The following is a 63,790-nucleotide window of genomic DNA, read 5'->3' on the forward strand; positions in this document are numbered from 1 at the left end:
ATTCTGTGGAAAAAACTTAGTATAGCTAAGATTTGGGTAAGATTTTGAACACAGTTTTTGTTTCATTATTTGGCCTCGTAATACAGAGGCATGTAAGGGAAAAATATTTTGGTATTTAGGAGATGTAAATACTTAAGGATTAATTAAAGACCTAATTATACCTAGTAATTGCCTGATAATGGGATAATGTGACTTTAGAGAACATCTCTGAAGAGTGCTTATTAGTTTCAGGGCAAATGAATCTTTTTGTTTGTTTCTCTTGGACTTAATTATTTATTTTTAAAAATGTTTTAATGTTTATTTACTTTTAAGAGAGACAGAGTGTGAGTAGGGGAAGGGCAGAGAGAGAGGGAGACACAGAATCCGTAGCAGACTCCAGGCTCCAAGCTGTCAGCACAGAGCCTGATGCAGGGGTTGAACTAGAGAATTGTGAGATCATGACCTGAGCTGGAGTCGGATGTTTAACTGACTGAGCCATGCAGGTGCCCCATCAGGGCAGATGAGTTTTAATCTGGATTATGAATAATTAATATTTTGAGTTACACTGTTCTCTCTACCCGAAAGAAGATTTGCATTCAGAAATAACATACTTCCTGAGGTACCATGAATACTAAGTCTTTACTCCTAAACCAAAGCAGATAGCATGTCCTGACAATACAGTTGTCTTCCTGTATGTGCCTGGCTTAGTTTGTCTTCATTCACCCCATCCTGCTTCATTCTTAGTCTGGCAAATCTCTTACCTAACAGGAATATGCGACCAGTGGTTGGAATCTGAATGTAATGCCGGTGCTTGATCAGTCTGTTCTGTGCCACATCAATGCAGACATCTCAGGCATGAAGGTTCCCTGGCTCTATGTAGGCATGGTATTCTCAGCATTTTGTTGGCATATTGAGGATCACTGGAGTTACTCAATTAACTATCTGCACTGGTGAGTTGGGCCCAAATGGCTGGGATGGATATTAAGACTTCTGCCATGTACAAGGATATGCCCAGACTCTATGTCTCCTCTTTACCTGAGCAGGGGTGAGCCGAAAACCTGGTATGGGGTACCTTCACTGGCAGCAGAGCAGTTGGAGGAGGTGATGAAGAGGCTGACACCCGAGCTATTTGATAGCCAGCCTGACCTGCTACATCAGCTTGTCACACTCATGAATCCCAACACCCTCATGTCTCATGGTATCCCAGTGAGTACCTGGAAGTAAGGTGCAAAACAGATTTAATGCCTGTCCTAGTGTGGGAAGGGAATAAGGAAAAACTTCCCTTTGGAGTAAATAAAGTTACATGCATTTTGATATGGAGATCAGGTTTAGTCTCATATGTCTTTTTCCTTGTCTGTACTGCAGTCAAGCTGCAATCCTATTTGGAGAACTCGTATATCATTAAAAGGAAGAGAAAGGATAGTTATTAATTAACATAAAAGTTAAAAGCTGGACTGTGATACTTCTAGGCTAGGATTGGTTTTCTATTAACATCAATGGGTATAAATTCTAATTTTATGAAGCTTAAATTGGAGTCAAGAAGTGGTTTCAGATTTGAGAATATCAAGGATTGATTTATATTAGCCAATTTTGCAAAAGCCAGCAGTCCTGTAGAAGGTAAAGCAGTGCACTATCTCTGCAGCATGCTGTAATTTTCTGATATGTACTTCTGTAAGGTCTAGGTCAACTTCTGTACAATTTCTTTAATAACTCCTGTCCGTTTTTGTTTTCCATCTTCATAAAATGATCTTGGCATCTTCAGGGCTTCCCTCCATTACAGACATTCTATAAATTCTTACTTGCATGTGATTTTCCTTCTTTAACATCACTATTGTCTCATAAAAAATAGGTAAGTCTGAAAATTGATGTATAATGAAATCAGACAGCTGTTTAGTCGCACCATTTGTCCTCTCTCCTGCTTCTTGCTACTGTTTTTTTCTCCCACATATATTCAGCACATAGTTTTTTATGGTATTCTCTTACCTCTTTTTTATTTCTGTTAATTTGGCAGTAGTATACCACTTTCATTTCTCATTTGAATAATTTGAGTCTTCGGGGTACCTGGGTGGCTCAGTCGGTTGAGTGTCCAACTTCAGCTCAGTTCATGATCTCAAAGTTGGTGAGTTCGAGCCCCATGTCGGGCTCTGTGCTGACAACTCAGAGCTGGAACCTGCTTCTGATTCTCTATGTCGCTCTCTCTCTGCCCCTCTCCCACTCATGCTCTGTCTCTCTCTTCTCCAAAAATAAGTAAACATAAAAGAAAATAATTTGAATCTTCCTCAAATTATAATAATTATATAAAAGATATATCTTTGCCTTAATGTAGCTAAAGGTACATCAGTTTTGTTACTCATTTCAAGGAATTAGTTTTTGGTTTTGTTCATTCTGTGTTATTTTTCTCTTCTGTATTTCATTTATTTTCTTGATAAATTTAGCTTTTATCCATATATAATTATCTCAGTTATCAGTATATCCTTTAGTTCAGTTATTTACTTCAAGCCTATATTTTCTGCTACTATGTAGTCACTAGCTCTCTGTTAGTCACCATTATACATAAAGTTACATGCATTTTGATATGGAGATCAGGTTTAGTCTCATATGTCTTTTTCCTTGTCTGTACTGCGGTCAAGCTGCAATCCTATTTGGAGAACTAGTACATCATTAAAAGGAAGAGAAAGGATAGTTATTAATTAACATAAAAGTTAAAAGCTGGACTGTGATACTCCTAGGCTAGGATTGGTTTTCTATTAAATCAGTGGGTATAAATTCTAATTTTATGAAGCTTAAATTGGAGTCAAGAAGTGGTTTCAGATTTGAGAGACATATGAGACTAAACCTGATCTCCATATCAAAATGGCATGTAACTTTATGTATAATTTATTGTGGAATAAATTTCTCCACTGTTGCACTTTTAAACTATTTCTATCCAGATGAGTTTCTAATTGACAAGAGTTGAACAGTGTTTTCTGTTTATTCTGTAGTTTTGCTGAGTGTGATTTTTAAAATTACCTGTAATTACCAGTAGGGAAGGATTTATTTCTGCCATTCTGTTGTTTTCTATCATATCTTTTTTTGATCCTCAATTCTATTACTTTCTTCTCTGTTGTTAATTGGTTTATTCTAGTATATTGGTTTAATGTCTTTGTCTATTGTTAATGTTTTAGTTATTGCTTAATAGTTTGTTTGGTGATTACAATTACTATTTTAATTTGTATCTTTGTAATTTAAATTAATGCCAACTTATCTTCAATAGTAAATTTAAAAAAAAAAAAACAACCCAACACCTTTATTCCTTGGTAGCTCTGTATTCTTCCTTTCTGTTATTCTAACAAATTACATCTTTATGCATTCTTTGTCCATTAACATAGTTTTATATTTATTGTTTATGCACTTTCCAGTTACAAAGAAAATAGAAGTCATAAATAAAAATACAATACTGGTTTTTACATTTGTCTATAGAAATACCAGGTAAAGTACTGGAATGCTCTTTCATCTCGAGGATTTTCCTATAGCATTTCTTATAGAGCATATCTATGAGAGACAAACTTCCTCAGTTTTGTATTTACTCTAGTAGGGTCTTAATGTCTTTTCTCTTTTCTTTTCTTTTCTTTTCTTTTCTTTTCTTTTCTTTTCTTTTCTTTTCTTTTCTTTTCTTTCTTTTCTTCTTTTCTTTTCTCTTCTTTTCTTTTCTTTTCTTCTTTTCTCTTCTTCTTTTCTTTTCTCCCCTCCCATCCCCCCTCCTCTCCCCCTCCCCCTCTCCCCCTCCCCCTCCTCCTCCCCCTTCCCTTCTTTTTCCTTTTTTCTCTCCTCTTCTCTCCTCCCCTCTCCTCCCCTCCCCTCCCCTCCCCTCTTCGTCTCGTCTCGTCTCACCTCTTCTCTTCTCTTCTCTTCTCTTCTCTTCTCTTCTCTTCTCTTCTCTTCTCTTCTCTTCTCTTCTCTTCTCTTCTCTTCTCTTCTTTCTCTTCTCTTCTCCTCGCCCCTCCCTTCCCCTCCATTTTCTTTTTTCTTTTCTTTTTTCTTTTCTTTTCTTTTCTTTTCTTTTCTTTTCTTTTCTTTTCTTTTCTTTTCTTTTCTTTTCTTTCCTTTTCTTTTCTTTTCTTTTTTCTTTTCTTTTCTCTTTTCTTTTCTTTAGTTTTCTCTCTCTTTACTTTTTTCTCTCTTTTCTTCCCTCCCCTCCCTTCCTTTCATCTTTCTTTAATTTTGTCCTTTAGAAATGTTATCATATGCCCTCTGACATCCCAGATTTGTGATGAGAAATCTGATAATCTTACTGAATATTCATTATTGTAAGATGAATTATTTCTCTCTTGAGTATGTCAAGATTCTTTGTCTTTAGCTTTTGACAATTTGATTATACCTGATTTTGTCTTATCTCCATGTGTAGATTCAGTCTTTTCCAAAATTTGGGACTTGTTCAGCCATTATTTCTTAAAGTAGTCTGTGCTTTGTTTTTTAAAGTGTCTTTTCTTTAACCGTCATGAACATGCTGCTATGGATATCCATGTACAAATATCTTTTTATCTTTTGACTCCTTGCTTTTCATTCTTTAGGTTATATAACCAGAAGTGGAATTACTGGGTCATATGGTATTTTTATATTTAAAATTTTTCATAGTGGTTGCATCAGTTCATATTCCCCAGTGTTCCCTTCTGTTCTTTCCCTTGCCAACCATGTCATTTTCCTGTTTACAAAGAATTTTTTTTTATTATGGCTGGAATAGTGCTCAGAAGTATATCTTCTGGCTATAATTTGCATTTCCCCTGTGAATAATAATATTGTGCAGCTTTTCAGAACTTGAAGTAATCTTGTCAAATCCACAGTTCTTCCTGTTTGTTACCATGGACTTTTCCTTAAAACCAAAAAACAAAACAAAACTGCCTCCTAGTCTTTCTTGGATCTGTTTTGAGTCCTTTTTGACTACTTTGTGAAGCTGTTTAATATTGATTTAGCCTTCAGCTTCTACTTGAGTGGAACCTGAAAGTCAACCAGAGATGGAGTTTAATACCTTCTCAGGTTTTTCTTAGCATGTATATAGCCTTCTCAATTCCCAGAATATGTGTGAGTTTTCCAGAGCCCTTGTTTTCCCAAGTATCTCTTCTGCCTTCTTTTCCTTTCCAGTCATTTTAGAATTTCTCTTGTTTGTCCATTCTCTTCTTTTACCACAGGTGGCTATGGCTAATGCATTTGTGTTTATATATTTTCAGCCAGCAGAGCCTGGGAGTCCACTTCTCTTTTGGGCAAACTCTGAGGCAGTTGAAATAATGGCAGGTCTTTGAGCCAGTTGTTTTTGGGAGCCATCAGTCAGGTCAACACACACAGCCTCAGGTCTTTGAAAACAACAATGCATGTTGTGTTCCATGACACCAGCAAGTTGCACTAGGATTTTGACACTACTGTTTCCCAGGTAGCTGGTGATACTGGTTGGGGGGATTCTAGGCAGGAAAGTTAACACTACTACAGAGTTCCTTTACCAGAATTTAAAAGTTTTTTTTTTTTTTCTCCATCAAAAATCTTCCTAGTATTTATTGGTAGTTAGTGATTTTATTACAGAATTTTTAAAGTACTTTGATACTTTTTGCTAGCTTAATTATTCTTTTATTGGAGGGATGGGTTTTGGAGTATCCCTTTCATTATTTGTGTTGATATCATGCCCTGATTTTTTAAAGTTTATTTATTTACTGAAGAAGTTAAGAATCTTTCTGTTGTTGTTGTTGTTGTTTTATTTTTGAGGCAGAGACAGAACATGAGCAGGGGAGGGACAGAGAGAGAGGGAGACACAGAATCCAAAGCAGGCTCCAGGCTCTGAGCTGTCAGCACAGAGCTTAACACAGCTTAACCCACTGAGTCACCCAGGTGCCCCAAGAATCTTTATCATATGTTTGTGGAAGATTCGTATTTCCTTCTTCAACTGCACATAATTTTTCTTTGTACTTTTCTCTGCATATCATCACTTTTAAAGTTCACAGTTTTTTGTGTTTTGTAAGGTATACATACATGAATATAGAGTCTGTGGCTTTTTCCACTCATTTCCCACATCTATAACAAAATTCAAAGGCATTCTTAAGTCCACATTCTATTTAGTCCTGGGCCACACTCCTTTCTCTCCTTTTCAGGTTGTCCGCACAAACCAGTGTGCAGGAGAATTTGTCATCACATTTCCTCGCGCTTACCACAGTGGCTTTAACCAAGGCTACAATTTTGCTGAGGCTGTCAATTTTTGCACTGCTGACTGGGTGAGTCCAGAGTGTGGTAAGCTTGTAGATAGAGAGGGATAAAGAATGTGGACAGAGATCATTGTGGAGAAGCTAAACACTGTGGGCTGCAGATGGCCACACACAGTCTTAAACTACTTGCAGCTACCTACTGGACGCCAGTGCATTGAACACTACCGCCGGCTCCGGCGCTACTGTGTCTTCTCCCATGAGGAGCTCATCTGCAAGATGGCTGCCTTCCCAGAGAAGTTGGACCTGAATTTGGCTGTGGCTGTGCACAAGGAGATGTTCATTATGGTGCAGGAGGAGCGACGTTTACGAAAAGCTCTGTTGGAGAAGGTGGGTGGTGGGCAGCACGGCTTAGAGATTCAATAAAGTAGACTGCGGAAGGGAGACATACAAATTGAATAGTCATTCTGTGCCTCGTGTGTGACTCATACATTTTGAAGTGGAAAGACAGAAACTGTATGTGTTTATATTTTTTTCTTCCACTTTCTCTACAGCTGTCCTTACAAGGTTGAGCCCACAACAAGGGCTCAGTGTTGGCTGAGGTGGGGTGTTCACAACCCTGCTCCTAGTCTTTAAAGTATATATGGATTGAACACCCCCAGGGCATCACGGAGGCTGAACGAGAGGCTTTCGAGCTGCTCCCAGATGATGAGCGCCAGTGCATCAAGTGCAAGACAACATGCTTCCTATCAGCCTTGGCCTGCTATGACTGCCCAGATGGCCTTGTCTGCCTTTCCCACATCAATGACCTCTGCAAGTGCTCTAGTAGTCGGCAGTATCTGCGGTGAGCATGGGGCCTACTTGGAGGACATCAAGGAAGTTACAGAGCTGGGCCAGATGTGTTTTTCCCTGCCCCCTTCCTCTAGGTATCGGTACACCTTGGATGAGCTTCCTGCCATGCTGCATAAGCTGAAGGTTCGGGCTGAGTCCTTTGACAACTGGGCCAACAAAGTACGAGTAGCTTTGGAAGTGGAGGATGGCCAGAAGCGCAGTAAGTGATGAGAAATGGAAGGATCCATGGGCACGCTCTGTTTCTTTTCTTCATCACCCCAGATACCCTCTGCCAGCTTTTGCTAATACTGTCTATCTCTTAAAACTATTACTCTGTCTTCAGGCTTTGAAGAGTTAAGGGCACTGGAGTCTGAGGCTCGTGAGAGGAGGTTTCCTAACAATGAACTACTTCAGCGATTAAGGAACTGCCTAAATGAAGCAGAGGCTTGTGTCTCCCAAGTCCTGGGGCTGATCAGTGGTCAAGAGGCCAGGTATGTTGGAAAAGAGGGCAAAAAAGGATGGTTGTATATGAAAATGGACAACAAAAAAGGGTAGGCCATAAATAATGCATGTAGTAGAAGTTAATAGTTTCTATGTATGAGCATACTACTGTCCAAAACTTACATGGATAACTTAAAGAAGCATACTTATACTGTGAGAGATGATAGTAATGAAAATACAGTACAAAAATTGCAGTTCTGTCCTACTTGTTAGCACATTTCATAAAATTAGGGCATCAGGTTTCCACAAAATTAATTATTGGCTCTGTAGGTACATACAGTTTTAGGGCTTACATTTTCTTTAGTTGTCAGTTGCCAAATGTATATAATTATAAATAAGTTTATTTTTCTAAAAAATTGTATGATTATATGCATATGCTTTGTAAATTTCAGGTAAAAGAAAGCTGGAACTATTAATATTTCAAAGTCCTATTTTGTCAAATTCAGAGAATTTTTTAAAAAATTAAAGGTCAAAAGTAGTAATGAATTTCCTTTTCATAATCAACCTCTTTTCCTTCTCTACTTCAAAAGAAAGGACATTTTTCCTATCTTGATCTAGTGATAACTCATATCATATGGCCATGGTTTTTAGTATTTATGATATTAATCTGTGTCAAGTTCTAATCCATCTAACTTCAGTCCTCTTTAAATCCTCTTTCTTACAGACAATTATACCCAGAAAGTACGTCCAGGAATTTGTTACTTAGATTATTCCATTTTTGATATGATGAACTCTTATTTATGCCTCTTTTTGCCAGATCCTTTAGCTAAAGTTCGGTGTATTTGAAACTTTTCTTGCTTCTTGAGGTAGCCATTATTGTAATATATTCCCTCTTATGACCATCTTTACCATATCCCAAAGGTTTTGCAATATCATGTTTTCATTTTTATTTGATCCCATGTACTTTTTTTGTTTCTCCTTTAGTTTCCGAGTTAACCCATTCATTCTTTAATAGGGTGTTCTTTAATCTCCATGTATTTCTGGTTTTCCAAATTTTTCCTTGTGGTTGACTTCAAATTTCATATAGCATTGTGTTCAGAAAATATGCATGATATGATCTGGATCTTTTTGTACTTGTTGTGGGCTGATTTGTGTTCCAGTTCTGGATATGAATCTCTGTTCTGGAGAATGTTCCATGTGCACTCGAGAATAATGTGTATTCTGCTGTTTTAGGATGAAATGGTCTCAATATATCTGTTAAGACAAGCCAGTCCAGTGTGTCATTCAAAGCAATTGTTTCCTTGTTTTTCTGCTTAGATGAGCTATGAGTGGACTCTTAAAATCTGTTATTATTATATTATTATCAGTAAGTTAATTTATGTTTGTTATTAATTGATTTATATATTTGGGTGCCCCCAACTTGTAATAAATATTTACAATTGTTAGGTCTTCTTGGTGGACCCCTTAATTATGATATACTGCCATCCTTCATCTCTTGTTACAGTCTGTGTTTTAAAACCTAGTTTGTCTGATATAATATAAGTATGGCTACTCTGGTTTTCTTTGGTTTGTCAGAACCATGATCAATTGTTCTCTATCTCCACTTGGTCTTTAGGTCTAAAATGAGCTCCTTATAGGCAGCATATAGATGGTCTTGTTTTTATCCATTCTGATACTTAGTGTCTTTTGATTGGCACATTTAGTCCATTTACATTCAGAGTGATTGTTGAAAGACAGGAATTAATGCTATTGTGTTATTTGTAGGGTTGGTGTTTCTGCAGATATTTTCTGGTCTTTTGTAGTCTTGTTGCTTTTGGTCTTTTTATCCCCACTCCAAGAGCCCCCTTTAAATATTTCTTGTGGGGCTGAATTAGTGGTTCCAATTTCTTTAGTTTTTGTTTGGGAAAGTCTTTATTTTTCCTTCTGTGCTGAATGATAGCCTTGCTGGGTAAGGAATTCTTGGCTGCATATTTTTCCCATTCAGCACATTTAATATTTCCTGTGAATTCCTTCTGGCCTGCCAAGTTTCAGTGGACAGAACTGGTGTGATCCTGATCTGTCTTCCCTTGTAGGTTAAGGACCTTTTTTTCCCCTTACTGCTTTCAGGATTCTTTGCATTTCTGTGTATTTTATGAATTTGACTACGGTATGTCTTGGTGATGGTCAGTTTTTGTTGAATCCATTGGGAGTTTCTCAGATTTCAATGTCTGTGTCCTTCCCCAGATTGGGGAAGTGTTCAGCTATAATTTTCTCAGATAAACCTTTTGCCCATTTTTCTTTCTCCTCCAAGACTCTTAATGATACAAGTGTTACTGTGTTTTAATAAGTCACTGAATTCCCCAAGTCTGCCTTCATGACCAGTACTGTTTATTCTCTTTTCTTTTTAGTTCCATATCTTCCATCATTTTATTTTTTTATAGCTAATTCATTCCTCTGCCTCATCCATACTCATGTTTATGGCCTCTATTTGAGGTTGCTACTTGATTATAGGAGTTTTAATTTTGACCTAACTAGACTTTAGTTTTTGTTTTTTGTTTTTTTCTCTGCACAAAGGGAATCTCTAGTGTCTTCTATGCTTTTGTTCAAGCTTAGCTAGTATCCTTATAATTGTCATTTAAAATTCTAATTCAGGCATCTTGTATCTGTATTGATTAGATTACTAGCTGTAATTTCTACTTCTTGTCCTTTCTTTTGGGGTCAATTCTTCCATCTTGTCATTTTGTTCAGAAAAGAAAAAAACCAAAAAACAGATCTAGCTGTGTTTTGGTTGGCTTGTTAAAAGAAGCTAAGTCCAAAACATAGCACTAGAAGAATACATGTATATAAAGTAAACAATAAAAAACAGAAAATTTAAAAATTTTGTATTTTAAAAATATTAAAATAAAAAGGACACTAGATCTTATTTCCCATGTAGCTGAAGCTTTCCAGTGCTACTGATTATAATCAGAAGACTAAGTGCTTCGAAGTGGTTTGTGCTGGTCTTCTGGGGGAGGGGCCTGCAGCTCTGATTCTCAGGTGGACTTGCCCTAGTGGAGATGTGTCTGGAGGTTGGGGCAAGCAGGGCTTGGTGTAGAGGCTTTGGTCTCCACTTGGTGGTGTGGTTTAGCTCACTGAGGTGGATCACTGCTGGTAAACAGGGGCTTTGTCGAGCTCTCATCTCTGGAGGGGGAGGTCCTACCACTCTTCAGGAAGCACTCCTGGACAAGGAAACATCACCCTCCTGTGTTTCAGCTTCTGTCAGCTCCCTGTCTGCACTCGGTCTGTGTTCCAGTTGTCTATGCCAGCAGCACAGCCCCCTGTGTTTTCTGTAAGGCACTGCTGTGTTTCAAAATTCCAAGCTTCAGAGACCACCAAGGCGTGGCCCCACTCTGATCCTCTGAGGGGAGGGTCTTGCCGTGCTGTTGCTGGTCGCTTATCCCAGAAAATAGTCTTGGTACTGCATAGTGGTTTCCAAGTTTTTCATAAATCATGGCAGGCAGCCAGTGCCAGGGTTTGCTGCCTCAGCCAACATCTTTGTTTCTATACGGTGAACAGAGCAGCTCATTGGTGCTCCCACGTTCGTTTGTCCATGTAGAGTCTCCATCATCTCTACCACATGAATGCCAGGCAGGGGAACTATTTCTCCCTTTGAGACCCAGGGGATCCTCGGAATGCACTGCCTGTTCCCAGGTCTCCTTCCTTCTTCCCCAGGGGACCACTGGTAATGTCACCAGGCAGGACCCTGGTGATGGTGCTGACCTCCGAAACTTGAGACTCTAGGCTCTGCTGTTTATAAAACCCTTGTGGGATTTAAATCCTCCCCTTTTTTCCCAGTCAGTGGTTTTGGGGAACAGCTTTTCCTACAATATCCCTTGGGAGTGTTTTCATTCTTTTTTTTTGTTGTCTCTCTCTCCTCTCTCAGCTGTGTGGGCTCCCTGTTCTCAACACCTGTGGCTCCTTTCTCCCTCAGATCAACTGTCTGCAGTTCCTACCTTCCATCAGGTGGTCATTCTTTCCGCTTGTAGACATCAGCTTTGTTTTCCCAGACTTCAGATCACTTTTTTGGGTGTTCAGAATGATTTTATACTTAGCTGTGTTAAAGGTAGGAGGCAAGCTTACTCCTCCACCAGCTTAACCAACTCCTTATTTCTGTCTTCTGCTATTTTCATTTTTTTGCATCATCACAGAAGTCTTTGTTTCTTAATTCCTTTTGTGTTTTTTTTAAAACCTCTGATATTTATGTTAATTGTAATTACCAGATGTTTTATTTTTACCTTTACTGTGAAAACTACTACTCTTAGATCCTATTGAATTTTTAGTTTTATGTTTTCTTATTCTTCATTTTCATGTCTTTGTAACTCTTACCTCAAAAAATGTAGAAAACAAAAGCTTTGTAAAGGCCATCTCACATTTTTGTTCTCTCAAAAAGAAATGTTCGCCTTTATTTTAATTTTTCTATCTAGTGATACCTCAGACAGCATACGTTTCTTCAGAAACTTGTATTGCCTCACTTTGATATCTTCAGTCTGCTCTAACAATTTCAAATACAGAATGTCCCCAAGCTTTTTTCATCTTAACTTACTGACTCATAGTGCCTAAACTATAAAGATGATCTTCAAAGATACTACTTAAATGGAAAAAAAAAAAAAAATAAGGAAGTTGGATTACTCATAAAGCATGCACTATGGCCTTAGCAGGTTCAATGAATGAGTCTTTTTTTTCTCTGACTCCTACAGGATAGAAACTCCACAACTGACCCTGACTGAGCTACGAGTCCTTCTTGAGCAGATGGGCAGCCTTCCCTGTGCCATGCATCATATTGGGGATGTCAAGGTGACGAGGGGATACGAACAGATATTAGCAAATCTGAGATAGTAGGGAAACTTGGGAAAGTAATTGTTCTAATTAGCTCCTTATAATACATCTTTCTTAGAAGCTGTAGAGAAGGGTGGTTCAGTGCTATCTCTTTTGTAATTGCTGTATAGCTACATCACAGTATACTCCATAGCTGTATAGTTCAAGAAGATAATGTCCCAAACAGAAGTAATTCAAAATACTAAACAGAGGGCTATACAACGATCTGGCTCACGGGATTGGAGAATGTGGAAGAAATGAGGTATTGTTTTTAGAATTTAGGGTCTCAGGAAGCTTTCTAGAAAGATAACATGGTGTGAAAGTGGGCCTGGAACAGTAAATTTGAGATAAACTACAGGAGAAGCAGGAGGAATTAACAAAGAACTTTGTTGATATTAAGTAGATCTTGTCTCATTACATGGTTGATGATAAGTGTAAAAGGCCTAAGAGAACATGGGGAACACATGGAAGTGGTTGCATTATCTGGATGGCTAAAGAGTCTCTTCTTTATCCTATATGTCTGCAGGATGTCCTGGAACAGGTGGAGGCCTACCAGATTGAGGCCCGGGAGGCCCTGACCTTACTGCCCCCCAGTGTAGGGCTATTGCGGTCCTTGTTGGAGAGGGGGCAGCAGCTGGGTGTACGGGTGCCTGAAGCCCATCAGCTCCAGCAGCAGGTGGAGCAGGCGCAATGGCTAGATGAGGTGAAACAAGCACTGGCCCCTTCAGGCCAAAGGGGCTCTCTGGTCATCATGCAAGGGCTCTTGGTTACAGGTGCCAAAGTAGCCTCCAGCCCTTCTGTGGACAAGGCCCGGGCTGAGCTTCAGGAGCTGCTGACCATTGCAAAGCGCTGGGAAGAAAAGGCTCATTTCTGCCTGGAGGCCAGGTGGGGCCCAGCCTGTCCCCATACATACTCTGACTCCAGTTCTGAGAGTTTGGGCTTGATCCTAAGATCTGATCCCTAAAATCAGACTCCCAGTTCAACATCTGCTAAACTGTAAAGGATTGGTATGACATGTCATCCAGCCTTTCATTTACTATTCTGCTGTAAGGTAGTAATTGATAAAATATCTTCCTGGTGATAGATAGTAGACCAGATTTACAAGAGAATCACATGCTGTCAGTGTTTAACATTCCTAAGACTGGAGGGATTAGTGCTCAGTTACTATTTTAAACTTTTTGTTGCTTATGCTTTTGATAGTGAAACCTGGGACCACAAAAACAAAACAAAAAAAACTGCCTATGTATATAACGTTTAAGGGTGGATTCCTCTTTTTCCAAACATTTGTAGACAGAAGCATCCACCAGCTACATTGGAAGCCATAATCCGAGAGGCAGAAAACATCCCAGTTCACCTGCCTAACATCCAGGCACTCAAAGATGCTCTGGCTAAGGCACAGGCTTGGATTGCTGATGTGGATGAGATCCAAGTAAGGACTTTGTGTCATAATTCTCTACTATTCTGCCTTAGGCGTTTTAAATTCAGTTTTCTTGTTCTAGTAAGTAGAGGTAGGAGGTTAGAGGTGAGAATATCAGGATTAAGAATAGCAGAAGGAGAACCAAAAATATAGGACTAGACCTCAGCAGAGACTATCCCAAAGGAAGAGAGCCAGAGAAGGCAAACCAGACAAAATAGTTGATGTGGAATGGGCTATTTTTTTTTTCCTGAGACAGTGAAGTAGGAGTTCTGGGAGAAAGTGTTTGCTATTCCTTGTTTTCTTTAGAATAGGTCCTGGATATTCCTTACAACTATGCAGGGTGATGCTCACTGTTGGTCAGTAGAAATCTAAACATAATAGTCTGTGACATAATTTAATTGAGCTATCTCCTGCCCCTGCTCTAGAACGGTGACCACTATCCCTGCTTGGATGACTTGGAGGGCCTGGTGGCTATAGGCCGTGACCTACCTGTGGGTTTGGAGGAGCTGAGACAGCTAGAGCTTCAGGTACTGACAGCACACTCCTGGAGGGAGAAAGCCTCCAAGACCTTCCTCAAAAAGAATTCATGCTACACCCTGCTGGAGGTAAGGCCTAAAACCATAACGCACAGCCTCTTGTGCCCCTAGCATGGCTATTGTGAGAATGTGGGGAATTGGGGCACCCGGAGAGGGTTGGGGAGGGGCATCTTGGACATACTCCCCCTGTCTACTGCTTCAGGTGCTCTGCCCGTGTGTAAATGCTGGCTCAGACAGCAGCAAGCGTAGCCGGTGGATAGGGAAGGAGTTGGGCTTGTACAGATCTGACACAGAGCTGCTAGGACTGACTGCACAGGACCTCAGAGACCCAGGCTCTCTGGTAAGGACCTTGGGCATATGTGGGGAGAAGAGTCTGATTATGATAAGAATATCTGAATTGGGTAACCATAGGGAGACACTTGCCTCTGTAAGCCTCAGTTTTCCTGGTTTGTGAGTTAGATGGTAAAGGCACTGGAAAAGGGAATGGAATAGCCTGCTGACCTCCTCTTCCTCTGTCCTGGGCTTGCCAGATTGTAGCCTTCAAGGAAGGGGAACAGAAGGAGAAGGAGGGTATCCTACACCTGCGTCGCACCAACTCTGCCAAGTCCCGTCCATTAGCATCATCGACCACTTCTGCAACCTCCATCTGTGTGTGTGGGCAGGTGCCAGCTGGGGTGGGAACTCTTCAGTGTGACCTGTGTCAGGACTGGTTCCATGGGCAATGTGTGTCAGCACCCCGCCTCCTCAGCTCTTCAAGGCCCAGTCCTACGTCATCACCACTGCTGGCCTGGTGGGAGTGGGACACCAAATTCTTATGTCCACTGTGCATGCGTTCACGGCGCCCACGTCTGGAGACCATCCTGGCATTGCTGGTAGCCTTGCAGAGACTGCCAGTACGACTGCCTGAGGGTGAGGCCCTGCAGTGTCTCACAGAGAGAGCCATTGTCTGGCAAGGTCGTGCCAGGCAGGCTCTGGCCTCTGAGGATGTGACTGCTCTGTTGGGACAGCTGGGTGAACTTCGCCAGCAGCTGCAGAGTGAACCCAGGGGCAAGGAGGCACCTGCCTACCCTTCAGTCCCTGCCTCTCACCTACTCAGAGAAGGCAGTGGCAAGGATATGCATAAGGTTAGCTGCTCTGCCCAGCTCTTACTCTTTAATTTCTGTGTCCTAGCCCTACCCCTATTTAGGCTCTAGCCTGTGTTTATTCTTTAATTTTTAGTCTCTTTTGGTCTAGTCTACCTGTCCCATTTTCTGTCCTGTCCAGATACCTCACTGCTCCCTGCTATCAGTGTGTATCTCACTCCTTCAGGAGGGAGAGGGTCACAATTTAAAGTTGGGGCAAGAAAAATACTATCTGGTTTTTCTGTTACCTATTACCCTACCCATTTTTACTTTCCTTAGCAGGTCCCAGGGTTGCTGCCGAATGTGGATGGTGTGACTAGTCATGAGAAGGTAGTCCCTCTGCAGAGATCAGGTAAGATACATAGGTCTAGATTTATGTATGCTGTTGAGTAGATGCCACCAAGATGACCCATTTGGTCCTTGGTTCTGTGAAAGTGTTGGGGATAAGACTAGGCTTCTAACTCAGCCTGTCCCTAAAACTTCACAGACCTGGAGGTACTGTCCTCACTGTTACCACACTTGACTGGCCCTGTATTGGATCTGCCTGAGGCAACCCGGGCCCCCCTCGAGGAGCTCATGTTGGAGGGGGATCTGCTTGAGGTGACTCTAGATGAGAACCATAGCATCTGGCAGTTGCTACAGGCTGGACAGCCTCCAGACCTGGAGCGGATCCATACACTTATGGAGGTGAGGAAAAGTGTCATGGGCAGGGCCAGATGGTCAGGCCAGGCAGTCAGGGAGCCCATGCCTGACCACTGGCCTACAAGTGGTTTGTGCTTGCCTGTGTGTCATTGTAGCTGGAGAAGCATGAACATAAAGGAAATCGGACTAGAAGCCGGACATTGGAGAAACGACGGCGACGGCAGCAGCAGCAAACAGATCTGGGTAGGCAAAGTAAGGATCTTGTTCAAGAAGAGCTGCAGTCAAAAAAGGCTCGGAGCTCAGGGATTAAGCTTGAGGAGGGCCAAGAAGAACGGTTTGAGGAAGAAACAGATAGTGAAAATATATTCCTGACATCTCCTACAGACCATAGCCCCAACTTGAAAGTGAACCAAAATAGCTTGCAACAGAAAGATTCTGGTCCTACAGCCCCTTTACCTTCTTTAACCCCTTTTCTATACCAGTCCTACCCTCAGCAGGAAGAGTTGTGACAACAAACAGAAAAAGGCTTTTTTAATTTGCTGCCTTTTGAACCTTCCTAGTTCCTGGACTTTGTTTCCTATATAGAATTTGTCAGTTCAGAGTTTTGATATCTTGTCTTAAAGACAATGTTTTATTAAGCTCAGTTCCTAAGGCTCTGTGTGCCCCTTCCCAGAAGTTTCTTGCCTGCAGCATGACTGGGACTAGAAAAGAGTGTGTGATTTTCCAACCCAGTTTAATTCTAGACTTGGGCAAATAAAACTTGAGAAAGGCATATATACCTCTTTGTTTCTTTTTTTTTTCCCTCCATATTTTTCTTGTATTGCTCTTTTTTCTTCTTCTATTTTTAAAATACTTTGGTGCTTCAGGGCTTTTTCTGCCTTTATTCTACCTCCTTTTTTCTCACCTTGTTTCACATTGTAAGAAAAGACATTGTATTGTGTAATTACTTGTTAGTGTCAAAAAGAGTACAGCAAAGAAGTAGTTCTTGGTTCAAGCTGTTATTATGTATTTTAATTTGATTCCCTTTGTTAAAAATAAAACAGCAACTGGTATGTTCTGAACCTGTGGATCTGTATTCTTTGAGTATAACAATTAAGGACTGTAAGTGGTACACTTAAAAACCTAGTTTTAAATTTCTATAATTCTTTATTGGTGGACATGTGAAGAGTTGATTTATATAACATATGAGACTTAGGTCAAGGGTCATGTACCCTTTACGGATTCCAATGTTCCAGCAGCGTTGGACAGTTACTCTTCCTCCATTGAATCATTTTGTTACTCGTTTGTTGAAAATCTGTTGCTTGTACTTCTGTGCACCTGTAATATTCCGTTCATTATTGTTTTATCGGTCTGCGTTTTTGGCAAGACTCCATTGTCTTGATTAATATAACTTCCAGTTTGTCTTTCAGTAAGGTAGAGTTGATTCCTCCTACTTTACACTGTTTCATAAAGTTTAGCTAATCTGCTACCAAACCTATATGCAGTTGGCTTTGCCTCATGAATTTAATGGAGCTGAACTTGAGAGGTATATTATGCCTCTTAGTTTTCCTTTTTTTCAGATGATAAATATGACATCTAAAACATTTATTCTTAAAAGTTTAGTACAATATGTAAATACGTAAAGCATGAGCAGCACAACACTTTGTTCACATTTATATTCTTGTGTGTGTAAGTGATCCAATCCATACACTCTATTTTTCTTAATCTCTTTCAGTAATCAGATTCTGTGGTTATGGTTTGAATGTCTTAATCAGTGCTTTTACGTCGGTTCCTGCTTGCCCAGCCAGTGTAGACCTATATCTCTTTATAAAATTCCATACATATGATTGTTGCCACCCTCCTTATTGTCTCCGTTTTATTTCCTGTTGGTCTTTTCCACTCTGTCAGTTATTCTCAGACATAACTTTGTTACTTGCAAATCTACCAAAATTCTGCTACCGCAGTTTCAGTTTCATTACCAGTTACAAAAACAGTGATATCTTAATGTAACATCAGGATCAGATTAAATAAATGTGATATCTTGGTATTTCATATATATCTAATAAACATTTTCTGAACTTTAATAGGTATTGGTGTCCCACACAGATGTGTTAGCCTTGTGATTCTCAGTGTGCACTGTGAAATTCTGCACTAATTCTCAAAGGGAATGTCTTGTCTGTATGTTTTTTTTCTCAGAGCATATATTTGCACTTCACCATTTGGAAATCACTGTGTAATGGAAAATACTGCTACCCTAGTGAAAGAATTGAGATCGTCTGCATACAATAACCTTACTAAGTGCTCAGCGACAAATTACTTTCCTCCTTTCCAGTAAGGGGGCAACACGAAGTCAGATTTACCCTGTGATTATAGTAGAATTAAGAAACATCAAACCTGTACCAGAAAGTTAATTTCCAAAGCCATTTAGTATGCTGCAATAGTGATTAAGGGTAATTCTTCCCCCTCTGGAAAATTTTAATCTTGATTTGGACTAAAAAAAATTGCAGTATAACTTTACCTTTACTAAGCCTTCAAAGTGCTGTGTGATATGGCTACTAGGCTATTCAGTTTCTATTTCTGATGACAAAAATTCATGGAAGTGATGATGTTTATGTTTGTGTTAATCAGAGTGAGTAAAGTTCATTGACACCAATACCAATAGCAATACAGGATAGACACAGAAATACACCTTATATTTTCAAGAGGATTGTTTATTTGGCTTATGTGTTCCACACATTTTTACCACCACCACTTGTAATACTCTTGGCAAATTCTGTGTTAGAATTCAGTGAATTTTCTCAACTTCTGTGAAAATACTTGTACCAGCAGTTGTTCCATATAGGCTATTAATAAAGGTGCATCCTTTACTTGCTTCCAACTTGACACTGTTTCTCAGAAAGAAAAAAAACAAAGGCAGTAGCAGTACTGTCTGCCACCTTAGCAGTCAGAGAAGTAGACTTTAAATAATTATGTGTGTGCATAACTCTTTATTCTCTCCAACAGGTTAATTAAGTTTACTTTCTCTGGATGTAGTTCTTCAAGCTGCTCTTGTCATATATGATTTAGTTAACCCAGTGTGTATAAGTGGCTTTCCTTATTTGGATGTCATTGACTCATCCATTGGAGACCTACTTTGATTGCATACTGACACTTATTTTTTGAAGAAATGCTGCTAAAATGAGTCTCTCAGTTTTGAATTTTCTACTTTTTCTGGCTGTTGTTTTCCTATGGGGTTGGATATAATGAGTGCTTAATCTAGTAACACCAATACCTACTGTGTTCTTTAACAGCTATCATGTTATCACATAATAAACATAACTTTTTGCCATGTAATTCGGTAACACACGCAGATCTGTAAACCATGCCTGACATTCATCATCCACTCTTCTGTTTGTGATGGCTTCCCAGTAGTGATAAATAAAAAATGAAGTCCTGTAGCAATACACATGAAACAGTATCTTATTTATAAGTGACCTACTGTGGTTTGTAGTGTGCCAATCAACATAGCAAAGGAATAACTACAAGCTGTCTGTTTTTAGCTCTCCACGTGTGAATGAATGGGTTTGCCCTAGACAGTTGTGTGCTTTTTTTTTTTTAAGTGCTAATTTTTTATTTTGAGAGAGGGAGAGCGAGCAGGTAGGGACAGAGTTCGAGAAACAGAATCTTAAACAGGTTCCACGCTTAGCGCAGAGCCTGAAGTGGGGCTCCATCCGACAGCCCTGAGATCATGACATGAGCCGAAATCAAGAGTCAACTGACTGAGCTAACCAGGTGTCACAACAGTTGCTTCTTGAACATCCATGGGTTTCTTTGTTTGTTTGTTTCCCTTTCTGCCTTAAATATTGCCTCTTTCTCCTTCTCATTATATACACATAATAAAATCCCAGCTCTGACTCTCCATTCTCTGGCCCTTACCACACTAGCTTCTTTTTTGTCCATCACAACCCTGACAACTCTTCTTTGCTTATCTTCACAAGCAGCCGCTTCATAAGGAAACCCCTCTGTCTGGGGTTTCCACCCCAGCTCTTAACCATTCTGGGTTGCCTCCATCACTTCTAAGATCACACTGTTACATAAATGAGCCAAAGATGACTGGCTCACTCAGTTAAGCATCCAACTCTTAATTTTGGTTCAGATCATGATCTGATGGCTTGTGAGTTTGAGCCCCACATTGGGCTCTGGGCTGATCGCACTGAACCTGCTTGGGATTCTCTCTCTCTCTCTCTCTCTCTCTCTCTCTCTCTCGGTCTCTCTGTATCTTTCTCTCCCCTTCTCCTGCTTGTATGCACATGCTCTCTCTCTCTCTCTCTCTCTGAAAATAAACTTAAAAACTTAAAAGTTCTCTCTCTCTCTCAAAGTGAATTTAAAAACATAAAATTTGTTTTAAAAAAAATACCCCAAACAAGCAGAATTTAGTCATTTAGATTTTCCTAGTTTGCAAATACTGAAAATCTTCCCTCAGCATGTGCTGGGTGATGAAATAGAAACTACTACCGTTTGGAGCTCTCTGACTCAGAATTTCTAGAGTTGCTGAACAACATTTCTAAGTGTGCTTCCTATGGAGTTTCCTTACCCAACTCAGCGTCTGCCTTAATTTTCATGCATGAGGGCCTTCCTCTCTCAAAAAAACCTCTCCAAGCATCACCCAGTAAAGTGTGTTGTATGTTACTGCTTCTTAATAGTCTTATTTATTACTTTGACTAACCTCTAAATCCCACTCCAACACAACCACCAGTCAGTGTTAACCTCCATAAAGGCTTTGACTATTGCCATGTTTCCCTGATTCCACTCTGACAGATGAACCTGTGTCTCCTCCACTGCCATGATAACCGTTCCACAAACATGCCAATATCAGCTTTCCTTATTTGTCTCTGTTCATTTTTCAGTGAAGACTGAGATCAGAGCTCAAATGTGGGTCCATGCCAAACTCAAGTTTTTAGGCATTCAACGTGTTTCGTTTGGTGTTTTGTGTTGTTTTGCTTTTCCCGGTGCAAGCTGTTGCTTTTTAGCCATTTAGATTTTTTACTTTTCTCATATAGTCCCATCTCTGCCTCTGCATCCTCTAACACATACCTTAAACCTCACCAGCCATTTGTTGGTAGAGCCATTTGTTGGTAGAGCCAACATACATACCATACATAAGGTAGAGCCGCTTTATAAGACCTGACACTGCTCTTTCCTCTCGAGACTTGGCTGCTGAGTGAGTTCACTGAAACAGCTGTCTCCCGTCTCCTTAGATGCTGGTCCTCCGTCTTGCCCTTGCCCACCACCCCTTCCAGATTGTGGCCCTTTTGCTGCAAAGACTAGAAAGCAATGAGCAGATTAAGGAAGCTTTTTCACCAAGCAACATACTCTTCACCAGAGAGTGTAACAACTCCATTTTTCCCACTAGCAGAATAAAGTCATGATGGTTTGGTTATCACTGGGAATTCTGAAGAAGGGCAGCAGACAAGGGTTGGTGCCCTGTTGGTGCACCACCTGCCTCATGTAGGTGGGTCAAATTAGGGTAGAAAAAGCAAGGTGGGGTAGTGGGTGGACCTTCACCTGTCAGAGTACTCTTGTCCCTGGCACAGGCAGCTAGGCACTATTCTAAGGCTGGCTTGCTGCCTGCCTTCCCATAGCCAAAGATAGTAGACGCAGTGGTAATGGCGTAGAAGGAGCAGGGCAAGAGTCTGTTTCACAGGGAGTACCATGTTCTGGTTCCTGCCCACCAAGATCCCAACAAGTGAAAATCCTTGCCTCCCTAAAACACTTGCAGGAAGAAGCATGTAAGTCTTTATGTCTGAATGCAGTCCAAGCACAAACTTTCTTCAATGGGGAGCTGTTTTCTTCGTCATAGTCTCTACCAGCAGTTCACTTCTTTTCTACCTGCCTGGAAGAGTCTAACTCTTGGTTTGGTGAGGTTAGGTGGTCTGGGTGGTGCCAGGAACAGCATCAGGACTGGTAAGCTGTCCTTTGGGCACAGTGATGGCTCCCGGAATGCATTAAGCAGAGGTCTGGAAGGAGATGTGAGCCTGGGCCTTGAGTTGGGAAAGGCTCCAATGGCTCTGTGCCTGAAGCCCTAACACCTAGGGCAGTAGGCTTTGAGGATTTCTGAAACCATGGTATTTCCATAGCCAAGCCCAGCCATACCTGTTGAGTACAGGGAGAGGAGACCAGTTGCTGGAGTAAGGATGGCAGATACCTCTTGTCACTGGAATGGGTAGCAGGGTTCTTCTAGGTCTGACTCACCGCATACTTGCATGCCACCTGCATACCTCTGGTGAGAAGGAAGCAAGGCAAGACAAAGAGGAGAGCCTGCCAGACTCTCCAGGACATTGGGGGAAGGGGATTGAGTCAGTGTGATGTTCTGGCCTGGTCAGTTGGGTGGGATCCAGAGGTGGTGACTAAAGGGTCAGGCTAGAAAGGTTCTCGCACATCCTGCAGTTTGTGTTGGTGTAAAGTACACTGGTGGGGTACAGTGGCCTGGGAAACCTCAGGACAAAGTTGCCTTCACCTGGGTGTGGCATGCCTCGGCATCATGGGTTCTTGAGGCACTAAAGGGAACTGTGGATGCTTGTGGCCTTAAAACCTTGAATGTATCCTAGCACTTGTGTCTTCTGATCCCCTAAGCCAAATAGGATTGGAACACCTAGAAGTTCTGGGTGCTTAAGATTTTGCTTCCTCCCTGCCAGCAGAATGTGGCTCCTCTCAAACTTTCTTGTTCCATTTCCCACTTCCACCATCCTCCTGAGGTGTTCAAGACTCCTAGTGTACAAGCAGGGGCTCTTTAGTCCTTGCCATTTGCCTGTACACCAGTTCCTCTCAATTCACAAAAGTGATCATGCCGTTAAAGTCACACTAAACAGCTGTGATATGAAACTTCCCCCAGTGTAGTCTTATCTCCACAAACTTGGAATGCTTTCCCAATAAATGACTTCCATCCCCATCACAGGAAAGAGTCCCCAGGAATAACTGTCCTCTTGCTTCTGGATCCCCATCATACAAACTGTGGGTGCACTCAAGTTCCCAGGAAATTAAATGGACCCCGTGCCCATGGCATCTTTATCATGAGGGCTCTCAGGAAAGAACAGGTACTTTCACTACGTACAAGCTTCCCCATGCAGAGAAAGACAACAAAACAAAGCAAAACATACACACATCCCAGGAGCTATTTATTCTTCCCATACCAGGTCAGCAAGAACTGTATTTGAAAAGTCTTCAAGAGAGCTCTGTTGCCATCATGTTCGGTCTGAGCCCAAATGACAACTACTTCTGACTTGGGAACCAGACTGCCTTGCAATCTACATCAGAAGCTATCTTCATTTTGCGGTAGGGAATAGAGCCATGTCTTGGTCTAGGTGGGTGGTAGGGATGGGGTAGAGGAGGGACGTTTTGAGAATGAGCAGCAGGTGCTAGGTTAATGCCTCATGTCTCTCACTGAAGGTCCAGATTGCAGTCAGGCAGGAAGGGAGAGAGAATGAGACTGAATGTGCTGGTAAGTAAAAGAGGTTCCCATAAATGCCTCTAGATACACATTCTTGAGCTTGCCAGATCTCATGGAATCTTGGAAGCCAAGTTGGAGAGGTCTTGGAGAGTTTTGGGCTGGTAGAGGGACTGCAACTACGATCCTCTATTCTTTACTGTAGGACAAAGAGCAGGGCACAGCTTTGAGTGCTCCTCATTCTGCTTGCATTCCTGCCCCACTGACAACAGAGGGCAGTAGGACCAAGTTTGGAGGGAATAATGCTTAGCTCTGCCACCACAGAGGCTGCTGGCTTGATGGATGATCAGTGCTGTGGTCTGAGTGCTGTACAACTGGAATTGGAGGCGGAGAGCCTGCAGCATAGTTCCTGGAGTCACATTTACTTGAGGCACCTAGCCAGAGAAGCCAACCACTACTATTTTTTTTTTTTTTTCTGATCTCAGAAGCTAAGCTACGTCTATTTAGTACTTGAGAGACAGTTTAACTATTAAGGTGACTACTGTATACTATTGCCATTCACCAGCCACCAGCCAACCATCTTTTATTGTTTATTTATTGTTGAGGGCACACTCAACATCTCTTCTCCCTTTCCTTAGGCACCACAGCTGTTATCTCTGCCCAACTGCAGTATACGTAGGCAGCATGGTTCTAGCCTTCCTTTGCAACCCCAACATCCTCCACAACCCCAACTATGTATGAGTACAAACATTCCTACAAATATTCCCAGGCATATTCTTGCATCCTAACTTGTGCCAGTTCACATGCATACCTCAACTATCAAAACCACAGACTGCCCATCCCAGCCTCCACAATGTAGTCTTTTTCTCCCACATGGTTTTTTTTTTCCTGCAAGAATGACTTTCCTTTCACCCCACAGAGAAGCTGCCATGCCAACAACTGCCACTTCATGCCATGCACCATAATACACACTGCATGCACACTCTACTCTCAAGGAAAACAGGCAGACAGGCCTGATTGGTTCCTCAGGAAATGAAAATGTACTTTCATTAAGTTGGGCACTTCACACAGAAAGGAAAAACAAGGGTGCCTGGGTGGTTCAGTCAGCTTAGTGTCCAACTGGGGCTCAGGTCACAATTTCACTGTTGGTGGGTTCCAGCCCTGCGACAGGCTCTGTGCTGACAGCTCAGAGCCTGGAGCCTGCTTCAGATTCTCTGTCTCCCTCTCTCTCTGCCCCTCCCCCATTGGCACACATGCACTCTCTCTCAAAATGAAGTAAATAAAAAAATTAAATAAATAAATAGCATTTTAAAAATCTTGAGAGAGAGAGAGACAGAGAGAGACAGAGACAGAGACAGAGACAGAGACAGAGACAGAAAACCAAACAAATGAACACTTCCCAGGAGGCAATAGGTCCTGCACAGGACTCAGGTCAGATGGAAGGAGAGAACACTTGACCATACCACCTTTTGTTTTCCTGTGATTCCTTGGATGACTGTCAGCCCAAGGAAGTGATCTCTTGTGGTGCAATACAAGTACATCCGTCCTCAGATGTGGCAGTGGGATTTGAACTTCAGCCGAAACTATTTATCTAAAATCCTCTTTTCTACCTATGGACAACCACAAAGCAGGGTTTTGATACAGTGCCTGTGTGGGAGTGGTTTCCAGCAAAGCCTACTGATGTCGTTTGGAAGATGTCAGCTCACACTTGTAGGGAATGTTAGGGAAGAACAAGAGAAGCTCTCAGTGGTTGGTCTGGGCTGTGCAAGGTGTCTAGAGAAGGTGTCTGGGCTGCATGTGTCCTGAGCTCAGGTATTTGGATTCTTGGCCAGATCTCACAGAATCTACCTAAAGGTGGAAACCTGAGCTGGGCAAGCCAGGTTAGAGACCTGGGTTAAGAGACCTCCAGGATTCTAGGGAGGAGGGTGATGGAAGTCTATGGTCCTCCATGTGCATCACTACCCAGGTGGCTGCCTGGCTGGCTGGCTGGCTGTCTTTCTGCCGCTGCTACAAGCCAGGCTGTTGCTGGTGGGAAGCAGACTGAGGAGTTGCAGAATGCCAGGAACAGGCTTCTGGGGTACACAGTGCAATGCTATAGCAAGGCAGACACATCAGGTCTGAAAGAGGACATTTCTCAGGGAGCATCTGGGCTGGCATGGAGAGCCTGGAGGTGGCAGGCAGAAGTCATAGGCGGGTTTGGGCCACTGGCTTTAGCAGTGGGATTGCCAGAAGCTATACTCCCAGCTGCACGGTGCAGTCTCTAAAGGTTTCCCACCAGGGTTCCTGGCATCTATGGCTGTAACACTGTGAATGCCTCTGATATCAGAAGCAAAGCAATGGAGATCTTTGTTAGTACTTGCATGGGAGACAAACTAGGAATTTTAGACGCTTAGGGTGTTTTTCTCTCTGCTAGTTAGCTGTCTCTCTCTTCATGGTCACTGCAGGTGCCCTGCTGGAGTCTTTGAAAGTTCCCCATTGTCTATAACTACTGACTCCCAAGCTGAGATCAAAAGAAACATGATGGTGACACCCCTGAAGAATAAATTATCCCAAGATAAACCTGGGATTACTTCTGTAGCACCATTTTTTACTGGAAAACGTTTAGGGATTGCCATGGCTTTTACATCACAAGACACATGGATGTGTTATGGAACACAAGGATATTTGCATGCAATTTAAGGATGAGACATTGGCTTTCAGTGAAATTCTCATGTAATTCTGTTGTATCATGTTGAAAAAAAAATGGAGTAGTTATAAAAAAAATACAGCAATGGCGACTTTTATATTTACCCATATACTTACTTTTCACAGTACTATTTGACCACCTGGCTTCAAATTTGTCTTGTGTTTTTATTTCAGCACGAAGCCCTACCTTTACCATTTATTATATGGCACGGTACTAACAGTATTTTATTAGCAAATCTCTTGAGCACTGCTCCCATTTTTTTTTTTAATTTAAATTCAAGTTAGTTCACATGCAGCGTAGCCTTGGTTTCAAGAGTAGAAACCAGTGATTCATCTCTTACATATGACACACAGTGCTCATCCCAACAAGTGCCCTCCTTCCTTAATACCTGTCACCTATTTAGCGCATCCCCCCACCTACCTCCCCTCCAGCAACCCTCAGTTCGTTCTCTGTAATTCTACTGGATATAAAAGTCTTTTCTTTTTCAATTTTTAATTTAAATTTTAGGTGGTTAACATACAGAACAATGTTGGTTTCAGTAGGAGAACTCAGTGATTTATCACTTACATCCAACACCCAGTGCTCATGCCAACAAGTGCCCTCCTTAATGGTCATCACCAGTCGAGTTCATCCCCCACCCACCTTCCTCCATCAGCCTTCGGTGGCTTCTCTATCATTAAGAGTCTCTCCTGGGTTGCTTCCCTTCCCCCCTCTCTTTTTTTTCCTCCCTTCCCCCATGTTCATCTATTTTGTTTCCTAACTTCTGTGTACGAGTGAAATAATATCATATTTGTCTTTCTCTGATTCACTTATTTTTCTTAGCATAATATACTCCAGCCCCAGCCACATCATTGCAAATGACAAGATTTCATTCTTTTTGATAGGTTAATAATATTCCTTCGTATATAGATAAAACATCTTCTTTATCCACTTATCAGTCAATGGATATTTGGGCTCTTGACATAGTTTGGCTATTGTTGATAGTGCTGCTATGAACATTGGGTGCATGTACCCCTTACAGTCTATATTTCTGTATACTTTGGGTAAATATGTAGTAGTAGTGCAACTGCTAGATCATAAGGTAGTTCTATTTTTAGTTTTTTGAGGAACATCCATACTGTTTTTAGAGTATCTACACCAGTTTGCACTCCTACCAAACAGTGAAGACTGCTCCCCTTTCTCCACATCCTCATCAACATCTTTTGTTTCCCGATATGTTAATTTTAGCCATTCTGACAGGTGTGAGGTAGTATCTCATCTTAGTTTTGATTTTTATTTCCCTGATGATGAGTGATGTAGAGCGTTTTATCATGTGCCTGTTAGCCATCTGGATGTCTCCTTGGGAACAAAATAACTATTCATGTCTTCTGCCCATTTCTTAACTGGGTTATTTGCTTTTTGGGTGTTGAGTTTGAGAAGTTCTTTACAGATTTTGGATACTAACCATTTATCCAATATGTCATTTGCAAATAGCTTCTCCCATTCTGTAGGCTGCCTTTTACTGTTGTTGATGGTTTCCTTTGCAGTGCAGAAGGCTTTTATCTTGATGAAGTCCCAATAGTTCCGGTTTGTTTTTGTTTACCTTGCCTCAGGAGATGTGACTAGTAAGAAGTTGCTGTGGCTAAGGTCAAAGAGGTTGCTCCTCTCCTAGAGGAGACTTGCTTTCTCCTCTAGGATTTTGATGGTTTCCTGTCTCACAGTTAGGTCTTTCATCCATTTTGAATTTATTTTTGTGTAGGTGTAAGAAAGTGGTGCAGGTTCAATCTTCTGCATGTCACTGTCCAGTTTTCCCAGCATTATTTGTGAAAGATACTGTCCTTTTTCCATTGGGCACTCTTCCCTGCTTTGTTGAAGATTAGTTGGCCATATTGATGTGGGTCCAATACTGGGTTTTCTGTTCTGTTCCACTGATCTACATAGATCTGTGTTTGTGCCAGTACCATACCGTCTTCATGATTAACAGCTTTGCAATACAGCTTGAAATCTGGAATTGTGGTGCCTCCACCTTTGTTTTTCTTTTTAAGGATTGCTTTGTCTATTCAGGGTCTTGTGTGGTTCCATGCCAATTTTAGGATTGTTTGTTTTAGCTCTGTGAAGAATGCTGGTGGTTTATTGATAGGGATTCTACACTACACGTGTATATTACTTTGGGAAGTGTAGCTATTTTAACAATATTTATTCCTCTAATTCATGAACATGGAATGCTTTTCCTTTTTTTTTTTTTTTTTTTTTTTTGGTATCCTCTTCAATTTCTTTTATAGAAGTGTTTGAGAGTTTTTAGAGTACAGATCTTTAACCTCTTTGGTTAGGTTTACTGCTAGGTATCTTATTGTTGGTGGAATTGCAAATGGGATCAATTTCTTCATTTAATTTCATGCTGCTGCTTTATTTGTGTATAGAAATGAAACAGATTTCTTCACACTGATCTTACGACCTGCAACTTCGCTGAATTCATGTATCAGCTCTAACAATTTAGTGGTGGAGTCTTTAAGGTTTTCTACATCGTGTATCATGTAGTCTGTGAATAGTGGATGTCTGTCTTCTTTCTTGCCCATCTGGATGTCTTTTATTTCTTTTTGTGGTGTGGCTGCTGCAGCTAAGACTTCCAGTACTATGTTAAAGGGTAAGTAACAGTGAGAGTGGACATTCCTGTTTTGTTTCTGACCGTAGACCAAAAGCTCTGTTTTTTTTTGTTTAAGGATGATCTTAGCTGTGGGTCTCTCCTATGTGGCTTTTATCATGTTGGAGCGTGTTCCATCTATCCCTACTTTGTTGAGGGTTTCTATCAACAAAAGATGCAGCATTTTTTTTAAATGCTTTTATTACACCTATTGACAGGATCATATGGTTCTCATCCTTTCTTCTTCTTCTTCTTTTTTATTTTTTTCTATTTTATTTTTTTTAAACAACAGAAGTTTATTGTTTCACAGTTCTGAAAGCTAGAAATCCAAGATCAAGGTGCTGTCAGATTTGGTTTCTCCTGTGGCCTCTCTCCTTAGCTTGCAGATGGCCACTTTCTGTGTCCTCACATAGCCTTTTCTCTGCACATCCACCCCTGGTGTCTCTTTGTGTGTCCCAAATTCCTCCTCTTATAAGATCACTAGACAGGTAGGATTTGGGCCCACCTAATGGCCCCATTTTAACTTAATCATCCCTTTAAAGGCTCTGTATTCAAATACAGTCACATATTGAGGTACTGGGCTTTGAGCTTCAACAGAGGAATCTTGGGAGAGTCACAATACAGCCCATAAGAGGCATTTGAGGAACATCTACTCTGTCTGTCCCAGGCGCCAGAAATACAGAAGGGAAAGACTCAGATCTTGCCCACAGGACTGTCAGTCTTTTGAAAGAGACAGACAATTGTAAAATGCCTCTTCTCCATTTACCTTGGCCTGTGTCTTACACTTAAATTTGCAGTGTTTACAAATTTTTCATCGAATATACATTCAGTATTTTGACCACCTCAGATTCTCATTTCAATCAGCTATGAACTCTCCAGGTCTTTACCAGCTCGGGAAGAGAATTTATTGGAGCCCACTCAGAAACAGGAAAAGGCTAGCCAAGAACCCAGAGAAGCTGGGCCAAACTGAGGGGAAATGAAGTAGCTGAGATTGAAGTGTGTCTTCACATGCCGCTTTTCCACCCCATTCTGCCAAATTATTTTTTATTTACTTTTATTTACATTTATTTATTTATTTATTTATTTATATGAAATTTATTGTCCAATTGGTTTCCATACAACACCTAGTGCTCATCCCAAAAGGTGCCCTCCTCAGTGCCCATCACCCACCCTCCCCTCCCTCCCACCCCCCATCAACCCTCAGTTTATTGTCAGTGTTTAAGAGTCTCTTATGATTTGGCTCCCTCCCTCTCTAACCATTTTTTTCCCTTCCCCTCCCCCATAGTCCTCTGTTAAGTTTCTCAGGATCCACATAAGAGTGAAAACATATGGTATCTGTCTTTCTCTGTATGACTTATTTCACTTAGCATAACACTCTCCAGGTCCATCCACGTTGCTACAAAAGGCTGTATTTCATTCTTTCTCATTGCCACGTAGTATTCTATTGGGTATATAAACCACAATTTCTTTACCCATTCATCAGTTGATGGACATTTAGACTCTTTCCATAATTTGGCTATTGTTGAAAGCACTGCTGTAAACATTGAGGTACACGTGCTCCTATGCATCAACACTCCTGTATCCCTTGGGTAAGTTCCTAGCAATGCTATTGCTGGGTCGTAGGGTAGATCTATTTTTAATTTTTTGAGGAACCTCCACACTGTTTTCCAGAGTGGCTGCACCAATTTGCATTCCCACCAACAGTGCAAGAGGGTTCCTGTTTCTCCACATCCTCGCCAGCACCTATAGTCTCCTGATTTGTTCATTTTAGCCACTCTGACTGGCGTGAGGTGGTATCTGAGTGTGGTTTTGATTTGTATTTCCCTGATGAGGAGCAACGTTGAGCATCTTTTCATGTGCCTGCCGGCCATCTGGATTTCTTCTTTAGAGAAGTGCCTATTCATGTTTTCTTCCCGTTTCTTCACTGGGTTATTTGTTTGGTGAGCTCTTTATAGATTTTGCATACTAGCCCTTTGTCTGATATGTCATTTGCAAATATCTTTTCCCATTCCGTTGGTTGCCTTTTAGTTCTGTTGATTGGTTCCTTTGCAGTGCAGAAGCTTTTTATCGTCATGAGGTCCCGGTAGTTCATTTTTGCTTTTAATTTGCTTGCCTTTGGGGATGTGTCAAGTAAGAAGTTGCTGCAGCTGAGGTCAGAGAGGTTTTTTCCTGCTTTCTCTTCTAGGGTTTGGTGTTTTTCTGTCTCCCAGTCAGGTCCTTTATCCACTTTGAGTTTATTTTTGTGAATGGTGTAAGAAAGTGGTCTAGTTTCATCCTTCTGCATGTTGCTGTCCACTTCTCCCAGCACCATTTGTTAAAGAGACTGTCTTTTTTCCATTGGATATTCTTTCCTGCTTTGTCAAAGATTAGTTGCCCATACTTTTGTGGGTCTAATTCTGGGGTTGCTATTCTATTCCATTGGTCTGTGTGTCTGTTTTTGTGCCAATACCATGCTGTCTTGATGATTACAGCTTTGTAGTAGAGGCTAAAGTCTGGGATTGCGATGCCCCCCGCTTTGGTCTTCTTCTTCAATATTACTTTGGCTATTTGGGGTCTTTTGTGGTTCCATACAAATTTTAGGATTGCTTTGTTGTAGCTTCCAGAAGAATGCCGGTGCAATTTTGATTGGGATTGCATTGAATGTGTAGATTGCTTTGGGTAGTATTGACATCTTAACAATATTTATTCTTCCAAGCCATGAGCACGGAATGTTTTTCCATTTCTTTGTATCTTCTTCGATTTCCTTCATAAGCTTTCTATAGTTTTCAGCATACAGATCTTTTACATCTTTGGTTAGGTTTATTCCTAGGTATTTTATGCTTCTTGGTGCAATTGTGAACGGGATCAGTTTCTTTATTTGTCTTTCTGTTGCTGCATTATTAGTGTAAGAATGCAACTGATTTCTGTATATTGATTTTGTATCCTGCGACTGTGCTGAATTCATGTATCAGTTCTAGCAGACGTTTGGTGGAGTCTGTCAGGTTTTCTGTGTATAATATCATGTCATCTGCAAAAAGTGAAAGCTTGACTTCATCTTTGCCACTTTTGATGCCTTTGGTTTCCTTTTGTTGTCTGACTGCTGATGGTAGCACTTCCAACACTATGTTAAACAACAGCGGTGAGCGTGGACATCCCTGTTGTGTTCCTGATTTCAGGGGGAAAGCTCTCAGTTTTTCCCCATTGAGGGAAGCCCATCAGCTGTGGGCTTTTCATAAATGGCTTTTATGATGTTTACGTACGTTCCTTCTATCCCGACTTTCTCGAGGGTTTTTATTAAGAAAGGATGCTGAATTTTGTCAAATGCTTTTTCTGCATCGATTGACAGGATCATATGGTTCTTATCTTTTCTTTTATTAATGTGATGTATCACATTGATTGATCTGCGAATGTTGAGCCAGCCCTGTGGCCCAGGAATGAATCCCACGTGATCGTGGTGAATAATTCTTTTTATATGCTGTTGAATTCGATTTGCTAGTATCTTGTTGAGAATTTTTTGCATCCATATTCACCGGGGATATTGGCCTGTAGTACTCTTTGTTTGCTACGTCTCTGTCTGGTTTAGGAATGAAAGTAACGCCGGCTTCATAGAATGAGTCTGGAAGTTTTCCTTCCCTTTCTATTTTTTGGAACAGCTTGAGAAGGATAAGTATTATCTCTGCTTTAAATGCCTGGTAGAATTCCCCTGGGAAGCCATCTGGCCCAGGACTCTTATTTGTTGGGAGATTTTTGATAACTGATTCCATTTCTTTGCTGGTTATGGGTCTGTTCAAGCTTTCTATTTCTTCCCGACCGAGTTTTGGGTGTGTGTGGGTGCTTAGGGATTTTTCCATTTCTTCCAGGTTGTCCAGTTTGTTGGCATATAATTTTTCATAGTATTCCCTGATAATTTCTTGTATTTCTGAGGGATTGGTTGTAATAATTCCATTTTCATTCATGATTTTATCTATTTGGGTCATCTCCCTTTTCTTTTTGAGAACCCTGGCTAGAGGTTTATCAATTTTGTTCACTGTTTCAAAAAACCAACTCTTGCTTGCATTGATCTGCTCTACAGGTTTTTTTTTTGTTTGTTTTTTTTTGTTTTTTTTTTTAGATTCTATATTGTTTATTTCTGCTCTGATCTTTATTATTTCTCTTCTTTTGCTGGGTTTGGGCTGTCTTTGCTGTTCTGCTTCTATTTCCTTTAGGTGTGCTGTTAGATTTTGTATTTGGGATTTTTCCTGTTTCTTGAGATAGGCCTGGATTGCAATGCATTTTCCTCTCAGGACTGCGTTCACTGCATCCCAAAGCATTTGGATTGTTGTATTTTCATTTTAATTTGTTTCCATATATTTTTAAATTTCTTCTCTAATTGCCCGGTTGACCCATTGATTCTTTAGTAGGGCGTTCTTTAACCTCCATGCTTTTGGAGGTTTTCCAGACTTTTTCCTGTGGTTGATGTCAAGTTTCATAGCACTGTGGTCTGAAAGTGTGCATGGTATGGTCTTCATTCTTTTATTCTTATGAAGGGCTGTTTTGTGACCCAGTGTGTGATATCTTGAAGAATGTTCCATGTGCACTTGAGAAGAAAGTGTATTCTGTTGCTCTGGGATGCAGAGTTCTAACTGTATCTGTCAAGTCCATCTGATCAAATGTATCATTCAGGGCCCTTGTTTCTTTATTGATGCTGTGTCCGGATGATCTATCCATTGTTGCCAGCTGGGTATTAAAGTCCCCTGCCATTACCACATTCTTATCAATAAGGTTGCTCATGTTTGTGAGTAATTGTTTTATACATTTGGGGGCTCCCATATTCGGCGCATAGACATTTATAATTGTTAGCTCTTCCTGATGGATAGGCCCTGTAATTATTATACAATGCCCTTCTTCATCTCTTGTTACAGCCTTTAATGTTACGTCTAGTTTGCCTGATATAAGTATGGCTACTCCAGCTTTCTTTTGACTTCCAGTAGCATGACAGATAGCTCTTCATCACCTCACTTTCAATCTGAAGGTGTCCTCAGGTCTAAAATGAGTCTCTTGTAGACAGTTAAATAGATGGGTCTTGTTTTTTTATCCATTCTGATACCCTGTGTCTTCTGGTTGGAGCTTTTAGTCCATTTATATTCAGTGTTATTATGGAAAGATATGGGTTTAGAGTCATTGTAATGTCTGTAGGTTTCATGCTTGTAGTGAGGTCTCTGGTACTTTGTGGTCTTGCAACATTTCACTCACAGAATCCCCCTTAGGATCTCTTGTAGGGCTGGTTTAGTGGTGAGAATGAATGCCTTCAGTTTTTGTTTGTTTGGGAAGACCTTTATCTCTCCTTCTATTCTGAATGATAGACTTGCTGGATAAAGGATTCTCAGCTGCATAGTTTTTCTGTTCATCTCATTGAAGATTTCCTGCCATTCCTTTCTGGCCTGCCAAGTTTCAGTAGACAGGTCTGCCACTAGTCTTATGGGTCTCCGTTTGTAAGTTAGAACCTGTTTATCCCCAGCTGCTTTCAGAACTTTTTCTTTATCCTTGGATTTTGCCAGTTTCACTATGATCTGTTGTGCAGAAGATCGATTCTAGTCACGTCTGAAGGGAATTCTCTGTGCCTCTTGGATTTCAATGCCTTTTTCCTTCCCCAGATCAGGGAAGTTCTCAGCTACGATTTGTTCAAGTACACTTTCAGCCCTTGTGTCTCTCTTGTCTTCTTCTGGAATTCCTATGATATGGATATTGTTCTGTTTGAGTGCATCACTTAGTTCTCTAATTCTCGCCCTCATACTCCTGGATTTTTTTTCTCTTTTTCTCAGCTTCCTCTTTTTCCATAATTTTATCTTCTAATTCACGTCTTCTCTCCTCTGCGTCTTCAGTCCGAGCTGTGGTCGCCTCTATTTTATTTTACACCTCATTTATAGCATTTTTTAGCTCCTGATGACTGTTTCTTAGTCCCTTGATCTCTGTAGCAGTAGATTCTCTGCTGTCCTCTATGCTATTTTCAGGCCCAGCGATTAATTTTCTGACTGTTATTCTAAATTCTTGTTCCATTATATTGCTTAAATCGTTTTTGATCAATTCGTTAGCTGTCGCTACTTCCTGGAGTTTCTTTTGAGGAGACTTCTTCCATTTCGTCATTTTGGGTAGTGGCTCCTGCGGTGGCTCCCAACTGCAGGGCACTTCCCCTGTGCTGTCAGGAGTAACTTGTGTTGGTGGGTGGGGCCACAGTCAGACTGGTGTGTACGTATCTTCCCTTCTCCCAGGGGCAGGACTCACTGTGGAGTGGGGTGCCCCTGTCTGGGCTACTCGCACACTGCCAGGCTTGCGGTGCTGCTTTGATGGGGTCTGGCATATTGGCCAGGGTGGATCCGCAAGGTGCACAGGGGCGGGAGGGGCAGGCTTAGCTGGCTTTGCCTTTGGTGGTCCCCTGCGGGAGGGGCCCTGCAGCACCAGGAGGGAGGCAGGCCCGTCAGAGGGATGGATCCACAGAAGCACAGCGTTGGGCGTTTGCGCGGTGCCAGCAAGTTTGGTGATGGGAACTGGTTTCTTTGGGATTTTGGCTGGCGGATGGCAGAGGGAGATGGCGCTGGCAAGCGCCTTTGTTCCCCCCCACCAAGCCTAGTTCTGTCTTCCAGGGCTCAACACCTCTCCCTCCCAGTGTCCTCTCACCCTCCTCCTCTCCGAGCAGAGCTGTTGACTCATAACATTCCAGATGTTAGGTCCCGCTGGCTGTCAGAACTCACGCAGTCCGGCCCCTCTGCTTTTGCAAGCCAGACTCGGGGGCTCTGCCTTGCCTGGCAGGCTGCCCCTCCACCGCCCCGGCTCCCTCCCACCAGCCCACGTAGGGCGCACCGCCTCTCTGCCCTTCCTACCCTCTTCCGTGGGCCTCTTTTCTATGCTTGGCTTTGGAGAGTTGTTTCTGCTAGTCTTCTGGAGGTTTTCTTGGTTATTTAGGCAGATGTGGGTGGAATCTAAGCGGTCAGCAGGACGTGGTGAACCCAGCGTCTTCCTCGCCACCATCTTCCAAACAGTTCTTCTTTCTTTTTTAAATTTATGTATTTAAATTCAAGTCAGTCAACATACAGTGCAATACCAGTTTCAGGAGTAGAACCAAGAGATTCATCACCCACACACACACCCAGTGCTCATCGCAACAAGTGAGCTCCTTCCTCAGTGCTGATCACCCACTCATTAAAACGGTACGTCACATGGATTGAGTTGTGAGTATTGAACCAGCCCTGCAGGCTGCCAGGAATCAATCCCACCTGGTTGTGGTGAATAATTCTTTTAATGTACTGTTTGATTTGATTTGCTAGTGTCTTGTTGAGAATTTTTGCATCGATGTTCATCAGGGTTATTGGCCTGTCATTCTCCTTCTGAGTGGGATCTTTGTCTAGTTTTGGAATCAAGGTAATGCTGGCCTCATAGGATGAGTTTGGCAGTTTTCTTCCACTTCTATTTTTTGGAAGGGTGTGAGAAGAATATGTATTAACTGTTCTTTAAATGTCTGGTAAAATTCTCCAGGGAAGCCATCTGGCCCAGGACTCTTATTTGTTGGGAGATGTTAAATAGCCAATTCAATTTCTTCACTGTTTATGGTTCTATTCAAATTTTCTACCTCTTCCCGTTTGAGTTTTGGTAGTGTGTGAATGTCTGGGAATTTGTCCATTTCTTCCGGGTTATCCAGTCTATTGACATATAACTTTTCACAGGATTTTCTAATAATTGTTTGTATCTCTGTGGTGTTGGTTGTGATCTCTCACATTTCATTCATGGTTTTATCTATTTGGGTCCTTTCTTCTCTTTGAGAAGTCTGGCTAGGGGTTGGTCAATTTTATTAATTCTTTCAAAGAAGCAGCTCTTAGTTTTGTGATCTGTTCTACCGTTTTTGCTTTTTTGTTTCTATATCATTTATATCTGCTCTAATCCTTACTGTTTCCTTCCTTCTGCTGACTAGGCTTCATTTGCTAATCCTTTTCTAGCCCCTTTAGGTGTAAGGTTAGGTTGAATATTTGGGACCTTTCTTGTTTCTCGAGATAGACCTGAATTGAAATATATGTTTCCTCCCAGGATTGCTTTTGCTGCAACCCAAAGGTTTTGGACTGTCGTGTTCTCAGTTTCATTTGTTTTAATGTATGGGTTTTTGTTTTTTTTTTTTTAATGTTTTTATTTATTTTTGAGACAGAGTGACAGAGCATGAGCAGGGGAGGGGCAGAGAGAAGGAGACACAGAATCCAAAGCAGGCTCCAGGCTCGGAGCTGTCAGCACAGAGCCTGATGCGGGGCTCAAACTCATGGACTGTGAGATCATGACCTGAGCTGAAGTTGGACGCTTAACCGACTGAGCCACCCAGACGCCCCAATGTTTTTGTTTTGTTTTGTTTTGTTTTGTTTTGTTTACTTCTTCTTTAATGTCCTGGCTGACCCATTCATTCTTTAGTAGGATGTTCTTTAACCTCCATGTCCTTGTGGTCTTTCCAAAGTTTTTCTTGTGGTTGGCTTTAAGTTTCAAAGTGTTGTGATGAAAACGTGCATGGTCTGATCTGGATCTTTTTGTGCCTGTTGAGGGCTGATTTGTGACCCAGTATGTGATCTATACTGGAGAACATTTGTTCTCTTCATTCTGCTTTTCCTTAGATGTCAACCTCTCTTGTTCAGCCTGTCTATGATTTAGTTCTTCTTTCTTCATTTGTACAAAAGCAGAAGGGATTCCAGAGATGTTTTCTTGTGCACTTGAGAACAGTGCACAGTTCTCCCATAATTCTCTTGCATTTTTTCATTCATAAATCTAGTCAGGTTAACTTGCATCATTTTGAAGTCTGGATTCTTCGCTTCCAGATGGCTGAATATAAACTCAGTTGCAACATCAACTTCAGACACACGGATGTCTGTTACTTGTTTTGTAACCCAATGTTTTACAACCTCAAATTTACTTTGCTCAAATCCACCTTTTTCCTAGGCATTCTGCAAATTTCATCTGCTTCAGTATCTTCTTCTGTTTGTTGCTGAACCAATTATCCTGTTTTGCACTTTTTCTGAGGAAGAATCCACGTCCATTTTGCTGTTCTCCTCATATATAAATTCTTGATTGATGTTTTTCTTTTGACATCCAAATAAGTCATCTTACTGGTTCCTTACCTCTGTGGTTTATAATAAATTGGCCCCAAATTTCACTTTTCACGAGAATTACTTTTCTCTTGCTGAGTTCAAGATTTTGTCTCTGATTTTCAACTGTTTGACCACGCATTTCATCTTCATGTGAATCTCTTTTTGTTCTTCCTACTTGAAGTTTGGTAAGTTTCTTGGATGTGTTAGAGTAATGCCTTATGTCAAATTTGAGACATTTTGGGCCAGCATTTCTTCAAATATTCTCTCTGCTCCTTTTTTTTATCATTTCTTAAGCTCCTGTTATGCATATATTGACAGAATCAACATTGGCAGTTGAACGGTGCAAGACAGCAAAGGTTCATAGCAACCAAGAAAATGCTGATTTAGAAGAAGGGCCACTAAAGCTTAGATTCTCTCCACTCCCTAGATTTATTTTTGTGTGGGTTTTGGTTTGTTCAGTGACTCTTCTGTACTATTTTAAGGCATTTTAAAAAATGTTGTTTCTTTTAATTCACGTATTAACTAGTGGCTTAACATAGAGATCAATTCAACTTTGGGACAAAAATATACATAAAATATATGCTTAGATACATTATATATAAATGTAATTTGTAAACGTGTATATTGTTTTCTAAGTATTTGCAGCCTGCCTCTGTGGGGAGTACCTCCATCATTTAGCTTGGGTGTTTACTACTCTGCCTTAAATTTTACTTCCTTCTTGTGCTGAGCCAACAGAACCAAAACAACATAAAACACCACCCTCCACACAAAAACTACAACAACCAAAAACAACAAACAACAAACTGCAACCAGTCCGCGGTTGAAAGGAATCTATTCAAAGCATCCCCTTACAGACAAAAATCACAGATGTCTGCACTTGGCCTTAACTCTGTTTTTGTAGGTCACAGTGCCCTACATTCTTGAAAAGTGGACCTGAGCATATTCATGTCTAGCATGACTACCACTGATATCCCAAATGAGCCCCAGACTGAGACCCTTGAGAAACTTGACCAAGAATAGACAACCAGGGTCACAGCTACAACCCTCTCACATCCTTCAAACCCCTTTGAAGGCCCAGCCTGACAGAAGCTGGGGCAGACATCTCTCTACATGTCTGGCCCCTCCCTTCCCTTGGAGAGTGAATAAACGCTGTCTGTCTTACTTGTTGTTCCACTCTTTGTGCAATTCTTTGCCACCATGGTCACAGGCCACCCTAACCTTTTGGTGGTCCTTACATATGGGGATTAGCCATCTCCTGCTGACCAGGATTCATCTCAACTGGATATCCTTGTTGGCTAATCTCAGGCGAATCAAAATTTTCATTTTCAGGTGGGCTCTTTGAGATCCTGAGGATTGGGAATAATCACCAAGGGCTGACTAATCCCCACAGCAGGATTCAAACCCCAGTACTGGGCTTAGTCAACAATTAATAAATTGACCATTGGAGGGTTGCCTCCTCTATGTCTTTGCACAGTTTTGGGGTGTGTGATCCCTTCCCACACACAAACCCTTAAGTTTGGGGGAAGCTCCTTTCTCTCAGGTTCGGCACTGGTCAGGATTTCATTTTCTTCTGAAGGCTGGGGCTGAATCAAGCTGTATCCCTTCCGGTTTTCCCCTTTGTTCCCAGTCCTCAAAATCTCCCTTCTCCTTTTACCAGATTTCCAGATTGGCAATACCTTGTCCATCCCTCTCCAGGACTTCCCTCTGGGATGCCTCCTTAAAAATCTCAAACCGCACCCCCCCCTCCCCCAAATATCACTTCCAATTAGAACAAGACATTTGGCCCAAATTTCTTATTTTCTACTGCAATACAGCCTGGCCACAATATAAATTAGATGACCAGGAGGTCTGGCCGGAGAACGGCTACCTTAATCACAGCAGTCTTCTCTAATTGAGTTTGTATTGTCATTGCCTGGGTAAGTGGTCCGAGGTTCCTTATGTCGAAGCTTTCTTCGAGCTTGCTTGTTATCCTGACTGTTGTGCTGCCTGTGGTATGCTCCTTCTATCTCTCCAAAAGACCCCTGTCCCTCTCCCAAGTTCTCCTGACTCGGACCTTGACCCTGCCTTGACCCTGCCGACCAATCTCTGCCTTTCCACTCACCCATAGTCGATCCCTCACTTCGCACCTCCACAGCAACTACTCCTTCCCCAGCTTCCCCTCAAGACCCTTTGGCACCCCATCAACATTCCCCTTCAGCCCTTGCCTCCATCTCCCGATCCTTCTCCAGTCCATCCTCATTCTGGCCACTCTTTCCAACCTCCCCATGCTTCTGCCACCCAGTTCCCTCTTTGAGATGTGGCTGGGCCAGAGGGCATTGTTTGAGTCCTTGTTCCCCTCTGCTTGCCAGATCTTTCTCATATAGAATGTAAGATTGGCTCTTTCTCAACTGATCCTGCCAGGTTTACTAAAGAAGTTGAATATCTCGCCCTTTCCTATTACTTATGGTGGAGAGACCTGTATGTTATTCTCTCCACCTATATACCATGCCAGAGTAAAACAAACAAGCAAAAAAACAAGCAAACAAACAAACAAAAAAACCCACCAAGATTTGGTCCAAGGCTACTGAATATGCTGATGATTTAAACCACAGACAGCCTGTACCATATGCTCCTGGAAATGCAGTGGTTCCCCTAGTTGAGACCCATTGGAATTACCAGCCCCCTTCTGGAGACAAGGTCGAGCACAACCACATCGTCACCTGCCTCAAAGAAGGCACAAAAGGGACAGCTTCTAAACAGGTCAATGATGAAAGGTCAAGGGAGATCACCCAGAGATCAGATGAAACCCTGCCCTTTTTCTTACTTGTCCATCTGAGGCTCTTTAAAAATTCACCAGGCTTGATCCCAAGTCTCACAAAGGAATTGATCCTGGCTGTGGATTTCATCTCCCAGTCAGCTCCAGACATTAGAAAGAAACTTCAAAAACTACATGAAAGCCTCAGATTCCTCAATCTAACTACTAGACCTGGCCTTGAAGCTTTTTAACAACAGAGAGAAGGGGATCACAGAGAAAAAGAGACAAAGGGATCAAAAGTGATCGCAAGTTTATTAGCTCCTGACTACTGCCCTTAATGGAACTATTCAGGAAAAGTCTTACCCAGCTTGCCTGACCCAAAGGTTCAATAAGCTCCCTCCAGGGCCTTGTTGCACCTGAGGTAAGCCTGGCCACTGGTATGAACACTCTCCCAATAAAAAAACTTCCACTAAAGGGGCACCTGGGTGGCTCAGACGGTTAGGCAACAGACTTCAGCTCAGGTCATGATCTCCTGGTCTCGGAGTCCGAGCCCCACGTCAGGGTCTGTGCTGACAAGCTCAGAGCCTGTAGCCTGCTTCAGATTCTGTGTCTCCCTCTCTCTGCCCCTCCTCCACTCACACCTCTGTCTTTGTCTCTGTCTGTGTCTCTCTCAAAAGTAAATAAACGTTAAACAACAACAACAACAACACCCAACTTCCACTCAAAACCCCTTGCCCTGCCTGTAAGCAGGAGAATGGGAGCCTTCTCCATTGGGAGAATGATGACCCACCTTCAAAGTAGGGGGGCGGGACCCACTTCCCTCAAACCTGTCTTTGGGGCCCAAATGAGGGGGAATTAGCTGTATCCCCAGTGGTGGATCTCTTGGGACTTCTTCAGGACAGACTGATACATCTCAGGATTGGAAAAGGTTCCCGTGCATGTCCTCTCCAAGGCCAAGACCAGGGTAACTCTCTCCGTGAATTTTCAGGACCCTCTTTTCCCTCCCCCATCCCTGTTGTCGACATTGACAGCATTTTTTCTCAACCCTTAGCTCCCCCCCTTAGCTCTTTTCATGTGCCCTGACAGATCAGATATTTAGCCATTCCTTTCTTGTTCTGCTACACTGTCCCATCCTCCGTCCTAAAATGAGACATCATGACCAAACTAGCAATCACCTTCATCTGCAACCCATAATCCCCAATCCAATTACTGGGCCTCCTTACTGGACCACACACCCTGCTCCCACTTTACTCTCTCCAGTTATGACTTCAGTTCCCTCATTTGTATAGAACACCTCCAAGCCAAGTAAGCTTACTTGCCTCACCTCCGTCACCATATGCCTCAAGGATCCTACCTTTTCCCTTTCTAAACCCCAATATCCCCTCAAACCTGAGGCCTTGTGAGGCTTACAACCCCTCATTTCCAAATTCCTTACCCCCAATATATTGAAACCTATTAACTCTCCTTCAATATTCCAATCCTTCCAAGTCAAAAAGCCTTCCAAGTCAAAAAGTCATGTAGACTAGTTGAGGATCTGAAAGTCATCAGTGAGGTAGTCATCCCTGTCCACCCCATCATCCCCAATCCACGCACCCTTCTCTCCACCATTCCAGTCTTCGCCATGTACTTCACTGTCTTCAATCTTAAGGATGTGTGTTTCACTATTCCCATCTTCCCAGAATTCCAAGACCTTTTTGACTTACCTGAACTGACCCCGACACCCAACACCCAACACACATGACTGTTAATATGGACATTTCTCCCACAGGGTTTTAGGGACAGCCCCACCTCTTTGGACAAGCTCTAGCATCAGATCTCTCTAACCTCTCCCTTCCGATTGTTCCCTTACCCAATATCTGGACAACTTTCTCTGCTGTAGCCCTTCTTTGCCCACTTTTATTTCTGACACTATCATTCTTCTCACCTTCATACACAAAAAAAGTTGTGGAGTCTTCCTCCCCAAAGCCCAACTTAATCAACAATCTGTCCACATACCCAGGACTTGCTTACACTGGGACACAGGGTGACTGCCTCACAACAAAAGCAACTCACCTTTAATTTATAGTCCGCATCATCCAAGAAGGAACTTCACACCTTTAGTTACTTAAGAATGTGGATTCTGAAAGATGGTCTCATAGCCAAACCTCTCCATGAGGCCCTTCAGGGTCCTGAACATGAACCTCTAGGTTGGCACTCTCCCTCCCTCACAACCCTTCAAACCTTAAAACAAGCCCTCCTCCAGGCTCCAGCTCTGGCCCTTCCCAATCTTCAAAATAATTTTCTCCTATACACAACAGGGGAGGGATAGCTCTAAGACTACTGGGACCAAAACATGGGCCAGACTTGAAAATGCTGGGTTTTCTCTGAAAAACATTAGATAATACCACCAAGGGATGGCACCCATGCCTCTCAGCTTTAGCAGCCATGGCCCTATTAACTCAGGAGGCTAACAAACTCATATATGGACAACATACAGATGTCATTTCCCCCGCACCAGGTTACAGATATCCTAAACCGCAATGCCTAACACTTTCTTACAAGCTCCCAGGCTCACACAATAACAAACAGTTCTTCTGGGGAACTCTGACATCACCATTCTAATACCCTAAATCCTGTCACCCTTCTCCCTACAACAGAGCCAGTAGAACATTCATGCCTGCAGATCCAAGAATACTCCTGAGCAGTCTGAACAGATCTGACAGACCTTCCCCTTTCAGACCAAGAACATTCATGGTTTATATATGGGAGGAGTTTTATATCAAATGAAGAAAGAAAGGCAAGATATACAATTACCACAACCACACAAATCATACAGAGTTTACCCCTACCACCAGAGACGTCGACAAAAAAACAAAAAACAAAAAGCAAAACAAAACAAAAAACAGCAACAACAACAACAAAACAAAACAGAGCTCATTACTCTCACCAGAGCTCTTATCTTCAGCAAGGATAAAAGACTCAACATTTGTGCTGGCTCTAAGACGCCTTCCACATCCTGCACTCACATGCAGCCACAGGGGGAGAAAGGAGGCTCCTGACCACAAAAGACTCCCTCATCAAACATGCTTCCCTTATCTACCAACTCACTCATACCTACACAAGTCCCCACTCGGGTGGCAGTCATACACTGTAAGGGATATCAAGAACATACTTCTCGAAGATATGGATAGATGCTTTTCCAAAGAAGACATCCAGATGGACAACAGACACATGAAAAGATGCTCAATGTCACTCAGCATCAGGGAAATACAAATCAAAACCACACTGAGATACCACCTCACACTGGTCAGAGTGGCTAAAATGAACAAATCAGGAAACAATAGATGCTGGCGACGATATGGAGAAAAAGGAAACCCTCTTGCGCTATTGGTGGGAATGCAAACTGGTGGAAAACAGTCTGGAGGTTCCTCAAAAAATTAACGATAGAACTACCCTCTGACCCAGCAATAGCACTACTAGGAATTCATCCAAAGGATACAGGAGTGCTGATTCATAGGGGCACATGTACCCCATTGTTTATAGCAGTGCTTTCAACAATAGCCAAATTATGGAAACAGCCTAAATGCCCACCAACTGATGAATGGATAAAGAAGATGTGGTTTATAAACCCAATGGAATACTACTTTGCAATGAGAAAGAATGAAATCATGCCATTTGCAGCAACGTGGATGGAAGGTATTATGCTGAGTGAAATAAGTCCATCAGAGAAGGACAGATATCATATGTGTTCGAGAAACTTAACAGAAGACTGTGGCAGGAAGGAAAGGGGAAAACATGGTTACAAACAGAGAGGGAAGGGAGGCAAACCTTTAGAGACTCTTAAATACAGAGAACAATCTGAGGGTGGATGGGAGGTGGGGGACAGGGGAAGTGGGTGATGAGTATTGAGGAGGGTACTTATTAGGATGAGCACTCCCTTGTTTAATCTCTGAGTGGGCGGGCGAGGAGCACAAGTGGTACTTAGAATATTTTCATGAAATTTTCCAAAACAAGAAATTTTAGTGAAGAAGGAGTGGAAAATTAGGCAGTGATGAGAGCCAGAGCAAGTTAAAGACAAGTGTGTAGGAGATGGAGAGCAGGAACAAAGAGCTAAGTGCTCACACCTCTTGGTGCCACTGCACTGCCAGTCCAGTGAAATTATTTACACTACCCTGCAGCCCATGGTTGCCAGTCCTCTTAGTTCCCAATGGTTCTATTACAGGCAGGGCCTTTGGAGGCACTTGTCTGGCCAGTCCTTTAAAAATTTTAGAGGGAAAAACTGAGGTGCGGAACTAACCGGAAAAACACTAACTCTTCAACACCTCCTCAGAGCTTCCAATGGGAAAGCTGTGGCATGCTGAGCCCCAGCCAAAAACCCTTAGGACAATGTCCTCATCCCAGGTAATCCCAGCACGTGGAAGGAACCTGGGCTGCATATTAATCAGTGCTACCTCCTCTCTTGTTCCAAACCATGAAACAAGTGTCCAAATAAACAGAAGTAACACTGCAAAGCCCAGACAAGGTAACAGATGCTGAGCGAAGTGAGAAGGACAGAGAACAACTTCCAAGGATGGGAGTCTATTTTTAATAACAGCCCCATTTAAATGCCCTCCATACACAGAATTCGGCCAGCAACACCAATACAACATCTGCAGTGTCTGTTTTCAGACCCACAGAAGTGTTAGTCAAGTGTGTCTGACTCAAATAGTCAAGTGTGTCTGCATTCGATACCCACCTATTTTTCTGAAATGGGGCTTCCTTATTTTTACTGACAGCCCAGGAACTTCTCCAGGAACCAAATACCACTTGTCCTCCCTTACATCGTCCCCTCAAAAGGAGGGAGCGGAAATCCAGCTGAGATCCAGCTGTCTTCTTTCCTCCCCAGAAATATTTGAGTATTCTACTTTCTTTTTAACATTTGTTTTGAATACACTTGTCCTCGTACTTCAATATACCCCTTTAAATAACCGCCTCATTCTTTTTTTCTACAACCTAATCTGCACACGGTGCTGGCTTGTGCAGGCTCTTACCCTGTACATGGAGAGCACCATGTTTCCTGGGAAAAGCTTATTAACTAAAGACTATGTCTTACATAACCCTACCCTGTAAGCTAAAGGAAGTTCCTATCACCAGAAATCGGGAAAGTGCCCCCAGCCACAAGGAACTCAGGCGGGCTGGGTGAGCATGGGGGTTCCGCTACTATCCTCCACCCCTGCATGTCTTCAGCCTTCCCACGTGGTACACCCCTATTCTGCCTCCAACTGTTGGGATCTTTAAATTAAAATTCAAAACAGCAACGCCTCGAAATGGAAACAATATGCACTTACCTATATGTCTAACCCGATGGCGGATCAACCGAATGGGAACTCCTTAGTGTGTTGTTGCCTGGTGGTTGTTTTTTAAGTCTAAAAGAACCACACTTTTTAGAGCAACAGGAGAAAACCCAAGTCTCGCCACCAACACTGGGTTACGAATGTGCTGGCGTCTGCAGATCTAATACTGGAAGCCTCAGAACCATGCACGCATGCGTGATAGCTTGAATTAGGGCGGAAGTACCTGCAGGCATACCAGGGAAAGCTGCGTGTTGTGCGCTTTCATCCCAGGCCAGAAACAGAGCGTAACGAAACCCGCTACACGCTGTATACCGCTCCAGAGAGAATTTCGCAGAACTTCCCATCCTCCATCTCCCCTCTCTTTCCCCCCAGAAAAACGTCTCCCGCGACATTTCAGTAGCTGAAAGTGGCAGGCTAACGTCCTTTCACACACTTATCTCCCTGGTAACTACAGGAGCTGCTTAGTTGGCCGCATTTTAATTAGTTACAGCTATGAAATAAAAACTAACGTGAGTAATGCAGCCCATGGGAAGTAGGCAGACGAAGGCTTCGCAGGGTAAGTGACAATAAACCTAGACAGGAGCCCCAGGGAAGGCAGCCAACTGCTTCTGGCAACACAGCAGCCCACCACCTGACTAGCGGGATTAACCTGTAATCCTCAAACAGGAAGGAAGTGGAAAGTGTTTGAGATCGAAAATTTGAAGGTTTCATGACAATTCAGAAGTAGCGAAAAGTGCACGGAGAGGACTGTTGCGTGACTGGGGGAAGGTTTGGAGAATGGGAACAGAGACTTTATGGAGCGGACAAGCCCGGCTGACAAGGACTAGGGACAGCCCAAATTAGGCGCCAGTGGATGCCCCCGTGCAGCCGTGGCTTCGTTGGAGGATTTGTTGACAAGACAGCTGCTCTGTCATTTTGCGCTCTAGACTGTAAGCTCTTGGAGGGAATGGGTGAGTGCCAACTACGCCGGGCTAGGCGACTGATCACAGCCCCACGCGACCTTCCAGACTTAAGCACCTGTACTAGGGTGGGGGGTGGGGGTGGGGGGGCCAAGAAGGTTCCTCTGTGTTTCCAGCTATCCGTTGCTGTCTGTGCCCTACTCATCTTCCCCGAAGCTGAAGAGCTCAGCACGCATTAAAACCGGGAGCACGGAACAAAACTTGGCCTTACCTTCGGGTTGCGTCAATTGGCCGCTGCTCGCCAACATATCCACCGGTCTTCCTTCGCTGCTTCTCTGCGCTGTCTCAGCCTGCTCCCTTGTCAGCAGTCCGCAACCACCCCTCTAGGGTGTTCGACCTCCCAACCTCACCTCTGCCGCCTCCCCCAAGCCTTAGGTTACCCTTCCGAGTCTTGGCAGTGGGGTTTCGGAAGGGATGATTGATAATGGAGGGAATATTTGGCTCTTTCACTGACAATTTATCATTCCCAGTCATACCCATTTGGCTTCAGTGGATCGGAACCTAGGATCATTTGGAGGTTATCCTTCCCTTTATCCTGCTTTCGGCTCCCGCACGCAGGCAAAATTGACTGCAGAAAACCAACTGTGCCGGTGGCTAAAAGGTCTGCCAGCACAGCATGAACACTAGGAATAGGGGCTATGGGCTCTCTCTACGATGTCCCTGGACTGCTCTAGCTATTCCAGAAGACTGTGGAAGACTACAACTCCCATAACATACCCAGCAATCCACTCAGCCAAAGATGCGAAATCCAGTGGCAGCTGCCTCCCTCCACCAAGCTTTTCTTGTCTCCTGGTCCATCCTCTTTGGGACTAGCCAGAGTTTGGCTAGTCCAAATCCTCCATTCACCCACACCCCCTCCCCCATTCCATGTTACAGCTTATCTGAGGAGGCCAATGTCATTTTCCAAGAACACACCCAGACAAGAGTAGCCATGCGGGAATTCCTCCGACATTACATTCATGTAAGAATTCTGTTTGTTGTTGTCTGAAGTTTATTTATTTAAAGAAAGAGCATGCAAGTTCGAAGGGGCAGAGGGGGGGTGGAGGGGGGGGGGAAACGGAGAGAGAGAGAGAGAGAGAATCCAAAGCATAGAACCCATCATGAGTGATCATAACCTGAGCGGAAATCAAGAGGCCAAGGTTTATTGGACTTTAGAGCACCCAGACGCTTCTATGTAACAGAATTGTTTTTCTGGTGGGGAAGAGGGTCATATTGGCTGGGGCACCAGGTAGGGGAAAAGGGGAAGGGTTGTGACACCAACAGATATCTGCTTTAATTTCTTAAGCTTCAAGGCATTTCACAGATTGGAGGGTCTGCCCTCACTCTTATTCCTGGACTTGGAAGATTTTAATAGGTGTTTCTTTTTCTTTGCTCAGAACAATTTTCTCCCCATTTACCAATGACATTGTCTTTCTTCCCCTGGTAAGTGAAATAATATCTGAAGACCTCTTTCTCAGGGATTTCTGTACTAAGAAGCTTCCTTACTGTGAAATCTACCTAACCTACAACTTCGATGTGGGCCCACAGGAGACTGGAATCAAATGTCATTAGCGTGAAGATAGCTGCTTTTTGTGTCTGTTTTGAACATTTATTAAGCACCTTAGGAAAGAGGGCCTGAGGGGGAAGGTCCAACATGGAATCAGCATAAATGTCCCACAATTTTTCGTCTGGGCTCTGTTTAATATTGGGTCTTTACTTCCTCCAAATGGAGGCACCAGTAGGTGAATTGATGTCTACCTGCAGGGTCACCTGGCACCATGCATGTCAGTCAAATGCCCATAAACAAAGGCTGCATAAAAAGGCAACCAACGGAATGGGAAAAGATATTTGCAAATGACATATCGGACAAAGGGCTACTATTCAAAATCTATAAAGAGCTCACCAAACTCCACACCTGAAAAACAAATAACCCAGTGAAGAAGTGGGCAGAAAACATGAATAGACACTTCTCTAAAGAAGACATCCGGATGGCCAACAGGCATATGAAAAGGTGCTCAACGTCGCTCCTCATCAGGGAAATACAAATCAAAACCACACTCAGATACCACCTCACGCCAGTCAGAGTGGCCAAAATGAACAAACCAGCAGACTATAGATGCTGGCGAGGATGTGGAGAAACAGGAACCCTCTTGCACTGTTGGTGGGAATGCAAATTGGTGCAGCCACTCTGGAAAACAGTGTGGAGGTTCCTCAGAAAATTAAAAATAGACCTACCCTATGACCCAGCAATAGCACTGCTAGGAATTTACCCAAGGGATACAGGAGTACTGATGCATAGGGGCACTTGTACCCCAATGTTTATAGCAGCACTCTCAACAATAGCCCAATTATGGAAAGAGCCCAAATGTCCATCAACTGATGAATGGATAAAGAAATTGTGGTTTATATACACAATGGAGTACTACGTGGCAATGAGAAAGAATGAAATATGGCCCTTTGTAGCAACGTGGATGGAACTGGAGAGTGTGATGCTAAGTGAAATAAGCCATACAGAGAAAGACAGATACCATACGTTTTCACTCATGTGGATCCTGAGAAACTTAACAGAAACCCATGGGGAGGGGAAGGGAAAAAAAAAAAAAAGAGGTTAGAGTGGGAGAGAGCCAAAGCATAAGGGACTCTTAAAAACTGAGAACAAACTGAGGGTTGATAGGGGGTGGGAGGGAGGGGAGGGTGGGTGATGGGTATTGAGGAGGGCACCTTTTGGGATGAGCACTGGGTGTTGTATGGAAACCAATTTGACAATAAATTTCATATACTGAAAAAGAAAAAAAAATAAGTCAGAAGCAGTTAGGACTCAGCACATAGAAGTACAGCATGTCTCTAAGTAATTCTGAAGCACTCACAAATAAGCACAGAATTGAATGGGGTAGGGTAGTTGCCTTAAGAAAGTCACAGTCAGGAGCAAAGCTCAAGGCTTGCACTGGGGATGGGCATGGCTGATTGCTAGGCAGTTTGTGGTAGAGACCTGACAGAACAGTGTGTGTGTGGAAGGGAGGAGGCTAAAGCATCAGGCATAGGGAAGCCTAGCCATCAGAGACCTGTTGGTGGTCTGGTTGTGAAGAAATACAATTTCCTCTGGAGTTTTAATATACCAGAATGGAAGAGAAACACCATAATTTAAAAGTATATTTACCAGAACTGACATATATTTTAATGATTTACAGCAGGTGGCTACTCTTAGACTTGCTCAAAAAAGTGTTCCAATAGTGAGAGAGAATGAAATTAGAAGGAAATAATCCAGTAATTCAACAACAGGGTTTCAGGCATTCTCCTGGTGAATATGATTTTTATTCACTTAGGCTGACTGAAAGCCAGGATGCTTGAAAATGATTTATTCTTCATCCAAACCCATGCTGAGGCCAGTTTTCCTTATCTTAGGTAACAGGTTGGTGTCACTGTTTTCACGATGGACTTGTGGGTTGAATCTTATGAGGATGTCAGCATGAGACACTGTACAACAAAAGAAATTTAAAAAAACAAAAACAACAACAACAAAAAAAAACCAACTCCTGACTTTTACAGGCCTTTGTTAATATGGAAATTGGCATCACAAACTTAGAACTGAGAAGCCCCAGTAAGGGAATTCTAGACTTTCCAAAAGTTTCTAAAATTCAACTGGTTTTCTGCATAAGAACTTTGCACAGGGAATTCTGGAAGTTTGTATTTGTTGAAGAGTTTCCATGTTGAATTATAGGCCCTACAGTCAAACCTGCAAGGTCCTGCATAACTCAGAAGCTTGCCCCAGATCTCAAACATCAAAGCTGGCCTTCCAGGCAGGACTGAGGTACCTCTGGCAATTAATTACTGCTCAGAGCAGAGGCAGGTACCATTTCCAACCCCAGTCCAGGCTCTGCATTTGGGCTCTCTGTGACTACAGAATATTTTCTTCTGGGCCAGGTTGTAGGACCAAAGCCCAGGGACAGCTGAGTCTCAATTGTCTTCTGTGACCCAGGAGGAAACGCTTCCTCTTATCCTTCAGAGAAATACCTGACTGTGAGGTAAGTGCTGTGTGATCTGGCAGTAGACAGCCACAACTCACATGCTTATGATCTCCTAGTTCTCTTCCCTCCAGAGAAGTGTCTGGAGAGGCCCCAGGGTTGGGCACTGGGAAGTGGGAGCAGGGGCATGGCTATGTTCATGATTGTGGGTTTGGGGAGCAGAGTCTAACTGTGGCTTACTAGTGCCATATGTCAGTAGCCCCAATGCGAAGTGGGAAAAGGAGGTATGCATTTACTCCCGTGGGATCGCCAGCTCCCACCTGCTGACCAGTAGGCTAAGACCCCTTGTAACACTTCCTTCCCACTCTTTCTTACGTCTCTCAACAGTGAGAGACTCCTCAGGTGCTGCCCTGAGGGATGGTCAAAGACAGGAGCTTGTTCCCAACTGGCAGTACAATACCGCTATTATGGTTTCAAGCAACAGCCCATTTCCAGTTTAAACTTTCCATGCAGACCTGGAAGACTTCTTTCTGCCACCTCAATAAGCCTCCTCTCCCAGTTCCCCACCTCTAGCGAAACTCTATAGCTAGGACCCTAGGGGCACCCAGCACTACACTGGCTGGTTGGCATACCAGCTTCCCAACAATGCAGCTGATGAGGTGGGGTGGGACAAACTGCCTTCTCTTCTGTGCACAGGTTGTGTAGGAAAAAGCTGTGCTGGGAGGCCCTAAGGGAAGCTCAGCCTCACTCACGAACCACATCTCCCTCTGGGTGTTCCAGCCCAAAATCACCTTGCCTGCCCGGGTCCCACGTCTCCTTTGGAAGGTTGAGGGTCTGAAGATCAGGGTCTAAGATATGAGGTATTCTTTCACACAAATTGGGTAAAAACCTACTTGGATGCCTTCTGTCACCACAAATGTGCACATTTATTTTCACCTCAGCCCTCAAACTAATCTCTGTTGTGAGTCAGGATTAGGTTGGTCCAAAGCAGCACTCATACCATCTGAGAAGATTCAGCAAAGCATGGAAAGAGATTACTGGGTAACTTCCTTCCTTTATCCTCTCATTCCCTGGGACACCAGAGCACATGCTTACTGCCCTGTCCCTAACTCTCTTGGATGTGAAGAACTGTGGGAGTTCAGTTCCAGTGAAAGTGCACGCAGCCAGGCAGCACAGAGAAAAATTATTCCTAGTCAGGTGAGATACAGACAGAGACAAATAAGAGCAGCTGCCTCCCACTGCCTGAACCTTTGCATTTTAATAATCTATTTTCCATTTTTTCTGTGACTTCACAGAAGTCAATACTGTTTTGAGGTCTATAGAAAATGCCTTCATTTGTCCTGTTCTTTTTTAAAACTAAAGTTTGGGCAGGGGGCATTTAGGTAGCAACAGAGCAAAAATTCATGGGAACAACAAACTGTCCTCCTGCCTGCTAAGTGTATATGCAGACACAAATCTTCCAAACCTGCCCTCCTTTTCTGTCTTTCTACCTCCCTTCCCCAAAAGTTCTAATGGTCCAGCAAGATGATCTGCACCTGAGGAACTATCACCAGTAAAAAGAATCCAGAGTTTGCATCAATCAGCACCTACTTTTTGGTACTGAGTGATCTCAATCTTCACAGCCAGTACCTGCTTCCTTTTTGTCTTTGTGGCCATGTGTTTTTTATTCTGTTTTGTGTTTTTGAAAAGATAACAAAATATGCCATTTAAATTATTTCTAATTACATGGTTACATAGGGTCAACATGGTTGTGCAGCCATTTTCCAGATTTTTTTATAGTCTCTATAAACCAAGCAAAATGTGGATTTCACATAAACTATATATACGTTACATAAATATTTATTATGTATTCCTACAAATTTTTTTGTTGTGGTAAGCATAACATTTTTAAATGTACAATCCATAGGTATTAAATACTGCACTTTCATAATGGACTACTATCATCACCATTTATCCTGCAGAACTCTTTCCATCTTATAAGATAGAAATTATACCAGCTAAACAATAACTCCCCATTCCTTCCTACCCCTCCCCCCAGTAATCACTATTGTACTTTCTGTTTGTATGATTTTGATTACCTTAAGTACCCCATTATAAAAGGAATTGCACTATTTTCTTTGGCCTGGCTTATTTTCTAACATATGTAACTGTTCCTGTATCATATAATTCTTTTTTTAGCTTTGTAAGGAACCACCATACTGTTTTCCATAACAACTGCACCATTTGGATTCTTATCAGCAGTACACAAACTTTCCAGTTTCTCCACATCCATGAACACAGTTGTTATATTCTTTTTTTTTTTTTTTTTTTTTTTTTCACTTAGTAGGTATGTCATTTGCAAATAGCTTCTCTTACTCTGCAAGTTTCCTTTTCACTGTGTTTATTGTAGTTCGGGTGCACCAAATTTTTTTAGTGTTTATTTATTTTTGAGAGAAACTGAGAGAACGTGAGAGAGGGAGGGGTAGAGAGAGAGGGACAGAGGATCCTAGGTGGGCTCTGCACTGAAAGCACAGAGCCCCATGTGGGCTCAAACTCGTGAACATGAGAGATCATGACCTGAGCCAAAGTCAAACGCTTAACACTAGAGCCACCCAGGCACTCCAGTGCACAAAGTTTTTGAGTAATGTGTAGTACCATTTGTCTAATTTTGCTTTTCTTGACAGAGCTTTTGGTGTTAGATGCAGAAAATCCTTGACAAATACAATATCTTGAAGCTTTTTCTCTATGGTATTTTCCTCAGTTTTATAGTTTCTGCTCTTAGATTAAGTCTTTGATCCAGTTTGGGTTTTTGCATGTTCTGTGAAGTTAGTGTCTAGCATCTTTCTTAGCCACATTGATATCCAGTTGTCCCAACACTATTTATTGAATGGACTTTCCCCCCACTAAATGGTCTTATCTCCATTTGTGGGAGATAATTTCACTATATATGGGGGTTTATTTTGGACTTTCTCTTCTGTCCACTTGGTGGATTATCTATCTTTGCTCCAGTATCAGCCTGTTTGATTACTTCCAATATATTTCAAAATAAGGAACTGTGAGATCACCAACTTTGTTATTTTTCAAGATATTTTGGCTATTTAAGGTTAGTGGCCACTTCAATTTTGTGCCTGCCAGTGAAAAAAGAAGAGTTTAAGGTATCTGATTTTAAGGGTTTGTTGATATCCCTCATCCCCAACTGTACAGGTGCATTCCTCCTTTACAGGAAGAGAAAATGTAGGCTTTTGGGAGTAAGAAGCAGAATTTTAGGTTTCTAGATGCAGTCAGCACCCTCACACATTGGTGGGTGATCCCACAGAATCGGGGAAGGCAAGGCCAGGCTCCCCATTCAGGAACTGCCAAACCCCTTAGCTCAGGTCAGGAGTGTAGGATGCCTCCTTTGGCATGTGGTGCACTCCACAGTACACAGCCCTGTTTCTCTACACAAGGACTATTAAGCATGAAAATTTTAAAACCTGGAAATTTAGGAAGCCATGACATTTCCTCTGCTCATGTAGATTCTTGCAGTCACACAGTCTTGGAGCTTCAGTCTGATTCCCTATAATTAGTAACTTTGCTCTGCTGCTTTCCTAGTGCAGCACTATAGGCAGCTGGGGGCACTGCTGTCTCGGCACCGGCAGGGAACCATCATGCATCAGGCCTGACAAACGTTAGCCCCTTACCCCAAGTTGAGCTACATCTGAGACATCAAGGGTCTTCCAGTGTGGGTGTGGTACCTCTGACCATCTTGCTTTCACTCATCCTCTGGTCCCTCTTCCCTGCCTGTGACTTCTTTTGGGTGGCATCATCTGCATGAAAATAGAACAAATGTTTCAGTGAGCTGCATGCAGGAGGCAAACTCCTTGTTGATAGATAGATCTGTTTGTACTTTCAATAATGCAAAGATTTGAAGGTGTTTGTGTTGCCAATAATGAAAATTGAGAGGGAGTCATGCCCAATGCCTTTGACAGCACAGGCAGCACAGTGTATCCTCCCTGAACAGTGGAGAACTATCCACCTCCTAGACCCAGGCAAGCAGAGTCTACTATGACAATGTTTGAGCCCAGCCCACTAAAACCTTTGAGACCAGGTGACCTATTCATCAGGTGCCCCACCAGCTTACATGTGGGGCTTCTCCATGCTTCCTTCACTGGACAAGGGCCTCCATCCCAAGTTCCATTCACTTGGCCATAGACTTGTCCTTAGACATTTAGTCAGGGTTAATCAAACAGCTGCTCTTTGCTATCTGCAGTGCAGCTTCCCATTCTTGGTGATCCCCAGGTTCCTAGGTTTTATACTTCTTGCAAGGAACTCAGCTCTAACAAATTGTAAGGAGGGTATCTGTGCAGAGACACTAAGTGAATCAACTCCCTGATGAGGCCTGTTCCACAGAGAGAGCAGTGACCACAGCTGAGTCTGTGTGACAAATGCAAGCCCCTGTCCCAAGCTGGGAACCACACGAGTGCCAAAAACCTGGGAACCTGAGTGAAGAAACTGCGTCCGACCAGGACAGTTGGATCTCTGTAGAAACCACAACGTGCCAGGCCTTAAAGTCCACACTTTGCCTTGCTGGCAAGTCACATTACTGTGGTGATTCAGGGCAGGCTTGAACATTAATGATCCTATCCTTTGCTGTCTGCTCTCCCAAGAGAGCCTACTTCCTTATCTATTACACGAATATAATTCAAACACCTTCTGTGTTGTTCTAAGATATTGCATGAGGTAGAATTCACCTTTGTTATAGAATTACAAACAATCTAAATGTCCAGCAATGACTTAGATGACACACTCATACAATGGAATATTTTCTAGCTTATTTTTTCCCAATGAAATGAAGATCTGTACTTTAAACTGATCCCATGAAGGTGATCCAAAGGAGTCTTGCTAGGGAAAAAAGCATAAGGGAAGAATAATTGTATTAAACGTGTTTTAAGATTTCATTAGAATAAACAAAATATTGAGGACACACAAATAAGATCTGAAAGATTGGAACTTTCTGCACACATCCTACAGCAAGAATATGAGGTAATTCAATTCATGCTCAGTTTCTCAACAGGTCATCTTTCCTGAATTAGAGTGTATACACAGAGGAAAGGTGGCAGACTAGGGGGATTCTAAAGTCAACTGTCCCACAATGACATATACTATCAAAATGGCAAAAGTAGTGATAAAGAGAAAAATTTTTAAACAGCAAGAGAAAAGAGTTACATACAAAAGACACCACATAAGGCTATCGGCTTATTTTTCAGCAGAAATGTTGAAGGCCAGAAGAGAGTAACATGATATATTCAAAGTACCGAAATGCAAAAATATACACCCAAGAATACTAAACAGTTTCCCAGGAAAAAAAAAAATGTTAAAAAAAAAAGTTAAAGGAGTTCATCACACTAAACCAGTTCTACAAAGCAATGTTAAGAGGGACTCTATGAGTGGAAACTAAGGCCATAAGCAGGAGTAAGAAAGGTAGGACATGCAAGAGCAACAAAATTAAGTATCTCTATAAAAACCAGTGAAGGTTTCACAAAATAAAACTATGGGACCATATACCTAAAATATAGAGGGAAGGGGACTAGAAATTTAGAACTTTTAGAATGACTTCAGACCCTTGTGACTATTAACTGAATATAGACTGAAGTGTACATGAGATGTTATATACAAACCTAATGGTAATCACAAATCAAAAGCCATTAATAAATATGCACAAAATAAAGAAAAGTAATCCAAGTATGTTGCTAATGACAGCCTACAAACCATGAAAGAGATCAAGAGAAGAAAGGATCAGAGAAAAACTACAAAACTGGCATAAAACAAGTAACAAAATGGCTGTAAGTACATACATATCAATAATTACTTTGAAGATAAATGGATTAAATGCTCCAGAACAAGAATATGGTGACAGAGTAGATAAAAAAAAAAAAAAAATAAGACCAATCTATATGTTCTCTCATGTAGAGTCATTTCAGACTCAACGACACCAGGAGATTGAAAGTGAGAGGATGGAGAAATTTTTATCAAACCAATGGATTCAAAAGAAAGCCAGAGTAGCAATACTTATATCAGACAAAATAGACTTTAAACCAAAGACCGTAATAGAACAAAGAAGGACAGTACATAACCACAGAAGGAACAATCCAACACAAAGATATAACAATTTTAAATATTTATGCACGTAGAACGGGAGCCCCTAAATACATAAATCGGCTGTTAACAAACATATAGGAAGGAACTGATAATAATGCAATCATGGTAGAAGACTTTAACACTTCACTAACATCAATGGATTCAACAAACAGAAAATCAGTAAGGAAACAATGGCCCTGAGTGACACATCAGACCAGATGGATCCAACAAATACATTCAGAACATTCTATCCTAGAACAGCCAGAATGCACATTCATTTCAACAGCACAAGAAACATTCCCCAGAATAGATCCCATGTTAAGCCACAAAATAAGCCTCAAAAAATTCAAAAAAGTTTTCAAGTAATACCATGTCTCTTTTCTGACCTCAATGGTATAAAACTAGAAATGAACCACAAGAAAAAAATCCAAAAAACATGAACACATATAGGTTAAATAACATGACAGTAAAAGGTTAATGGGTCAACTAAGAAATCAAAGCAGAAATCAAAACATATATAAAGGCAAATGAAAATGAAAACAACAATCCAACATCTTTAGAATGCAGCAAAAGCAGTTCGAAGAGGAATTTATAGCAATGCAGGCTGACCACAATAAGCAAGAAAAATGTCAAATAAACTCTCTAAACCTACACCTGAACAAGCTAGGTAGGACAATAAACAGAACCATAAGCCAGCAGAAGGAGGGAAATGTTAAGGATTAGAGCAAAAATAAAATGAAATAGAGACTGAAAAACAACAGAGCTGATTAAAGAAATCATGAGTTGGTGCTTTGAAAAAATAAACAAAACTGATAAACCCCTAGCCAGAACTCGTCCCAACAGGAGGGAGGGAGAGGGCTCAAACAATATCAGAAACGAAAGAAGAGAAATAACAACTAATGCCACAGAAATACAAAGGATTATAAGAGAATACAATGAAAATTATTTGCAACATACTGGACACCCTGGAAGAAATGGATAAATGCCCAGAAACATTTCATCTCCCAAAACTGCATCAGAAATAAATAAAAAATTGAACAGATAAATTACCAGAAATAAAATAAATCAGTAATCAAAGGCTCCTAAGAAACAAAAATCCAGGAACAGCTGGCTTCACAGATGAATTCTACCAAACATTTAAAGAACAGTTAACAGGGGTGCCTGGGTGGCTCGGTTGAATGTCTGTGAGAGTCTGACTATTGGTTTCAGCTCAGGTGATGATCATAGGGCTTCGTAGGTTTGAGCTGCCTGTGCAGAGCCTGCTTGGGATTCTCTCTCTCTCCTTCTGTCTCTGTCCCTTCCCACTCATGCTGTCTCTGTCTCTCTCAAAATAAATAAACTTAAAATAATGTCATAAAGAAGAGTTAATAACTATTTTTCTCAAACTATTCCAAAAAATAGAAGAGGAAGGGAATCTTGCAGACTCATTCTGTGAGGCCAACATTATCCTGACACCAAAACAGCTAACACTACAAAAAAGAAAACTACTGGCCAATAACTCTGGTGAACATGGGTGAAAAAGTCCTTGACAAAATATTAGCACAAATCCCACAATACATTAAAAAATCATTCACCATGATCAAGTGGGATTTACAGGTGTTTCAATAGTCACAAATCAATCCAGGTGATTCATCACATCAATAGAAGAAAGGATAAAAAACTATATGATCATCTCAACAAATGCAGAAAAAACAATGATAATGCACAATATTCATTTGTGATAAAAATTCTCACAAAGTAGGTTTAGAGAGAGCATACCTCAACATCACAAAGGCCATAGCTGAAAAACCCACAGTGAACATCATCTGCAATGGGGAAAAGCCGGATCTTTCCCACAAGGTCAGGAACAAGACAAGGATGTCCACTTTCACTGCTTTTATTAAGTGTAGTACTTACTGGAAGTCCTAGCCACAGAAATCAGACCACAAAAAGAAACAAAACCATCTAATTCAGTAAGGAAGAAGTAAAATGCTCCCTAGTTGTAGATGACATGATACTATATAGAAAACTAAAGACCTCACCAAAACACCACAAGAACTGATAAATGAATTCAATAAGGTCACTGGTTAGAAAATTAATGTACAGTACTCTGTTGCAGTTCCACACCCTAATAATAGGGCAGAAGAAATAAAAATTAAGAAAATAATCCCAGGGGACATGGGTGACTCAGTCATTTAAGCCTCCAAATCTTGATTTTGGATTAGGTCATGACCTCCCAGTTCATGAGATTGATCCCTGTGTCAGGGTATGTATTGATAGCACCAAGCACACTTGGGATTCTCGTTCTCCACCTCTCTCTCTGCATCTCCCCTGCTCTCAAAAATTAATTAATAAACATTAAAAAAGAAAGAAAGAAAGCAATCCCATTTACAATAAACTTAACCAAGGAGGTGATAGGCCTATCCTCTGAAAAGTATAGAACATTGATGAAAGAAATTAAAATGACAGAAACTAATGGAAAGACATGCTCATGGGTTGGAAGAATAAATACAATTAAAATGTCCATACTACCCAAAGCAATATACATATTTATTGCAATCTCTGTCAAAATATCAGCATCCTTTTTCACAGAACTAGAAAAAATAATCCTAAAGTTTATGTGGAACCACACACACACACACACACACACACACACACACACACACACACACAGACACTCACTCACTCTGAAAAGCCAAAGCAATCTTGTAGAAGAAAAAAACTGAAGGTATCACAATCCCAGATCGCAAGATAGACTGCAAAGCTTTAGCAATCAAAACAGTATGGTACTGGCTGCAAAACAAACAAATAGATCAGTAGAACAGATTAGAGAGCCCCAAAAGAAACCCACGATTATATGGCCAATTAATCTACAACAAAGAAGGCAAGAATATCTAAGGGGAAAAAATACAGTCTCTTTAATAACGGTGTTAGGGAAACTGGACACCTCCATGCAACAGAATGAAACTGGACCATTTTTTTTACAATATACACAAATATAAACTCAAAATGGAGTTGTGAGATTTGAAACCATAAAAGTTCTAGGAGATGGCACAGACAGTAATTTCTTTGACATCAGCTGTGGCAACATTGTTCTAGATATGTCTCCTGAGGCAAGGGAAACAAAAAGACAACCCACTGGGACTACGCCAAAATGAAAAGCTTTGCACAGCAAAGGAAACAAACAGCAAAACAAAAAGACAACCTATGAATAAAAAAATATATTTGTAAATGGTATATTCAGTAAGGGGTGGTTTCCAAAATGTATAAAGAACTAATATAGCTCAATACCAAAAAATCAAATCATACAATTAAAAATGGGCAGAAGACATAAACAGACCTTTCTCCAAAGAAGACATCCAGATGGCCAATAAACACATGAAAAGATGTTCAACATCACTTATCATCAGGGAAATGCAAATCAAAACCACACTGATACCACTTCACACCTATCAGAATGGCTAAATCAAAAACACAAAAAGAAGTGTTGACGAGGATGTGAAGAAAGGGGAACACTTGTACACTGTTGATGGAAATGCAAACTGGTGCAGCCCCTGAGGAAAACAGTGTGGATATTTCTCAAAAAAGGAAAATAGAATTATTACATGACCCACTAATTCTATTACTGGATATTTACACCCCAAAAAGAAAACATGAATTCAACAAGGTTTAAACACTCCTATGTTTATAGGAGCATTATTTAAAATAATCAAAATATGGAAATAGCCTAAGTGTTCATTAGTAGATGAATGGATAAAGAAGATGTGGTATATATGAACAATGGAATATTTCTCAAGCATAACAAAAAAAAAAAAAAAGAAATCTTGCCATTTGCAACAACATGGATGGATCTGGAAGATATTACATAAAATAGAGAAAGATAAATACATGATTTCACCTGTATGTGGAATCTAAGAATCAAAACAAATGAACAAAATAAGAAGAGACAAACAAAAAACCCAAAAAACCACAGACTCTTAAATTTGGAGGACAAATTGGTAATTGCACAAAGGGAAACGGGTGGGGGAAAAGGTGAAATAGATAAAGGGGACTAAAAGCATACTGATCATGATGAGCATGTAATAATACATACAATTGTTGAATCATTATATTGTACAGCTAAAACTAATAAAACACTGTACATTAATTATATTGGAATTTAAATAATTGATTATTTTTTAAAATGATAATAGGTTATGGGAACTCAGGGACACCATTGAGCATAGTGACATTCGCATTATTCAGATCCCAGGAGGAGAAGAGAGAGAGAAAGGAACAGAAAAAGAAAGAGTACAATAAATTCATGTTTCTCCCTCTATTTTCATAAATAAGAACTGACTGCAATTCTGTTTTATACTTTATCTGTGAAATTACAGCTAGATAATAAAAAATATATGTATTGCCAACATATATATGTTATCTCACAACATTTTGTAGTCCTGACACAGTAGCTATGCACATTTTTTTGGTAACTGTAAGACCTAATTTTCCCATTATAAAAAAGTGAATACGAAAACCTATCCAATAGCATTACTTTGGGAATTAAATGAGATGACTTAAAATATACCTCATAAAATTACTTACAACAAAGAAGCCCTCATGTAGAAATTACTCATAATTAAGAAGGACTTGTTTTGCTATCAAATGTGCTATAGAGATACTTTACTGTTTCAAAGAGATACATGCCCCGTGATGTTTAGAGCAGAATTATCAACAATAGCTAAATCATAGAAAGAGCCCAAATAGCCATCAAGTGATTAATGGATAAAGACGGGGTGTGTGTGTGTGTGTGTGTGTGTGTGTGTGTGTGTGTGTGCGTGTGTGTGTGTGTGTGTGAGATGGAATATTACTCAGCCATCAAAATAATGAAATATTGCTATTTGCAGTGACATGGAAGGAGCTAGAGTATTATGCTAAGTGAAATAAGTCAGTTAGAAAATGACAAATTCCATATGATTTCACCCATATATGAAATTTAAGAAACAAGCAAATAAAAAGGAACATAGGAGGGAAAAACAAGAGAGGCAGACCAAGAAACAGACTCTTAACTACAGAGAACAAATTGATGGCTATCAGAGGGAAGGTGGGTGGGAGGAATAGAATATAGGTGGTAGGGATTAAGGAGGGCAGTTGTGATGAGCACTGGGTATATATGTAAGGGTTGCATGCCTGAAACTAGTTGTTATACTGTAGTTAACTATACTGGAATTTAAATAAAAACTTTTAAAAATTACAGAATTTATCATCCAAATGAAGAGTTGCTTTCCTCAAAGGATTTTGAGAAAATGGTGAAATATAAAGCAGCAGGAGCCTGTCTCCACCTTGACAGCTATAGCACAGGCATAATCTCTCTATATAATTATTGTGTAACTCTGAAGTCTATTGACGCTTGCAAATTCCAAGGGGAAAATAGACAAAACTTACAGTTAATTTTGGTCAATTTCAGTTCTTAGGAAGGTAGTAGCTATCCAAGCTTTGTTCACTCTGATGGCAGGTGTCTGCCACGTGCCCATCTTCCAGGAGCACCTTGCAAACCACTTTCGGAAGTCAAGATTGCAAAAAGGACCCTGACTCCCACTATCAGGGAACGGAACTGATTGCTGATTGTTACTTCTGGTCAACCAGGAGCAAAGAAACTAGCAGTCATTATTATTTCCCCAACTCATTGGCACAAGCCCATTCACCAGTTGAAGAGATTCCCAGAGAATTTAAAGGGCCAGTATCCTTTTCCCTCCTTCATTGTCCTTTCTTCCCTCCAAGAAGTGAACATTACAGATTAGAGCATTAAAAAATATAAGGAAAAATTAGAAAGTGACTGTATATGCCTAAGGAAAGACACAGAGAAGATCTACAATCTACAACAAAGGCTGATCTTTGGCATACAGTTAGCCTACAATAATAAAAAAAAGAAAACCAAGCTAAAACAGTAACAAAATACAACAAACCTGGCAAAGAGAGGAATCTGATTTCTAGGGTACATATCATTGGACTTGCATGTCCAGCTTTTAACAACAATAGCAAAATTAAAAACATACAAAGAAGGAAGAAAGCATGGACTATTCAAAGGGGAAAAAATTAAACTGCCCTTGAAAAATATGGCAGTTATAATAGGTAAAGACATTAAGACAACTATCTTAAAAATGTGCCAAGAACTAAAGGAAAATGTGGAGGACATTATGAAAACGATATACAAACAAAGTGAGTATAGACTCAGTAAAGAGATAGAAGACCTAAAAAGAAACTCTGGAGATGAAAAATATAATAAATGACACATTCAGTAAAGGGTTTCCAAGACAGATTTGAGAAGAAAGAGTCAGTGAACGTGAACATAAAACAATGGCATTATCAGGGTCAGAAAGAAAATTTGAATGCTATCAGGCAGTAATTTTTTTGACTTTGGCCATACCAACTTTTTCTAAATATATCTCCTGAGGCAAGGCAAACAAAAGAAAAGTTGCACAGCAAAGGAAACAATCGGCAAAACTAAAAGACAATCCAATGAATAGGAGAAGGTATTTACAAATGGCATACCTGATTAACGGGTAGTATCCACAATATAGAAAGAACTTCTAAATTTCAATACCAAAAAAAAAAAAAAAAAAAATCAAACAATTCCATCAAAAGATGAGCAGGGGCCTTGAGTAGACATTTTTTCAAAGAAGATATACAGATGGCTAAAAGACACATGAAAACATGATAAAATCACTAATTATAAGGCAAATATACATCAAAACTACAAAGAGATGTCACCTCACATTTGTCAGAATTGTTAAAATAAAAAACACAAGAAACAACAGATGTTTGTTTGTGGAGAAAAAGGAACTTTGGACACTGTTAATGGGAACATGCAAAACGATATGGAGTTTTCTTAAAATATTAAAAACAGAAATACCTTGTGATCAAAATAATTCCACCACTGGGCACTTATTCAAAGAAAATGAAAAAAAAATTATATGCACTACTATGTTTATTGCAGGACTATTACTATAGCCAATTATGGAAGCATCCAAAGTGTCCATTACTATGGAT

The 63,790-nt window shown here is 41.5% G+C and overlaps 1 protein-coding gene across 4 annotated transcripts; it reads left to right on the forward strand.

Annotated features, from left to right (window-relative positions):
- The first annotated feature begins 676 nt into the window (after nucleotides 1–676).
- KDM5D (lysine demethylase 5D) lies at nucleotides 677–17,022 on the forward strand. Of its 4 annotated transcripts, none has more exons than XM_042926859.1 (16): nucleotides 686–929; nucleotides 1,023–1,185; nucleotides 6,093–6,212; nucleotides 6,336–6,530; nucleotides 6,803–6,984; nucleotides 7,067–7,191; nucleotides 7,315–7,462; nucleotides 12,128–12,224; nucleotides 12,772–13,130; nucleotides 13,536–13,674; nucleotides 14,088–14,267; nucleotides 14,401–14,538; nucleotides 14,729–15,322; nucleotides 15,599–15,671; nucleotides 15,807–16,006; nucleotides 16,117–17,022. In XM_042926859.1, the coding sequence occupies exons 1-16, from the start codon at nucleotides 781–783 to the stop codon at nucleotides 16,468–16,470; spliced, it is 3,216 nt and encodes a 1,071-aa protein (XP_042782793.1). In that variant the 5' UTR covers nucleotides 686–780; the 3' UTR covers nucleotides 16,471–17,022. The 4 variants fall into 4 exon arrangements, with proteins under 4 accessions (XP_042782796.1, XP_042782795.1, XP_042782793.1 ...); XM_042926860.1 differs by having other exon boundaries at nucleotides 15,602–15,671; XM_042926862.1 differs by lacking the exon at nucleotides 15,807–16,006 and having other exon boundaries at nucleotides 677–929; nucleotides 15,602–15,671; nucleotides 16,117–16,231.
- The last annotated feature ends 46,768 nt before the right edge of the window (nucleotides 17,023–63,790 follow it).

This window comes from Panthera leo (assembly GCF_018350215.1).
Source record: "Panthera leo isolate Ple1 chromosome Y unlocalized genomic scaffold, P.leo_Ple1_pat1.1 chrY_random_Un_scaffold_86, whole genome shotgun sequence".
NCBI classification, from domain to species: Eukaryota; Metazoa; Chordata; class Mammalia; order Carnivora; family Felidae; genus Panthera; species Panthera leo.

Excerpts from the sequence above, each read along its gene's own strand:
- KDM5D (XM_042926859.1), top strand. The coding sequence starts at position 781 with ATGCCGGTGCTTGATCAGTCTGTTCTGTGCCACATCAATGCAGACATC. Across the intron at positions 1,186-6,092 it reads TCATGTCTCATGGTATCCCA|GTTGTCCGCACAAACCAGTG; the intron begins GTGAGTACCTGG and ends TCTCCTTTTCAG. Across the intron at positions 13,675-14,087 it reads CTGATGTGGATGAGATCCAA|AACGGTGACCACTATCCCTG; the intron begins GTAAGGACTTTG and ends CCCCTGCTCTAG.